At 38.4% G+C, this 60,242-nt stretch overlaps 2 protein-coding genes across 3 annotated transcripts; both read left to right on the top strand.

Moving 5' to 3' along the window:
• Positions 1-3,920: 3,920 nt before the first annotated feature.
• C11H2orf66 (chromosome 11 C2orf66 homolog) lies at positions 3,921-19,926 on the top strand. 2 transcript variants are annotated; one of them, XM_071073120.1, is made up of 5 exons: positions 3,921-4,725; positions 13,570-13,643; positions 14,823-14,957; positions 16,551-16,749; positions 18,794-19,926. In XM_071073120.1, the coding sequence occupies exons 1-4, from the start codon at positions 4,614-4,616 to the stop codon at positions 16,728-16,730; spliced, it is 501 nt and encodes a 166-aa protein (XP_070929221.1). In that variant the 5' UTR covers positions 3,921-4,613; the 3' UTR covers positions 16,731-16,749; positions 18,794-19,926. The 2 variants fall into 2 exon arrangements, with proteins under 2 accessions (XP_070929221.1, XP_070929222.1); XM_071073121.1 differs by lacking the exons at positions 3,921-4,725; positions 13,570-13,643 and adding an exon at positions 13,732-14,247.
• Positions 19,927-23,665: 3,739 nt separating this feature from the next.
• LOC105468165 (general transcription factor IIIC subunit 3) lies at positions 23,666-59,445 on the top strand. The gene is made up of 18 exons (XM_011718210.3): positions 23,666-23,860; positions 25,445-25,556; positions 30,345-30,535; positions 31,966-32,089; positions 33,677-33,868; positions 34,379-34,544; positions 37,844-37,991; positions 38,515-38,587; positions 42,782-42,885; positions 44,393-44,564; positions 46,375-46,577; positions 46,901-47,002; positions 47,758-47,893; positions 49,796-50,033; positions 51,029-51,219; positions 52,921-53,045; positions 56,253-56,405; positions 57,962-59,445. Exons 1-18 carry the CDS (start codon positions 23,759-23,761, stop codon positions 58,082-58,084), a joined length of 2,655 nt encoding a protein of 884 aa, XP_011716512.2. The 5' UTR covers positions 23,666-23,758; the 3' UTR covers positions 58,085-59,445.
• Positions 59,446-60,242: the final 797 nt, after the last annotated feature.

Raw genomic sequence — 60,242 nt, 5'->3', positions numbered from 1 at the left:
TCTGGCTCCCACCCTAGTTTAGACCATCATTACTATTATTCCAAATTTTATAGCAGCTTCATAAATCGTCTCCCTTCTTTGCTCACTCACTTCCCTTCTGTCCTGCATTTTATAATCCCATTAGTTGTTTTTTTTTTAAAGAAGTTTATTTAAACAACAAGATGCTTGACTTGAAGGGAAAACTATCTAGGATTCTTTTTGTTTTAGGGTAATTTATCCCTACCGAAAGACAGATTGCCCTACATGTAACAGCTACATACAAAAAAGTTATAAAATTGTCCTTGGTTTTACAGTGATAAATGAAAAACATTAACATTCTCCAATTGTACAAGGTATGCAAGGATTTTGTTGTTGTTGTTAAAACAGAGCAAAATAACTTACTGGAATATAAAGATAAGAGCTGAATGAGCATGCCACTAATGGAGAAAGGGAGTGTTTTCACAGAATCAGTATTTTTCCCCATCCTGTCTCCACTTGATGTCAATCAAAACATACCATTGGCGTTTAGTTGAAAAAAAAATGCAAAATGCTTGTGCACATAGACCAGTTACTTTATGTACAATAAAGGAATGAGGAAGGGGGAAATGAAAGAACAGACAAAACTACACGGTAGTAGTCAGGATGTGATGGAACCAAATTGCAGTTTTCTAGTTGAGAATGTAATCTTGGTCTTTAAAGAACAAAGTTCTGGAGTAAAGAAGCAGGTTCTGAGATTTCTCATGTATTTTTCCAGAGCCAGACTTACAGAATGCACTTTTGAAGGGGGAGTATAAATGTTTGCTATTTATTCTATTTTGTTTGAAATAATTGGATAACATTTTATGTACTTACAGTGCTCTCAGCATGCTAGGAATGAACTATCATTTTGGAAGTGGGGTACTATTTTTGTTTTTGTTCTTTGTTAATTTTTTTCTCCCCTTAGGATAAAAGCTCACTGGTTATGACCAGGCACAATGGCTCATGCCTGTCATCCCAGCACTTTGGGAGGCAAGTGGATTTTGAGGTCAGGAGATTGAGACCATCCTGGCCAACATGGTGAAACCCCATCTCTACTAAAAATACAAAAATTAACTGGGCTTGGTGGCACATGCCTGTAGTCCCAGTTACTCGGGAGGCTGAGGCAGGAGAATCGCTTGAACCTGGGAGCGGAGGTTGCAGTGAGCCAAGATCATGCCACTGTACTCCAGCCTGGCAACAGAACAAGACTCTGTCTCCAAAAAAAAAAAAAAAAAAAAAAAAAAAAGCTCACTGGTTCTATTTCAGAGCTCACAACTGATGAATACCACTAAAAGAAAATCATTTCCCCAATTATGTCCCAAAATATCCAAAGAATTACCCATCTGAATTGTCCTTATTTTTTTCTCTTCTTGAAAACTACTCCTTTTATCATACAAAATATGTACTTGGAAATTTAAGTTATATTTTAAGAATGGTATTTCTTTCAAATACTTACATAACTTTATTAATAAGGTAAAATGTGGTTCACTACAAAATTATGTGACTCATGGATAGGGTCTTATCTAGTTTAATATTCTGACGTGGCCCCTTTTCTCATCCCTTTTGTATCAAAAAGACATTCAATTATAGCTTTACTTACGTAAAATCTCAGGTTCATAATAGATATTTCAATCCAAATCCATTTTGTATTGTGATCTGGATGACAGAAGAAGCTCAGCCTTCCTCAAAAGGGAATAAAAAATGTGAATCCAGGATCTAGGTCTACTGTAGCTTAGTCTGTTTAGTAGAACCTAAAGCAGTTGTGGTGAGTCATGAGTCTTTCTCCATGATTGGCCTGATGTCTCAACATCCCCTGTATTCTTTTCCTTTGGCTGCTGTAACAAATTACCAAAAACTGGATGGCTTAAAACAACAGAAATATATTTTCTAACAGTTCTGAAGGCCAGAAAGTCTGAATTCAGTACCTCTGAGCCAAAATCCAGGCATGGGCAGGGCCACACCGCCACCTCTGGACACCATATGGAAGGACTTGTTCCCTTTCTCTTCCAGCTTCTATTGGCTGCTGGCATTCCTTGGCCTGTGGCCACATCACGCCAGCCCTCAAAGCCAGCATTGTCAAATCTCTCTCTGCTCTGTGCTCACATTGCCTTTCCCAATGTGTGCCTGTGAAATCTCCCCCTGCCTCTCTTAAATAAAGACAAGCGATCAAACTGATTGCTTTGAGGGCATACCCTGATAAATCAGGATAGTCTCTTCTCAAGAGCCTTAACTTAATCACATGTACAAAGACCTTTCTTCCAAATAAGGTGACATTTACAAGCATTAGGGCTTAATGTCTTTGGGGTGGGCATTTTCACCCTACCATATCTTCTAAGGCCTCATACTACTTTGGGCCATATAGATCTTAGGAGGCTGAAATCCTCAGAGAGAATTTAAGGTTTAAATCTGCACTGCCAGGTTTGCTGCAACCCAGGATCATCTCAGAATCCTTTCGCAGAATTCTTATTCATAAGTATGTCTTAACCCTAAACTCCTAAGAAAACACATCTAGATTTATACTAAGTAACACGCTAGGAACTCAGTCTTGAAAACTCAGTCTCTCTTATAACCTCCACTTCCAATGTATAAATTGAGAAGAGTATGGTCTATACATTGGGTTGTGAAAATTAACAATGATAAGTGACAAAGCAGAGGCCCTGACACATAGTATGTATTCAATAAATACCATGCTTATTATCCTACATCAGAAGGGCAAGCCATCCTTAAAGTTTGCTAGTAAGCCAGAAATCTAGATAATCAGTTAAAAAGAACAAAGGGAGAGGAGAGGAATCCCAAGGTGCCCTTCATGGATGACTAATGGGAGATATCTCCTATGACATGGGCCTTTAGGCTCCTGGATAGCTTCAGGGCAGGATGCACCAAATAGGGCCCGAAGTTTCCATATCCTTGGAGGGGATAAATAAATAAATAAATAAATAAATAAATAAATAAATAAATAAGAACTGCTTTGCTTCTGAAAGGAGGGGAGAAAGCTGTACTAATAATAATTATTCTGGATGGTTCTAATGTCCTTTAACTCCTTTAGCAGGCCCATGTTGTGATCTGGGGACTACCATATTTAATATGGATTATTTCTTATTGACTGGGCTTCCCCATCTGAGTTAGCTCAGGACTTGGACAAAACAGCTCTGCCCCACCCCCTCAAATCCAGAACAATTAAGATAGAAAAGTGTGTGTGGTCATGAATACGCCACAGTTTCCCCAGTCTCTATTGGTTTGTGTGCAAGAGATAGATCAAATATTAACTTACACTTTACTGATCTATTGACTATTTAAGTAAAATTGACAAATATTGGCCAACTACAATTATCTCTCCCCTCCTTATTAAAATATGACATTATGTAAATCTCTGGTGAATGATACAAAATAGAAATGTGACAAGGCTGAAATAACATAAGAATCTAAGTTCAAATTTTACCTACAGAATTTTTAATTCCATAAACATTTGTGATATAACTACACTGTGCCAGGCATTATACCAACCTCTGAAGACAAGACCAAGCTCTGAAGAATCAATAATAAAAAAGACATGGTGCCTCCTTCAAGAGAGCACCTTGCGTACCATGAGCCAAGTGGTAACAAATGCAGTCATCCTGATTGTCTTAGTTTGGGCTGCTCTAACAAAGTACCATAGACTGGGTGGCTTGTGAACAACAGACATTTATTTCTCACAGTTCTGGAGACTGGAAGTCTAAGATCAGGGTGCCAGCACAGATTGGGTTCTGGCAAAGCCATCTTCTGGATTGCAGACTGTCATCTTCTCCTTGTATCCTTACATGGCAGAAAAAGGGCAAGAGAGTTCTTTGAGGTCTTTTTTCTTCTTCTTCTTCTTCTTCTTCTTCTTTTTTTTTTTTTTTTTGGTGGGGGAGACGGAGTCTCGCTCTGTCGCCCAGGCTACAGTGCAGTGGCGCGATCTCGGCTCACTGCAAGCTCCGCTTCCCAGGTTCACGCCATTCTCCTGCCTCAGCCTCCTGAGTAGCTGGGACTACAGGTGCCCGCCACTACGCCCAGCTAATTTTTTGTATTTTTTAGTAGAGACGCGGTGTCACCATGTTAGCCAGGATGGTCTCGATCTCCTGACCTCATGATCCACCCGCCTCGGCCTCCCAAAGTGCTGGGATTACAGGCGTGAGCCACTGCGCCCGGCCTGAGGTCTTTTTTAGAAGGGCACTAATCCCATTCATCAGGGCTCTATGCTCATGAACCAATCACCTCCCAGAGACTCCACCTCCTAATAGGATCACATCAAGGGGTAGGTTTTCAAGATATGAATTTGGGGTTGGGGGGACACAATCATTCGGTCAATTACATTAATTTCACCTGGCAAGAACTGTTGAAATGACTCAGTGGTTTCTTTTTCACAAAAGAAGTGATATTTAATCTGAGCTTTGAAGAACAGAGAGAAGTTATGAGGGCATACAAGGGTTGGAGAAGGTATTCCAGACAGCAGCAACAGCAATTTCAAAGGCACTCAGGCATAAGTGCAATGGTGGTCACTGGAGGTCAAGTGGCTGGAATGGTAGGACTGGGTCATATTAAGAGCATTTACATCATAATCAAGAGTTTAGACTTTATTTTATGGGCATCCAGATACCATGAGAAGGGGATGTGATGCATGTGAGCTTTACCTCAGCAGTGAGACCTTGTCTGCCCTCAGGCTCTCTGCTACAAAAGCAGCCTGCCTGCCAAAGACCTGTTTGCAAAACTGTAAGCAATGATTCCACCTTCTATATTTTAGGGAAAATATTTTACTCTTCTGATAACTTTGGAGATATCAGTAGGGGCTGATGAGAGAAGGGGTTGGGAACCTGGTTCTCAATTCAGTTTATGTCTCAGTCGGTGTGTAAATCAGGATGTCTAGTTTTTCACTGTGTTTCTCCCAGCTGGCTTTCACTCAAGCATGATTATCATGATTTTTGTCCTCTGTTGACTCTACTCCTCCATCTTAGCTGTAGGAGAAATGGCTTGTACTTAGGGCAGGATTTAAAGGGATGCGCTGGCTGGCTCTCTCTTACTGGCCCAAATTGTGGCATTTGTGCTCTGGAAAGGCTGGTGGCTGTGAGGAAGACAGACCAGGGGCAGGAGACAGGGAGGCTGTTGCCCAAGTCCCAGAAATTGATCATGAACACCTGATGGAAGCAGCAGCTGTGAGGTCAGCCTGGACTTGAGAGCCAGTGCTCTCCAGGAAGCATGGCAACCCCACTTGGCCTGGGGCCTCCTTTCTCTACAGGCTCAGGCTTCCAGAATTGCCTCACATGCTGGAGGAAGCATGGCCAGCCTACTTGGCACAGGGCCTCCTTCCTCTGTGGTCTCAGGTGTTGCAGGAAGTCAGGGACCCCGAATGGAGGGACTGGCTGGAGCCACGGCAGAGAAACATAAATTGTGAAGATTTCATGGACATTTACCAGTTCCCAAATAATACTTTCATAATTTCTTATGCCTGTCTTACTTTAATCTCTTCATCCTGTTATCTTCGTAAGCTGAGGATGTACATCACCTCAGGACCACTGTGATAATTGTGTTAACTGTACAAATTGATTGTAAAACATGTGTGTTTGAACAATATGAAATCAGTGCACCTTGGAAAAGAACAGAATAACTGCGATTTTAGGGAAAAAGGGAAGACAACCATAAGATCTGACTGCCTGTGGGGTCAGGCAAAAAGAGCCATATTTTTCTTTTTGCAGAGAGCCTATAAACAGACGTCCAAGTAGGGAAGATATAGCTAAATTATTTTCCTAGCAAGGATTAATACTCTGGGAAAGGAATGCATTCCTGAGGGGAGGTCTATAAATGGCTGCTCTGGGAGTGTCTGTCTTATGCGGTTGACATAAGGACTGAAATATGCCCTGGTCTCCTGCAGTACCCTCAGGCTTACTAGGGTAGGGAAAATCCCCACCCTGGTAAATTTGAAGTCAGACCAGTTCTCTGCTCTCCAACCCTGTTTTCTGTTGTTTAGATGTTTATCAAGACAATACGTGCACCGCTGAACATAGACCCTTGTCAGTAATTCTGCTTTTGCCCTTTGCCTTGTGATCTTTGCTGGACCCTTATCAGGAGTTTCTGATTTCACCCTTGTCCTGTTTCCTCGGAAGCATGTGATCTTTGTTCTCCTTTTTGCCCTTTGAAGCATGTGATCTTTGTGACCTACTCCCTGTTCTTGCACCCCCTCACCTTTTGAAATCCTTAATAAAACTTGCTGGCTTTAAGGCTCAGGTGGTCATCACGGTCCTACCAATATGTGATGTCACCCGTGGTGGCTCAACTGTAAAATTCCTTTCTTTGTACTCTTTCTCTTTATTTCTCAGCCGGCCGACACTTACGGAAAATAGAAGAAACCTATGTTGAAATATTGGGGGCAGGTTCCCACAATACTCAGGCTTTTGGAATTGGCTCACACTTTGGCCCTATTAGGTGAAAAAAGCTGTAACATATTTTAAACAGAGGAAAATCTTTTATCCTTTTTAATATACCCCTCTAACATTTTTTTCCAACTTTTATTTTAGATTCAGGGGGTACATATGCTGGTTTGTTACCTGGGTATATTACATGATGCAGAGGTTGGGATGTGAATGATCCCATCACCGAGGTACTGAGCATAGTACCCGGCAGTTAGTTTTTCAACCCCTGCCTTCCTCCCTCTCTCCTTCCCTCCAATAGTCCCCAGTTTCTATTACTGCCATCTTTACTTTGCCATTTTTTAAAAAACAAAACTGATGATAGCAAAGAACTTAACAGATTTCTCCATAGTGAATAAATACAGAATTCTGAGGGTCAACTTTATACTTACACTTAGTATAGATGCTGCTGAAAAGGACAAATGGTTCATCCTACTGTGGAAGTTTTTGAGAATGTCATGTGTGTTTTTAACCAACTTTGTTTGACTCTCAGCTCCTATACCAATGGGGGAGGAGGGAAATTCAACTTCAATAGTTTCTGTGCCATCCCTCACCTCCTCTGGGTCTCATAGAATCTGGAAGATTTTTGTGCCCCCAGAATATGAGGGGTGAGCCCCTACTCTCCTGTCCATCATATTCAGTATGGCTCCCTTGACCCACAGCTCTTTGCTTCTGTTCTGTGTATCACAAGAGGTTTATTTCTTCCTCCTTCTCTTTATTCCACCTTCAAACTGAAATCTGTCTGCTGCCACACACAAAAAAAGCAGTTATTGCTATGAGCAGAAAGCTGCCTAGCCTGCTCTATTAATCATATGAGCAAACTTTCCCTTATTTTTGAAGTCCTCATCATCACTGAGGAGGCACTCTATAAATAATAATTTTCCTATTCACTTAGGCCAAGGGTAAGAAAAAAGAGATTAAATTTTTATGTCCCTGTTCATGACACAGCTAACAAGCTGTATCAGCTCTGGTTTTTTTTTTTTTTCTTAATAGAGACAAGAAGGGTTTGAAAAGGTTATATAGTCCAATAAATGGTTTAAAGATTCCTCCCTACCTTCTTTATTTAGTATGCTTTCCCCACAATTACCCTGTGTTTGCATTTATATTATACTTCAATTTGTAATTCAATCAACACATATTTGGATTTCTTTCATGTGTGTGGTTCTGTGCTGAGTACTCTATTTTCTTTTTTTTTTTTTTTTTTTTTTTTTTTGAGACGGAGTCTCGCTCTGTCACCCGGGCTGGAGTGCAGTGGCCGGATCTCAGCTCACTGCAAGCTCCGCCCCCCGGGTTTACGCCATTCTCCTGCCTCAGCCTCCCGAGTAGCTGGGACTACAGGCGCCGCCACCTCGCCCGACTAGTTTTTTGTAGTTTTTAGTAGAGACGGGGTTTCACTGTGTTAGCCAGGATGGTCTCGATCTCCTGACCTCGTGATCCGCCCGTCTCGGCCTCCCAAAGTGCTGGGATTACAGGCTTGAGCCACCGCGCCCGGCCTGAGTGCTCTATTTTCTTTACAAATTCCACCTGAGAAATGCTAGCAAAGAATTTCATTCAAATGCCTCTGGGTGCAGAAGCACCTTTTCGCCTGCTACCACACTCTTTTGTCCCAACTGCTACTTTTACAAACGCACTACTTAATGAAGAGGCTAAATGAGATGATTTGGACCAGAAACTAATGGTTTGAGAACCTGAAATATTGTGGGGTATTTTTTTTTTATCTCTCTCTCTCTCTCGATTGAACCTGTTAACCAAATAATTATAAAATATCTACCTTCCCAGCACTTTGGGAGGCCGAGACGGGCGGATCACGAGGCCAGGAGATCGAGACCATCCTGGCTAACACAGTGAAACCCCGTCTCTACTAAAAAAATACAAAAAACGAGCCGGGCGAGGTGGTGGGCGCCTGTAGTCCCAGCTACTCGGGAGGCTGAGGCAGGAGAATGACGTAAACCCGGGAGGCGGAGCTTGCAGTGAGCTAAGATCCGGCCACTGTACTCCAGCCCAGGCGACAGAGTGAGACTCCGTCTCAAAAAAAAAAAAAAAAAAAAATCTACTTAGTGCTGTGTTGATACATTTTGAAGGAAATGTCATAATCAACGTTATCAATGGTACCTTCTGCTCTTTAAAAAAGAAGTTTAAAATTAAGAAAGTGGCCAGGCATGGTGGCTCATGCCTGAAATCCCAGAACGTTGGGAGGCTTAGGCAGGAGAATGACTTGAGGCCAGGAGTTTGAGACCAGCCTGGGCAACATAGTGAGACATGGTTCTACAAAAAAAGAGAAAAAAAAAAAAAAAAAAAAGAGAGCCAGCCATGGTGATGTGTGCCTGTAGGCCTAGCTACTCAGGAGGCTAGGGTGGAAGGATCACTTGAGCCTAGGAGGATGCAGTGAGCTATGATTGTACCACTGTACTCCAGCCTGGGTGACAGAGTATGACCCTGTCTCTTAAAAAAGAAACAAAGGAATTAATTTTTTTAACTTAAACATATAGTTCTATGTTCTATCAAGGAAACTCCAGTGTTAAGGAACAAGACTATAGTATGTATGTCACCTTTGGTTCATTGGTTCCTTTGAGAAACTTTAAATATGTCTTAAAAATGTAAGAAGCTCTTAAAAGAACAAATGAGCTATGTTTTTATACAAATGGAACTATCAATTATTTGTAGATAAATGGCTATGAAAATCTGTTCTAATTTATTCAGGCAGTGTTTCCTGTTTTAAAAATGCTTGCATATTGGGCTCAACATTAGGCACTGGGAATATGAGGGTGGGCACTGTCTAAGGAGTTTATAGTGTCGTGACTTTTTGCTATAATATCAGTAAAAAATTTTTTTTATTTGTTTTTGATTATACTATAAGTTCTGGGGTACATGTGCAGAACATGCAGGTTTGTTACAAAGCATACAGTGCCATGGTGGTTTGCTGCACTCATCAACCCGTCATCTACATTAGGTATTTCTCCTAGTACTATCCTTCCCCCAGCTCCTCAACCCCCAATAGGCCCTGGTGTGTGACGTTCCCCTCCCTGTGTCCATGTGTTCTCATTGTTCAGTTCCCACTTATGAGTGAGAACATGCAGTGTCTGGCTTTCTGTTCCTGTGTTAGTTTGCTGAGAATGATGGTTTCCAGTTTCATCCACGTCCCTCCAAATCCATGTCTTTTTTCATGGCTGCATAGTATTCCATGGTGTATATGTGCCACATTTTCTTTATCCAGTCTATCATTGAAGGGCATTTGGGTTGGTTCCAAGTCTTTGCTGTTGTGAACAGTGCCACAATAAACATATGTATGCATGTGTCTTTATAGTAGAGTGATTTATAATCCTTTGGGTATATACCCAGTAATGGGATTGCTGGATCAAATGATATTTCTAGTTCTAGATCCTTGAGGAATCACCACACTGTCTGCCATAATGGTTGAACTAATTCACACTCTCACCAACAGTGTAAAAGCGTTCCTATTTCTCCACATCCTCTCCAGCATATGTTGTTTCCTGACTTTTTAATGATCGCCATTCTAACTGGGGTGAGATGGTATCTCATTGTGGTCTTGATTTGCATTTCTCTAGTGACCAGTGATGATGAGCTTTTTTTCATGTTTGTTGGCCGCATAAATGTCTTCTTTTGAGAAGTGTCTGTTCATATCCTTCGCCACTTTTTGATGGGGTTGTTTCCTTTTTTCTTCTAAATTTGTTTAAGTTCTTTGTAGATTCTGGCTATTAGCCCTTTGTCAGATGGATAGATTGCAAAAATTTTCTGTCATTCTATAGGTTGCCTGTTCACTCTGATGATAGTTTCTTTTCCTGTGCAGAAGCTCTTTAGTTTAATTAGATCCCATTTGCTAATTTTGGCTTTTGTTGCCATTGCTTTTGGTGTTTTAGTTCTGAAGTCTTTGCCCATGCCTGTGTCCTGAATGGTATTGCCTAGATTTTCTTCTAGGGTTTTTATGGTTTTAGGTCTTATGTTTAAGTCTTTAATCCATCTTGAGTTAATTTTTGTATAAGGTGTAAGGAAAGGATCCAGTTTCAGCTTTCTGCATTTGGCTAGTCAGTTTTCCCAACATCATTTATTAAATAGGGAGTCCTTTCCCCATTGCTTGTTTTTGTCAGGTTGGTCAAAGATCAGACGGTTGTAGATGTATGCTGTTATTTCTGAGGCCTCTGTTCTGTTCCATTGGTCTACATATTTGCTTTGGTACCAGTACCATGCTGTTTTGGTTAATGTAGCCCTGTAGTATAGTTTGAAGTCAGGTAGCATGATGCCTTCAGCTTTGTTCTTTGTTTTTTTGTTTGTTTGTTTGTTTGTTTCCTTCTTCTTTTTTGTTGTATTTTTCCCTATGTGGGCTCTTTTTTTTGTTCCATATGAAATTTAAAGTAGTCGTTTTCAGTTCTGTGAAGAAAGTCAATGGTAGCTTGATGGGAATAGCATTGATTCTATAAATTACTTTGGGAAGTATGCCCATTTTCACAATATTGATTCTTCCTATCCATGAGCATGGAATGTTTTTCCATTTGTTTGTGTCATCTCTTATTTCCTTGAGCAATGGTTGGCAGTTCTTCATGAAGAGGTCCTTCACATCCCTTATAAGTTGTATTCCAAAGTATTTTATTCTCTTTCTAGCAGTTGTGAATGGGAGTTCACTCATGATTTGGCTCTCTGTTTGTCTGTTATAGGTGTGTAGGAATGCTTGTGATTTTTGCACATTGATTTTTGTACATTGATTTTTGTATCCTGAGACTTTGCTGAAGTTGCTTATCAGCTTAAGGAGATTTTGGGCTGAGACGTTGGGGTTTTCTAAATATACAATCATGTCATCTGTAAACAGAGACAATTAGACTTCCTCTTTTCCTAATTGAATACCCTTTATTTCTTTCTCTTGCCTGATTGCCCTGGCCAGAACTTCCAATACTATGTTGAATAGGAATGGTGAGAGAGGGCATCCTTGTCTAGTGCCGGTTTTCAAAGGGAATGCTTCCAGTTTTTGCCCATTCAGTATGTTATTGACTGTGGGTTTGTCATTAATAGCTCTTATTATTTTGAGATATGTTCCATCAATACCTGGTTTATTGAGAGTTTTTAGCATGACGGGCTTTTGAATTTTGTCGAAGGCCTTTTCTGCATCTATTGAGACAAATCATGTTGTGGTTTTTGTCATTGGTTCTGTTTATGTGATGGATTACATTTATTGATTTGTATATGTTGAACCTCAGTAAAAATTTAATGTTTCAATATTATTAGATACTTTAACTTTAAAGTCCTAGGGTTTTTTTTTTTTTTTTTTTTGAGGCGGAGTCTCGCTCTGTCGCCCAGGCTGGAGTGCAGTGGCGCGATCTCGGCTCACTGCAAGCTCCGCCTCCCGGGTTCCGGCCATTCTCCTGCCTCAGCCTCCCGAGTAGCTGGGACTACAGGCGCTGCCACCACGCCCGGCTAATTTTTTTGTATTTTTAGTGGAGACGGGGTTTCATTGTGTTAGTCAGGATGGTCTCGATCTCCTGACCTCGTGATCCGCCCGTCTCGGCCTCCCAAAGTGCTGGGATTACAGGCTTGAGCCACCGCGCCCGGCCAAAGTCCTAGGGTTTTAAAGAGAGTGATGTAATAAAATTCCGGGGTGTTCATTTACTCACCTAATCACTGACATTTAAACAAACAAGCCTCTCACATTTTAACAACTACAACACCTTTCCTTGACTCTACTTCTCACTCTAGTAACTACCTTCTTTCTTTTCATAGCTGCGTTTCTAAGAGCTTGCTATACTCAATCTTTTTGCTCTCTATCCACTCCTTTCTAATATAACTTTCTACCAAAACAGTTCAAATGCTCCATAGACCCATTTTATCCAGTGTGTCCCTTCTTGAAACACTTTCTTCTCTTGCTTCCATACTTTACTGATTTTCTCTCAACTCCAGGATCTCTTTTGTAGATTCCTGTATGTTGCTGTTACGTGTTAACATTTCTCAAAGCTCAAGTTTGTGGCCTCCTTTTTTCCTCATATTCTAACCTTTACCGACGTAATCTCATTCACTTCTATACCAACAACTCCCAAATTTGCATTTCCTTCCCAGATTTCTCCTTTGAACTCCAGAGTATTGCATACTCTCCATCCCCATGAGGAAATCTCAAAGCCTCCTCTAACTCAACACATTTCAAATGGAATGATGATCTTCACTCCTCCATGCCTGGGTTTGATATCTTGGTGAATGGCACTGTAACCCACTCACCTGCATAACACACAGACCTAGCAATTGGTTTTGAAACTCCCGTCTCCTTAGCCCCCCACCCCATAGTATCCAGTACATTAACAATCCCTTATAAATCTCTCTCAGATCTACCTATAATCTCTGCATCTGTGCTAACACCATCCTAATCCAAGTTAACATCTTTTCCTGCCTGGACTACTGTGTAACCACCCAACTGGCTTTGTGCAGCCCCCTTTTCTAGCTCAGTCTGTCCTTCCCACTGCAACCAGAATAAATGCAAGTATTATCAAGCTGCTTAGATGCCTAAAACCCTTTTAATTAGTAAGCATTTCTTGTAGCTGAAAGATCATAATCTGACTGCCTCTCTGGCCCCATCTTGCATCAGGCTCCTCACTTGCTCCCTCTATGCCTGGTATAATTTCAGTACCTTTAATGTGTCCCATTCCTAGCACAGCTGTTCACCTTGTTTGACACGCTTCTCCCTCTGTCCTCCTCAGGTTGCCTAGGCAACTCCTATTCAATTGACTGGATGTAAGGTCATTTCATCACAGAAGCATTCCCTGGCCCTCAGACTAAGTCAAATTTCCTTTTTCTGTACTTTCATAGCACTCGCTATTTCATAAAAACGATTGTTGACTTATATGTACACATTTGGTTGTATAATGATTTGATTAATATTTATCTTGCCTACTACTCTATTTAATGAGGGCAAGGACTGTATTTATTATTCTTGCCGTTTCATCCTCAAAGCCTATTGCAGTGCCTGGCACACAGTAGGCACTTTCTAAAAGTCTGCTGACTGAATAAACAGAGGAAATGCACAAATGAAGGGCAGAGGTCGTAGTAACTTGCCCAGGGTCAAGATGGCAAGGCTGAGACTATAGTTTCCAGCCCAGATCACCAGCCTTCTGAATAAATATCTTGTCCTAAATTTTGTTCTAAATCACTGGAACCAAAGCAACGTCACAACTCAAGTCCAATTTCTCGGCCTCCCGTTTTCTACAGATGGCATTTATTCAGCAATGGAATGTTGTAAGTATAGTAATTTTTCTTTTTTCCATGAAACATGTGTTATCTTCTTGCTCTATTTTGAAGGGATATTATGATAAACGATTCTACTATTTAAAACTTGTAAAGCTTCTTGGGATTCTCAGAAAAAGTACAAGATATAGGTCAAAAAGAGTAATTTTTGCCTCTCACAAAAGAATTTTCTGTTTAAAAAAATGCTGTTAACTTGAAAAAGTGGTATCTCCCAAAGAACATTCTAATAGGTGGGATCATCATCATCATATTTCTAGCTGCTATGTATATCCCTTCCCTTAAAAGTAAAAAAGGAGAAAATCACTTTGCTGTGTGGAAGTGCTTTGTGTGTTTTATAAAATCCCCATAAAATATTTAGTGGTTCAAGGAACGGCTGCCGCATTTCTAAGGCAAATAGCTTATCCCTGAAAAAGCTTGAGGATCTGACTCTCAAGAGTCTTGTGCTCTGGATGAATAAGAAATAATTATTTTTGAACTTCCTTGCTCACGTCAGTGACTTCCACCTGCACCACCCCATTGGTTATAAGTACCCATGAATTGCCTTGCCAATTGTAGGCAGGATTACCTAGGAGGACCAGGCAAAACCAAACTCCTGGTAAGCTTTATTAGCCTTTTCTATGATGTGTCTCAGTTTCCATTTCACACCTTGGAGTGGAAGACAATCTCTACTCACACTGTTGTGGTACGTGTCTGTCTGTCTCAGATGTGTGTGTAAGGTGTATTTCTCAGCTCAGGGTATCCGAAGTAATTTCTTTCTTTCTTTCTTTCTTTTTTTTTTTTTAAGACCACTGTCTTAAGGCTTAAAAGTAATTTAAGGTTTTGTTTTTTGTTATTATTTTAAGAATTGCAGTTTCTTTGGAGACAACAAAGTACTTTTTATTCAAAGATGAAAGAGGCATACTCAGACTTTCTATGTTATGTTCATACTTGTTTTGCTTATCACTGTATAACATTCTCATCATGATGGGCTACTTTAAGCTAATCAGTTGGATTTTGGGGTCCTCATTTAGAAGTCAATCTGGAAAAAATATGGCTGTAAAACTTAGATGAACCAATATGCTATTTCTCCTTCCTTGTCTGCCTTTATAGATGTTTTCTCTTTCTCTCTCTCTTCCCTGACTATCTCTCTCAATGATCATTGACAGCTCCCCCATCCCCTCTTTCACTCAGCTTCACTCCACCATGACCAGAGCATCTCTCCTGCTACTATGTGTTGCCCTGGTGCTGCTTTGGCATGTGAATGGAGCCACACTAAGAAACAAAGACAAATGGAAGCCACTCAACAACCCCAGAAACAGAGATCTGGTAAGAACACACCTGGGGCCTGGGTTTCAGGATAGAACTAATGCCTCTTTGGATTTATGCACACAGCATTCTGTTTTCCAGAGCATAGTGGAAAGGGGGCTACCAAGGGTTGAGAAGATTCTCCAACAGGATTGGACCAGAGTTTTACTACCCTAGTGGTTGGCAACCTATTGTTTCTCTGGCCAGTTTACATTTGTTTCTGTAAAGAGAAACAAATTTATATTTTGAAACAATCTTATACACACAGAGTGCATTTCATTTGTAACTGATCTTATATACACATTGACTTTGTAGCCTTGACTTCTAATACATATACAAAACCAAGAGTGTAACAGGGAATTGCTCGTGCATAGCTTAGATTGAACTGATAAAACAAATTATCATGTAACTAGCAATTGCCAAGCTCAACTGCAAAAACTGAAAGTTGGCCCTGCATGGGTATCAATTTGCTGGGCATATTTTCAACATATTCTATAAAATAGAATTCAAAAGATCAGTAAACATTCTCTTTAAAAAATATGCCAAATACAATAAACATGTTCACATGACTATTTTGAAATATGGTTTTTCTAAAGTGAATGATGTGAAATATAAAAACATAGGATTAAAATAAACTGAGATAAAAGACCAGCAGGATTTGTTTTCTGGTCACAGCTGCTGACCAAAACAGGATCTGGTCCAGACAGGATAAAGTAAAAACACTGGGTGAAACCAGCAGATGGCGACAAAAGTGGTCCCGACCTGCTCTCATTGCTCATTAGGATATGATACTCCCCTTAGTGCCATGACAGTTTACAAATATCATGGCAATGACCTGGAAGCTACCACTCCTTTCCATGGCAATGACCCAAAAGTTACCACCTCTTTCCTAGAAAGCTCTAAATAACCCCCTTCTATTTGCATTAACCCATCCCTTAATTTGCATATATTCAAAAATGGATAAAAACACAGTTGCTAAGAACCTATATGTTGTCAACTCTGGGTGCACTACCTGTGAGTTAGCCTTGTTCTGGCAGGAGCAGTATCTTTCAATAAAAGATTGTTACCACAGTCAGCCTGCCCTTAAATTCTTTTCTGGGCAAAGCCAAGAACCATCCTGGGCTAAGCCCCAGTTTTGGAGTTTGCCTGTCCTGCCCATATCGAAGCAAGTAGCACTTTGCACATCTTCTGTGTTCATTTCCTAATGGAAATCTGAAAAGAAACTACGGAAGAAGGCAGTGACAGAGATGTCATCTTAAGGAAGAGGAGATACTGAGCTGCTTATTATGGAGTTCATTTTCATCTTTGACCTTAGTACTCAGATAGTTCACAATGAATCTTTCGACTGTGGTGCTGTTCCATAGTCTTCCTTCAATTTTCACTAAAAATGGTGAATTATTTTGGTTAGGGTTGAAATATCAGAAAGAAGGTACAGGGGAGGGGAGGAGAAGTATTTGAAGCATGTACTTGTATTTCTGGATTTTGATTTCCAACCTCTTGCCTCTTAGATTAGCCTTAAAGTCAATTCAGGGGAAAAACAGAGGGAAAAAAAATCACCTTTATTTTTGGTGTTTCATTTATATCTGGCATTGACCATTCTCTTTCTCTCTTTAGTTTTTCAGAAGCCTTCAGGCATATTTCAAGGGCAGAGGTCTTGATCTTGGAACATTTCCAAATCCTTTCCCCACGAATGAGAATCCTAGACCTCTCTCTTTCCAATCAGAACTTACTGCTTCTGCATCTGCAGATTATGAAGAGCAGAAAAACTCCTTTCACAATTATCTCAAAGGCTGAAACTTTCTTCTGAGCTCAGGTAAAAGTTGGCCCTTTATTCGCAGGATCTGTCTAAACATACAAGTCAGCCATAAAGTAGATATTTTGAAAGTATTTATTTGAACAAATAATTTTATTTCCTCCTAGGAATAAGTGCTCAGTTCTGCTTATACTCCTCACTGTTAAGTATTTGGATTTGGTTAAGGTATTTTACAGTCTTGTTTTAAAAAGAAATGACAGTTTTTATTTTTTAAGCATAGTTATCCAGGCAGAGACATATTAAAATAATAGAATTATCTCTCTTAATAGGATTATTAAATTAATAACATGGCCACACTCTTAACTGTATCTTTTTCCAGACCAAGTAATATAGCTAAGTTATGTGGAAAATCTACATAAAGACGTATGTCAAATTGAGTTGTTGGATTAGATGGGAATTAAAAATTAAAAGAATGGTTCTTTGGGGGATAAAGTATTATGCATATATTTGAACTTGAACTTCCTCACCTATAGAAAGAAAAGGTTGACTATTAGTAAGAATGGCATTTTTCTCATAGAAAAAACTTAAACATTTATTAAGATTTGAATTTCATTACTTTTTTTGTTGTTGTTGAGGTGGAGCCTCACTCCGTCACCCAGGCTGGGGTGCAATGGTGCGATCTTGGCTCACTGCAACCTCCGCCTCCCGGGTTCAAAGGATTCTCCTGCCTCAGCCTCCTGAGTAGCTGGGATTACAGGTGCCCGCCACCATGCCCAGATACATTTTATTTTTTTTTAGTAGAGACGGGGGTTTCACCACGTTGGCCAGGTTGATCTCGAACCCCTGACCTCGTGATCTGCCCACCTCAGCCTCCCAAAGTGCTCCCAAAGTAATTACAGGCATGAGCCAGCACGCCCAGCGAATTTCGTTACTCTTATTACTTTAGCATTCCTATCAAACCAACACCTACCATTTAAAAAGAACAAATATGATTGGCCAGGCGCGGTGGCTCACGCCTGTAGTCCCAGCACTTTGGGAGGCCAAGGCAGAAGGATCACGGGGTTAGGAAATCGAGACCATCCTGGCTAACATGATGAAACCCTGTCTGTACTAAAAACACAAAAAATTAGCTGGGCGTAGTGGGGGGTGCCTTTTGTCCCAGCTGCTCAAGAAGCTGAGGCAGGAGAATGGCGTGAACCCGGGAGGCGGAGCTTGCAGTGACTGGACATGGCGCCACTGCACTCCAGCCTGGGCTGAACAGAGCGAGACTCCGTCTCAAAAAAAAAAAAAAAAAAAAAAAGAACAAGTATGGTGAATTCCAAGCAAATACATTATGATTTCAATCCATTAGCTTTTTGTTTAGCTGAATGATAAAGGGAATGGAATCATAATTAAAATCTTTTCCCCTTCTCCCACAAGTGTAATTTTGAAATTCTGAGGAAGCATGTCTTTCTTGTGCTTCATGGTGTTTGTGAAAGGGTTTTCATTATTAGTTCTTTTAAATGTGATGATTAAAAAATAATGATTGCTATTCTAAAAAGAACGTATAACTTACCATGTGGAATATGCCCTTGGATATTGTTCTAAAATGAGAAAATAAAATAGAAGAAACAGTAAGATGTTAATGAAGTTTTCTCTTTACTATTTTTTACACTTAGGCCTTAGGGTATCAGAGAATAGTTATTAATGGCATACTACCTCTCTTAGTAAAAGGCAGATAAATTGCTTGTAAGCCTCAGTTTGTTCATCTGTAAATTGCAGATACTAGTTTCTACCTTACAGAAAGTATCATAGAAAATATCAAATAAATACTTTCATGTGAGCATGGAATGAGGTAATAATTAAGGGCAGGAAACTGATAAAGCACCCAGTTGGTGGTATTGTAAAAGAACAGGAATTATTCACCTTTATGGAAAAAAAAAAAAAACACAAAGCTTCTGATTTGGAGTATATTTCATAATTATGAGCTCTATGTTCCTTACATCTCTGGTGAGAAAATGATGAAAAAAAGAGTTTTCATTAAAATATGTTGATTTGGGGGTCGTTGGTTTGACTGTGTAGTCTTCAGTTTCTATTTAATTATAACATTGTCTTGTTCTTTCAGGTGTCTGTAGTAAAACTACAGATGAAGCCTCTCATTAGAAAAATTCAACCACTGTTGTAGCTAAACTTGCGTGGAGTTTCTTTCCCCCTCACTTTTATTTTTCAGTTTGTAATGATTTTATTCCACATTTCCATATTTACATATAAATCGCTGGAACTATGATTTCTATGCATATTTATGGAGTGTTTTTCCTGTACAACCATAAATATTGATGTAGAGCAGTGCATGCATTTGTAGGAGTTACAAAAACATCACAAACTGAAAAAAGATTATAATCTAAATTAGATGTTTCTTTAAGCTTGTTTTTAAAACTTGTCTTTTAAGTTTATTATCTTTTATCAACCAATTTTTTTTTTTAAGGGACATGCTCACTTTTAGTATAGTAAAATTCATTATATGTGATAGGGGGTTGGGTTTAAAATTTGTCTTCCTTTCCTAAAAAGAAGATGCATTCCCATGTTCCGCATACACTACTAAAAGACCTCACAGTTTTAGTTTCATAAGAAATGAGGGCAAGTGATAAACAGCCACAATTAAGTTAAAATGGAAGCAAACAACCACAACAAACATGGGATTTTAGAAGTTGTCAATGCCTCTGAAGATGCTCTTTGCCAGAATATTCAGAGGTGGACATTGTGCCACATCAAATATTCTAGCAATGCCCCAGCCCTTGCTCTCATACACAACCTCCTCAGGAAGGAAAAGTAGAAACAGGTGATTTCCTCTCTTTCCAACCAGCCCCTGCCCTCCTTACTCTAGCTCATGCTGAGTTATTCTGATTCCCATATTCACATTTGGAATAGCTGCTTTTCCTGTATCTTTATAGATAGCTGCATCATCTTCTCTATGATTCCTGCAAAAGGAATGTTGCACTAAAATGCAACATTGTCCTAACATTAGTCTGTGCATTTCAAAATAGTTTACTGTGGCTTTTTTTTTTTTTGGTGGATTATTGATATTGTATATGAAGAATAAAATATTTGTGCAAGAACAGATTTTGTGTCTGGTTTAAGATGTTCTATTGTAATTAGTCGTATATGTGTCTGTTTCCCCTGAAGAGTCATGAGGTCTTTGTGAGCAGAGACCATATCTAATTCACCTTTATTTCCCCAGCAGCTAGTACGATGCCTAGCATGGAGCAATTGTTCAATAGATACTTGTTGAATTGAAATAAACATGTGCTATTCATCCAGTCTTCACACAGTAATGGAAGCTCCTTTTAGTTAATGTCAAAACTTTTTTCTTGCCATTTAAAAAATGTAAGTAATTCTTGATGAGCTATTCCTCATAAAAGTATAGCTTATTCATATAAATGGTAGAGTGGTAGGGAGTTTTTCACCTCTGTCGAGTTCCAAGTACTAGTGATTGGTTTTCCCTTTCTTAATACTGTCCCTGCTCTGAGTGTTAAGACCTCCACAAAGGGAATGCTTACCAGTTTCAGGGCATTGAAAAGGAAGGGCGTCCACATGGGACATTTGGACAACGCACCCGGCCTGCCCTATCATTTTGACAATCAAAACCTCCTGGGGGCTGGGCGTGGTGGCTCATCCCTGTAATCCCAGCACTTTGGGAGGCTGAGGTGGGCAGATTACCTGAGGTCAGGAGTTCGAGACCAGCCTGGCCAACATCGTGAAACCCTGTCTCTTGTAAAAATACAAAAATGAGCTGGGTGTGGTGGCTCACGCCTGTAGTCCCAACTACTCGGGAGTCTGAGCCAGGAGAATCACTTGAACCCGGGAGATGGAGGTTGCGGTGAGCCGAGATCGTGCCACTACACTCCAGTCTGGCAACAGAGCGAGACTCCGTCTCAAACAAACAAATAAACAAACAAAACCCCAAAACCTCCCTACACACATTTTTAAAATTCACTAGGGAAATGATTTTGCTCTTGGCTGAGAACTACTGCCAGAACATAGATGAAGTGTATGTAGTGTTTGTTCCAATGCAAATAAATGTTCTGCAGGTGTTTTAGGCTCTGGAGGAGTCTCTGATACTTCCCTATATAGGTCCTTGGCAATCTCTCAACACTGAAAGGAGCCTCTGCTCCTCTTCAGTGAGTGTCTCATTCCCCAGCACTTGGCCTATTGTCCTCTGTCCCAGATCTAGGGTGGCCAAGAACTGTTAAGAGTGTGAGCTTTTATCCTACTTGCAAGCTACACACTAGCTTTCTACACTTTTATCAAACTTGGCAGATACATGAGACACCTTATGTCTGAGACAACTGACTTTCTTACTGATGGCATGGCAGGTAGTGACATGAGTTTTACATTTACATCAGTTTTCCTTACTCCCCAAGTATCAAGGGGGCCATGTGAATGTGCGTCCAGGTGTATGCTGTGCACAGTGGGTTTGTGTCAAAGCTGAGGAACTCCAACCTTAGGCAATCCCCACTCTTCTAATGGCACTGCTAGCAAATACGCCCAAACTTTGCCCAGAGGGAAACATTTATTACACTGTTCGGAAAAAAAATTTGTTCCCTGCCCCAGAAAGAGACAATAGCTCCACCTTGCAAGGCTGTTTGATTTGAAAACAGCCTTGAAAGGCTAGCCTAGAACAAAGCTATCACAAGCTTTTTCAGAACAATTAATAAAGTCATGGAAAAATAGTCTCCCACATAGGGTCCCAGCCCATCCTGGCTCTTTTCCCTGGCAAGAAGAAAGAATGTATGCTTTTAATTACATGGTCATGGTAAAAATTCAATGTTCTGCTTCCTTCAGACTTTCCATTTTGATTTTCAAAACAAGCCTGAATGTATTTTTCCACTTCATCTCCATAACCATTCCACTTCATCCCAAGGTAATGTAGATACCTCTGACTCATGAGGAGACAAATCTCTCCCAAGGAAGAGGGGGAAAGAAAAACAGAAAGATTGAAATTTCAAGATATGTTGCAACAGTCTGACTGCTAAAATAACTTTCATGTCATTAAGGTGTTCCATAGCCAAAAAAAAACCACACACACAAAACAAACAAAAAAACCACCCTCCTACCCCTTGTTCACTGCTTCCTGTTCTTCATAATATGAATCTATATCTCCAGAATTGTTATTCCCATATTTCAGATAGCCAACAATAAGACAAGATAGTCTAAGTCATCTGGGTCTTAGGAGAGTATTCTCCTTATAGGTAACCATCCCTCCTCACTTGATTTCTCTTCTTTTCCCCTAGGAGAGTTAGGACTCAAGATTCCTAAATTCCACTTAGACACAGTTCCTCCACTGTCTGGAAAAATTTAAAGGAGAATTTCCCTGTAAGTGGTTTAAGTGGATTGCTTTAACATACTCCACCCTGCTCACCTTCCATATTTTATACGGAGGTAGGACTCTGAGGATCCTTCCTCATGAGAAAGGGAATGACTTCTAGCTGAAAGATATATATATATTTTTTCTCACCTGGCAGTCCTGTCCTTGCAGGTCCTGGCCCCTCATTCTCCCATCCTTCTGCTGTTTATCCTCACCAGGATTGTCATAAAGATGGCTAGGTGATACTCTCCCTGTAACTTGTCTTTAACCTTAGCTTCATATTGAGCTTCATTTCCCTACTCCAGCTCCCTTGCCCCAGGTTCCAAAGGCACTTTCAATTCCATCCAATATAATTCACAAATGTGTTTTCAGCACAAATTATTAGGCCATACAGTAGGGTTTACAATGATGCATCAGTTAGGGCTGTTGTCAAGATGTTTACAGCTAGTGTCTCTAGAATTGGACAAATGGATAATTATAATATAAGGGAAAATATAAATCACAGGAATGTGGAGTTGAAAAACCGTACCATTCAGAGAAGGCAGTATATTATAGTTCCAAGCATGGGACCTGGAGTCAGAAACCAGGGTTCAAATCCTGGCTCTACTACTTATTAGAGACAATAGCATTAGGAATAACACCTACTGAGAAGAAAGGATTATTTTGAGAAATGTATGTAATATGTATAAAAGAGTAGATGGCGTATATATTTATTATACACTAATACGGGCAACAGTGTGTAGTAACCATACCAAGTATTTGGTTCTTTCTGAAAGTTTGCTGTTAGGAAAGGAAGAAAACTTGGGTGGGAGAGGTGGAACAGGAAGCCCAGGTGAACGTATTTACAGACTGAGAAGGTGCTTGAGGAAAGGGAGAGTTTGAGGATTTCGGGTGGGAGCAGGGCGCGGGTGGGGGAGAAATGGCGGGAGTGAAATTTAAAGCATACATTGGGGGAGGGTTTTAGCTTTCTGTGGCAGGGGAGAACTGGAGAGTGAAACATGCACGTGGCAGAGCAAATGGTTCAATTAAGAAAAAAATATCACACAGCAGTGACCAAATTAATTTAAAGAACCTTCAGGAAAGAAAATGGATTGGGAGAGGCCGGGCGCGGTGGCTCACGCCTGTAATCCCAGCACTTTGGGAGGCCAAGGCGGGCGGATCACGAGGTCAGGAGATCGAGACCATCCTGGCTAACACGGTGAAACCCCATCTCTACTAAAAATACAGAAAATTATCCAGGCGTGGTGGCGGGTGCCTGTAGTCCCAGCTTCTCGGGAGGCTGAGGCAGGAAAATCGCTTGAACCCGGGAGACGGAGGTTGCAGTGAGCTGAGATCGCGCCACTGCACTCCAGCCTCCGTCTTTAAAAAAAAAAAATGGATTGGGAGAATGAAACTAACACTTAGTGAAGAATTGAGGGAAATCACCCAGGTTAAAGAAAATATATTTAAAGCACTTTTTTTTTTTTTGAGCTATCTAATACTCCGCACCGAAAGCTGAGCTAGTCGGCCGACCGAGTCTGCAAGGGGCGCGCCTCCTATATATAGGTCCCGGCCTGGCGCGCACGCGGAACCTGAGTGCTGCGGCTGTGGCGCAGACCCGGCGGGTTTCGCGGAAGGACGCCGGTTCCTTGCTTTTGCTGGCCCTGGTGAGGTAGCGTCTGGAAAGCGCTGCTCTTCCGGTTCTCTGTCCCGGTTCCTGGGGTTGCACAGACAGACCCTGCAAACATGTCAGGGTTCAGTCCGGAACTCATCGACTACTTGGAAGGGAAAATCTCCTTCGAGGAGTTCGAACGGCGGAGAGAAGAGAGAAAAACCCGCGAGAAGAAAGTGAGGCGATGCTAGGCCTCGGTGCCCTTCACTCTCGTTGCCCTAATACACTTAGGTGTCGGGGACCCAGACGACCGCTTTCACCGTGATGGGGGCGGGCTGGGAACTTTCAGCAGCTTCTTCCTTATCTTACCGAAACTCCGGTTTTCACCCCTCATCCCTGTGCTAAAATCCTTAAAACGTTTTCGCCCACCGAAAACCTTTCGTCTTGGTGGTAACCTCTTCTTTTTCCTCCTAATACTACGTTTTTATTTCAGGGTAGCTTAACGCTGGTAAGTTAAATGGGAGGTGGGGAGAAGAGTTTGGAGTTACAGTCTCAGGTTCCAGTCCTAGCTTTGCCACTGAGTCGTTTTGTGACGGTGGGTGGGTAGCTCACCTCTCTTCTTTAGGCCCCAGTGTCTCCTTTTCTGAACTGGAACGATTGAGCTCCTGTTTTTGAGGAGTCTCCGCTGGTGTGAAGTAATAGTCCATGAAAAAGTATTGTCCGATAAGAAGATAATCTTCACCCATACCTTTTTTTCCCCATACTTAGAAATATCTGAACTTTTTGTATCTTCTTGCTTACTTCAAGTCCAAGAGAAAATAAAAGTAATGAAACGTTTTTAAGTTCGCTGGCAGATTCTTTTTTTTTTTTTTTTTTTTTTTTCAGACGGAGTTTCGCTCTTGTTGCCCAGGCTGGAGTGCAGTAGCACGATCTCGGCTCACGGCAACTTCGGCCTTCTGGTTTCAAGCCATTCGCCTGCCTCAGCCTCCCGAGTAGCTGGGACTACAGGCGCCTTCTACCACGCCTGGCTAATTTTTGTATTTTTGGTAGAGACGGGGTTTCACCGTGTTGGCCAGGATGGTCTCAAACTCCTGACCACGTGATCCACCCGCCTCGGCTTCCCAAAATGCTGGGATTACTGTGCCTGGCCGGCAGATTATTTAATAATTCATGCGACTAGTATGGACTCATCTTTTCATTTATTTTATTTCAGAGTTTCGCTGTGTCACCCAGGCTGGAGTGCAGTGACGCGATCTCGGCTCACTGCAACTTCCGCCTCCCGGACTCAAGCAATCCTCCTGCCTCAGCCACCAAGTAGCTGGGACCACAGGTGTGAGCCATCACACTCTGCTAATTTTTATATTTTTTGTAGAGACGGGGTTTCTCCACGTTGCTTAGGCGGGTCTCAAACTCCTGAGCTCAAGGGTTCCGCCTGTCTTGGCCTCCCAAAGTAGTTGGATTACAGGCGTGAGCCACCAAGTCATCTTTTTATTTAAAATGTTAGCATACAATGTGTTCATTAATGAGATTATTAAGATTTTTTATTTTTAGTTTTACAAATGACAGATTGAAGGGTAAGATCTAAGTACTTTGAAATGCTTTGACAGTATTCAAACTTAGATTCCACCTACTGTGTATGTGTTCACAGCTCAAGTTTTGTAGGACTAGAAAATGAGGCAAATGTCCTATTCTATAAACTGCCAACCCATGGTCACAAAATGCCTGAGTGGCAAAGCTAGGACTAGAACCAGATACTCTGTGGCTGGGGAGAGCTAAGTCTGCGTTATTTTTTGGAATCATTAATTAATTTCCAATCACAGAGTCTTCAGGAAAAAGGAAAGTTATCAGCTGAAGAAAATCCCGATGACTCTGAAGTTCCATCGTCATCAGGAATTAACTCTACCAAATCCCAAGACAAAGATGTCAATGAAGGTATGTTAAAATTATGTGCTTCCTGCAATGAATGTTTGGAGTATGTAAGCAGAGTAATTTAGTGAAACACTGTATTTTCATTGCAGTGATTTTCTGTTGATTATGTGGTTTATCAGGAGCAGAATGCTTGGCTGTGTAGTAGGTGCCTAATAAATATTTGTTGAGTTATTGAATACCCTGATGGTTATTTTTTGTGAGCTCTGGTGTTGGAAAAGTGTTTTAAATTGACATCAGTATTTGGGTGCTTTTTAAGATTATTTTTTAAATTGGCCCTCTCATTTGGTAACTAAACACTTCAGACTATAGTCCCTCAAATTATAATGAATTACACTTCGATATAAAGTGACTTCCAAACCACTGCTTTAGTTACAGGGAGAAAAGATAGAAATGTTAGTGTGGAAGGCATGTTGGTTGCCCTCATGGAACTTCACACACAGCACAGTGTCTTGGTAGGCTACGTCATTCTAGCATCCAGTCCTCAGCTTTGCATGTCCAGGTATTAAATTCGGTTAGTGCACCCAGAGTAATTAAACTCATTGTAGCCTAATTAACTAGTAAGCAAATTTATTAATTTTCAGTGATTGATACCCTTTTCCAGGGATCAGAATGCTGATAATATCTCACGGTATCCATTTACTACCATATGAAGTTAACTGGGATGCTAAACTGTCCATTAGAATGTAGCTTCATGTATAGGGTCTGATAACAGCTGTCTAGTTCTAGGGTTTAGAAGTACAGTTTGGTTCTTTTCCCTCGAAACAAATAAGCATTCACACAGAGAACAGACAGTCATAGCATGGGCAGAAGACAAACAAGATTTGTTCTTATCTTCCTGGACCAAGTGGGGAAAAAGGGGGAAAGAGGAGGGAAAACTGGGGGTTACGATTTCTTATTCTGCCAGGAAAGTGGGGTGGAAAAGGCAGCTGATAAAAAGGAACGAGAGCATGTCCTTTGCAGGGACATGGATGGCATCGGAAGCCGTTATCCTCAGCAAACCAACACAGGAACAGAAGACCAAATACCGCATGTTCTCATACAAGTGGGAGCTGAATGATGAGAACACAGGGACAAAAGGGGGTGAGGAAACAACAGAAACTGGGGCCTTTCGGAGTAGGGGCGTTGCGGGAGGGAGAGCATCAGGAAGAACAGCTGATAGATGCTGGGCTTAATATCTAGGTGATGGGATGATCTGTGCAGCAAACCACCATGGTACATGTTTACCTATGTAACAAACCTGCACATCCTGCACATGTACCCCTGAACTTAAAAGATGAAGAAAAAAAGGCAGCTGACTGAAGTTGTTCTCACGATTTGTGGGTCCTTCCTTATCTGCTGAGGGGAGGAGCTGCTCTTCTGTCCTCAGGTGTTTGAGTGGCTACTATAGCAGCAGGCACAAGTGGGTGGGTGCCTGTCAGTCCTGTTTAAAGCTGCTCCCAAAAGCTAGCCATCAGGCCCTAAAAAAGGAGTGAACTGAGTCCAATTCAGGCTCACCATGAGCAGTCAGGCCCACAAGGACTGGCTGGCTTCAGCTCAGATAATCTCATCCATCCTTTTAAGATGTGAAGGTCCTAATTTCCTAGTAAGGAATTGTCCCAGGACTCTACCAAGACTCTTGAGTATGAGCGTGTATTCAGAGCAGAAGGGGTCAGTTTTGAACAAGCTTTGGCAGTCAGGTAATTGAAATATATGGCCACTAATCGTTTCTTTTCCCCTGGACGGTACTAAATACACCACTAAATTCTTGCTCTTCACACTGTTCTTACACACTGTGAAGACAGGATCTTCTTTTAATTTCATTTTCAATTCATTTGCTGATATATTAAACTATAATTTTTATATATTGACTTTGTGTTCAGCAACCTTGCTAAATTAATTTATTCTTACAGTTTGTATGTAGATTTGTTTTGGGTCTTCTATGTATATAATCATGTCATCTGTGACCTGATAATTTTATTTTTTCCTTGCCTGTTTTTTTTTTTGAGATGGAGTCTCGCCCTGTCGCCCAGGCTAGAGTGCAGTGGCGCCATGTCCACTCACTGCAAGCTCCGCCTCCCGGGTTCATGCCATTCTCCTGCCTCAGTCTCCCGAGTAGCTGGGACTACAGGCGCCCGCCACGATGCCCGGCTAATTTTTTGTATTATTAGTAGAGACAGGGTTTCACCATGTTAGCCAGGATGGTCTCAATCTCCTGACCTCGTGATCCGCCCGCCTCAGCCTCCCAAAGTGCTAGGACTGTAGGCGTGAGTCACCGCGCCCGGCTTTCCTTGCCATCTTTATGCCTTTTGTTTCTTATTACATTGGCTAGGACCTCCAGTAAAATGTTGAATGGAAGTGGTGGTAGTAGGCAACTTTGTCTCATTCTTAGTAACGTTCAGTAATTCACCGTTAGCTGTGTTTGTGGAAAATTTTTGTAGATACTCTTCATGAAATGAAACATACTCCCTTTCATTTTTAGTTGACTAAGAATTTTTATTAGGAATGGGTATTGGATTTTATCAAATGCTTCTTTCTATCAGAATGGATCATACGATTGCTCTTTTGTTCCTCTGATAAATTTTACATGTTTCTTTTCATCTTTATTTTGAATGTTCAGAATTCTTGAATATGATCCTTATGACTTCAAAATAATATTTATTACTCAGAACATGCAGCTTTTAAAATCTGTTCTTCATTAAACATTGATTATCTCATTTAGACATCATCTTTGGCATTTGAAGCATTTCACATAAGTATGCATAAGAGTTTTTGAACACAGGCTGGGTGCAGTGGTTCACGCCTATAATCCCAGCACTTTGGGAGGCCGAGATGGGTGGATCACTTGAGGCCAGGAGTTCAAGACCAACCTGACCAACATGGCGAAACCCCGTCTCTACTAAAAATACAAAAATTAGCTGGGTGTGTTGGCACACGCCTGTAGTCCCAGCTACTTGGGAGGCTGAGATGGATTGCTTGAACACAGAAGGCAGAGGCTGCAGTGACCTGAGATGGCACCACTGCACTCCAGCCTGGGCGACAGAGCAAGACTATGTCTCCAAAAAAAAAAAAAAAACAAAAATTAGCTGGATGTGGTGGCTCATGCCTGTAGTCCCAGCTATTCGGGAGGCTGAGGCATGAGAATCACTTGAACCCTGAAGGTGGAGGCTGCAGTGAGCTGGGATCGTGCCACTGCACTCCAGCCTGGGCAACAGAGTGAGACCCCATCTCAAAAAAAAAAAAAAAAAAGGTTTTTGACTGGGCGCGGTGGCTCACGCCTGTAATCCCAGCACTTTGGGAGGCCAAGGCAGGTGGATCACCTGAGGTCGAGAGTTTGAGACCAGCCTGACCAACATGGAGAAACCCCGTCTCTACTAAAAATACAAAATTAGCCAGGTGTGGTGGCACATTCCTGTAATCCCAGCTACCCTGGGAGGCTGAAGCAGGAGAATTGCTTGAACCTGGGAGGTGGAGGTTGTGGTGAGCCGAGATTGCGCCATTGTACTCCAGCCTGGGCAACAAGAGTGAAACTTCATCTCAAAGAAAATATGTATTTTTTGAACATATTTATATCTCTATATATATACTTAAAATTTTAACTATTTTGTTGGAACTTTTCCAGAAATATGTTACATGTCTATCTTTGTGTTTTCTGTTGCTTATAACAGAATACTTGAAACTGGGTAATTTATAAGGAAAAATAATTTATTTCTTATAGTTAGGGAGGCTGAGAGGTCCCAGGCAGGGGAACCACATCTGTTGAGGACCTTTGTGGAGACTCTCCAGAGTCCCAAGACGATATGGGGTATCACATGGTGAGGGAGCTGAGCATGCTAGCTCAGGTCTCTCTTCCTCTTCTTGTAAAGCTACCAGTCCCACTCCCGTGATAACCCATTAAATCATGAATGGATTAATCCATTCATGAGAGCGGAGCCCCATGACCCAGTCCCTCTTAAAGGCCCCCTCTTAAAGATGTCTCAGTATTGGCACATTGGGGATTAAATTTCAATATGAGACTTGGAGGGGACAGATATTCAAACCATAGCAATGCCTGTGCTTTAACAGAAAATTGGCCTCTGAATTTAACTTTTTCTTGACATTCAAAGTCATCATTATTGACACTCAAAAATCATTATATTATACTATGGTGGTATCCTGAGATACAAATGAACTATGTCATATATTTTATTCCTGAAATAATAAAGCTATTTTAATACTAATAATATCATTTAATGGGTGTTTACTATATGCTAGGCATTCATAGTGTATATGTACACAGACACACTCACACTCATTTTGTCCTCAGAGTAGCCCTATAAATTATTATTAACCCTTTTTGCAAAAAGAAACTGAGGTATAGAGGAGCTTCAGTAATTTCCCCTAGGTTACACAGCTAGTGATAGATGGAGATAAAGTTTGGAACCAGGCAGCTTGGCTCTAGAGCCCTCACTTTCAACCACTATGCTATACCACCAGGGCTCCATACTGCTAGTCTTGTTTAGTTCTTAGGTCTATGTCTTATAATTCTTCTATTTTTTTTCCTCTCTATTGTATGTGCTTCTGATTTTTTGGTTAATTTTGCCTATAAATCTGGATGAGGCCTAAAGGATGAGTCAGCTATTCCTGTAGAATAAAATACATGGCTTTGTGATAACTTTCTTCTTTGGTTTGGTTTTTGAGGGTGTTCATTTACTATTTTTTACTTTCAAATTTGGTGTTCTTGGGGTAAAAATTTATACTTAGAAAGTACTTGTTTTTCACAGAGAATTCTGCAGCTTCCTCCCCTCCCCCCATCATCAATGTCTCTTTTCTCAGGAGAAACATCAGATGGAGTGAGTAAGTCAGTTCACAAGGTCTTTGCTTCCATGCTTGGAGAGAATGAAGATGATGAGGAGGAAGAGGAAGAAGAGGAGGAGGAGGAGGAAGAAACACCTGAGCAACCCACTGCTGGCGATGTATTTGTATTGGAGATGGTTCTCAATCGTGAAACCAAGAAAATGATGAAAGTAAATTGTTACTTATTTTGGTATTTATAAACAATGAAGAAAGTGACATAGTAATTGAAAAAGAAGTCTGTAAGTTAGACCTGGGAAACAATTCAAACTATATGAAAGGAAATACTATGACACAACTGTTATTTGTTTATTATGTTTCCTATTAGATAATGTTTATGTAGTCCAGCTGCTCTGGAGGCTGAGGTAGGAGGAGCACCTGAGCTTGGGGAAGTCAAGGCTGCAGCCTAGGTGTCAGAACGAGACCCTGTCTCAAAAAAATAAATACAATACAATAAATAAAGTCAAAGCAAAGTGGCTCATTTAAACCAATCGGGCCATTTATTTTCTAAGAGATGCTAGAAAGGTGGAATCTAACAGACACACAAACACAACCTTAATTATTGCATGTGTGAAAATGGACTGCGGGTTTGCTATTTAAAGGTCCATACTGGTGAGGCACAGTGGCTCATGCCTGTAATGGCAGCAGTTCAGGAGGCTGAGACAGGAGGATTGCTTGAGCCAAGGAAGTTTAAGATCAGCCTGGGCAACATAGTGAGGCTCTGTCTCTACAAGAAACTTTTTAAAAAACTAGCTAGGTGTTGTAGTGCACTCCTGTGGTCCTAGCTACCCTGGAGGTTGAGGTGGGAGGATGCTTGAGCCCGGGAAATCGAGCTTGCAGTGAGCTGAGATCACTCCACTGCACTGCAGCCTGGGCAACAGAGTGAGACTCTGTCTTAAAACATATGTCCATGTCCATACTATAACGTGATACTTTTTTAAACAAATTCATTTTGAGTGGATAAATTTGAAAGAAAGGGGATCTTCAGTAGATTACATCATAATCCTGGAATATAAATCCATTTTGCAGCATCCAGCTCTATATTTGTTATTATTCTAATTAGTAATTTAGTAACTCCTGACCCTTTTTTTTCTGCAATTGAGTTTTAGACTTTTTTTTTTTTAAATGAGACAGTCTTGAGCTGTCACCCAGGCTGGAATGCAGTGGCGTGATCTTGGCTCACTGTAACCTCTGCCTCCCAGGTTCAAGTGATTCTCATGCCTCAGCCTCCCAAGTAGCTGAAATTATGGGTGTGCGCCACCATGCCTGGCTAATTTTTTTGTATTTTCAGTAGAGATGGGTTTCATTATGTTGGCCAGGCCGGTCTTGGACTCCTGGCCTCAAGTGATCCACCTGCTTCAGCCTCCCAAAGTGCTGGGATTACAAGAATGGCCAATTTTGACTTTATAAATTTTAATGTTAAAGAGTCAATTGGAATTGCAACTATTTAGTTCTGAGTTTCGAAAACTGAAAATTTTTAAAGGGAAATTTCAGTTTTATTATATTCTATTTTTATTAATATGGTTGGAATTAATTTTTAAAATATAGTGAAATCTAAGACTTCACTATATTTTAATCTAAATGTCATTTTTCTTCCATACAGGAGAAAAGACCTCGGAGTAAACTTCCCAGAGCTCTGAGAGGTCTCATGGGTGAAGCCAACATTCGTTTTGCTCGAGGAGAACGTGAAGAAGCGATATTGATGTGCATGGAAATCATAAGACAAGGTGTTTTCTGTGGGGATTTTATTAATAATAGCAGTTTAATAGTCTAACTTAAAACAAATGGGGTAGTACTTCACAGTACTATTTGGAAAATATGTTCAGAAGCTTAAGGGTGATTGTGGTAATGGTAATTGCCACTTTTCACAAGAAAATGAAAATCTCAGAGTATGATTCAATGAGATGTCCTTAATATTTGTTGAATTTCACAGTTACCTTTTTTTTTTTTTTTTAAATGTTTCAGTTGAAGGATTTAGACTTTTGAATTGTCAGTATGGGAAATACATTATATTAAAACCACTTGAAGAGCTTTCTTTTTTCCTTTTGTTTTCTAGATCATGCAGTACTAGATTATGTTATCTATTTTTTGGTAAAAGACAGTTTAAACTTTTCATCTTATCTCACAATTAAATGATGCGTCTTGGGCATATTGAATGATACCTTCAGTGTGTTTTTTTTTTTAACTAATTACTTATATTTATTGTTTTCTTTCTTTGATGTGTTGCCAAATTGTGCTCTGCAGAGTGGTTTGGATAGCTGTAATACAGTAAACTTTCATCTTTTCAATAGTTTGGCATTTCTTTTTGGTTAGACTAGGGTCCTTTTAAAAGTCTTACTATAGGCCGGGCGCGGTGGCTCAAGCCTGTAATCCCAGCACTTTGGGAGGCCGAGACGGGTGGATCACGAGGTCAGGAGATCGAGACCATCCTGGCTAACACGGTGAAACCCCATCTCTACTAAAAAATACAAAAAAACTAGCCGGGCGAGGTGGCGGGCGCCTGTAGTCCCAGCTACTCAGGAGGGTGAGGCAGGAGAATGGCGTAAACCTGGGAGGTGGAGCTTGCAGTGAGCTGAGATCTGGCCACTGCACCCCAGCCTGGGCGACAGAGCAAGACTCCGTCTCAAAAAAAAAAAAAAAAAAAAGTCTTACTATAATTTCCCGGATTATTCATTAGGATAATTTGAGGCTACTGCCTAAGATTAAAAAGACTTTTTCCTTTAGTATATTTCATTTGGTTCCTACTTTCCAGTATTATTTGTTCCCTTTATTTTAGTTTATAATTGTTTTTGACAAAAATCGTTGACTTTAATACCTCATAATCTTTGAATTTTGTTTCAGAAACAGTATTTCAGAAATGTAGATTAGCCAGTCACTTTGATATCCATTTAGCTGCTGCTTAGGGATCATCTGTTCATTCATACCATACTCCTTGGTGTGGGAGCTAAATCATGAAGATTCAGCCCCACTGATGTGGCTGGTGTTTATTGGGATGAACTTGCTGATACCGAGCCATGTTTATCCTGAGCAAAGGGGAATTTTCATGAGGAAGATGTGGTAGAGATTAGGATTTTCATGAAATTATACCTTGCTTAGAGAAAGCAATGCTTTAAAAATGCTAAAAATGTATGAAAATAAAGCAGATATAATCTAGCATTTATTTTAACTTGTCTTAAGCAGTTTGTATAATTCTGCTAGAGTGATTTGAAGAGTTTAGGTATTTAAAAAAAGACACATAGTTTGAACCATGGGATTGACATCAACTCAAGCCTCTTCTCTCAGCCAATGGAATTTATTTTTTTAATTTGTTATAGCTCCTCTGGCTTATGAGCCATTCTCTACTCTTGCCATGATATATGAGGACCAAGGTGACATGGAAAAATCATTGCAGTTTGAGTTGATTGCTGCGCATTTAAATCCCAGTGACACAGAAGAATGGGTTAGACTGGCAGAAATGTCTCTGGAACAAGACAATATTAAACAGGCTATTTTTTGCTATACAAAAGGTAATTGAAATTTTTTTTTTCACTTTTATAAGATGTTACATAGTAGGTTTTTTGATCATTGTATTTGCTACTCTGGAGTGTTATTTTGGCTGAGATAAATTTGTTTCTATTGTCTGTTATTCTAGAGGTAGGTATTTGGGGTTCCTCTGTTCTCATGTTTGTCAGGGACTTTTTGAGTGTTGTGAGATAATACAACACAAAAGTTGGTAGATGAATAGTACCTTCAGTTTCCCACTAAGATCAGTGTTGGTTCTAAGCTGTTCCTTGAGGATTAACATCAGACTAGATTGACCACATTAAGAAGATGATTACTGTTGAGATTCAGATTCTATCTGGTCTTATATCAAACCTAGTCAAGAGTTCCTATGAAAATACGTTTATTCAGAATAACTCCTTTTGTTTCATTGATGAATTAGTTTGCTTATTAAATTTTCTGAGATGATGATGGATCACACCCAGGTACCATGCACCCCTTTTTGTGGTAAATAATTTGTATTTCTTTCTTTTTAGCTCTTAAATATGAACCTACTAATGTCCGTTATCTGTGGGAGCGATCAAGCCTTTACGAACAGATGGGTGATCATAAAATGGCCATGGATGGTTATAGGCGTATTTTAAACCTTTTGTCTCCATCTGATGGTGAACGTTTTATGCAGCTGGCTAGAGATATGGCAAAGTAAGTTTGGAGTGAAACATATCTAGTTGCTGCTGTTAATCTTATTTTGCAAATCAAAGCATATATTTGGAATAGAATGTACTTTTCATTGAAGTTCAAGAAGTGTTTTGCCTTATGTATTTTATTGTTTTGTTTTTTGAGACAGGATCTTGCTCTGTCACCCAGGCTGGAGTATAATGTCGTGTTTATAGTTCACTGCAACCGTGAACTTCTGAGCTCAAGTGATCCTGTCAGCCATCCTCCTGAGTAGCTGGGACTACAGGTGCACGCCACCACACCCGGCTAATTTTTAATTTTTTTTCTGCAGAGACAAGGTCTTGCTGTGTTGTTCAGGCTGGTCTCGAACTCCTGACCTCAAGCATTTCTTCTTCTTTGGCCTCCCTAAGTGCTAGGATTACACGTACGAGCCACCATGCCCAGCCCTGTATTTTAGGTTGTACCGAATTTTCAGTACTTTTCTGTTTCCAAGTCAACTGTGTCATTGCTTAGAAAAATTGTGTATATAAGGTTACATTTCAAGTGCTCAGAGGTTTAAAAATGGGACACGTCCTAAAAGGATGAGTAGGTTCTCAGGTTTCCAAACTTAGTCGAAATTGTGTATATTTGCAATAATTAAAAAAGTGTTTTTTATTGCAGATTTGCCAATGAAATGTTAATGGTTTGGGATCTTCTATTATTTTATCTTGAGCCAGTATATATTTTAAGACTATAAAAATTCTCTTTTACAGTTGGCAGATTATTGACTGTGATATATATTTTATTCTAAAATATACCCTACTGCATTTACTTCTCTGGTATGCTGCACAGCAAAACAAAGTAGGAAACATTTTTGCTGAGTAATGCCTTGTGATATGCTTTCTATTCTAGGGATATCAGATGATATTTTGTTCTAGGAGTAACCATCTCCATCAGGGTACATTAGGGGTGACCCTATTAATTCCACAGCCTTTATCACAATGATGCTTAGCTGTGAAACTGTCCCTTACCCTCCCAGGGATGGGTTGCATAGGACTACTAGAAAACATTTCTAGGAATTTTGCTGAGGCAAGGCAACCCTAAGTTGATCCCTGATGGAATACCATGAGCACTGAGGGTCTTCTCAGGTTATTTGCTGTTAGTTAAATCTGTAGCTGTCACAGTGGTTAGTCCAGTAGCCTTTGACTTTGTGAAATGTTAGGTGGCCTATGATAGTAAATTGGTTTTCCACGTCTATTAGATATAATACTTTTTTGGGAAAGAGTGATGATTGTCAGTTCTGCCACTGCCATTGAGGTCTTTCCTACATGGAATTCTATCACTGTAACTTCTGTTTAGGCTTTCCCTTTGGTCCCTACTTTCCCTCCAGAAATATTATTGAATATATCTTTGGCACTAGGTACTGTACAGGAAACCAGGGTATCTACTGTTGAGCAAGGTTTAAAAATCCCCTGTTCTTGTATAGCTTACATTTCAGTGAGAGAGAGAGGCAATAAATAAACAGCTAAATATGTAGTACATCAGATGTTGATAAGTGATATGAAGAAAAATAAAGCAGGAAAAAGGGATAGGAATTTGATGTTTGGGGTGGGGGTGTGTTTTTAGATAGAGTGATTAGAGAAGGACTTAATTCTCTGTTTTATGGTCCTACTGACTAAAGGTGCATTGAAGTAGGTACGAGAACAGATATTCAGGGAAGGAGTATCACAGGTAAAAGAAATAGCAAGTACAAAGTATGGTTAGGGAAGCTGAAGAATTAAGGGGAGCAGTGCAGAGAGATATCAGAAGAATAGATCTTTAGCCCTTTGGGGCTATTGTAAGGGCTTTGGCTTTTATTCTGAATGAGTTTGGAAGTCACTGGAGGGTTCTGAGTAGAAAAGTGACATAGTCTGACTTAAATTTTAAGTGCATCAATTCTGGCTGCTCTTTTGAGAACAGATTGAATAGTGGAAGGGCAGAAGCATGGAGACCAGTTAGGAAATTATTATAGTGATACATAGAAGGGAAAATGGTAACGTGGACCAGGATGTAAGCAGCAGGAACTGGTACGAAGTAATCAGATTATGTATGTATTTTGAAGGCTGAGCTCTCAAGATTTTCTGATGTATTGAATATGAGGGGTGGGTTGGGGAGGTGGACAGGGTGTAGAGGACTGAACCCTAAGGCACTTCAATGTTTACAAGTCAGGAAGAAGAAACAGCTGGGAGACTAAAAGGAAATGGCCAATGAAGTAGGAGGAAACTGAGAACAGCATGATGTTCTAGAATTTAATTGAAGAAAGCACTTCAAGGAGGAGGGATGATCATCTGTGTGAGATACTGCAAATAGATCACATAAAATGAGCATTGAGAATGGACAGATTTAGCAACAAGGAGATTAGAAATATTGGCAGAGTGGGGAGAGGAAAAATTGATTGGATTAGGTTAAAAAGAGAATGGTAGGTAGATGTGCTAGAAATATGTGGGATGTTCTGATTTAATTCTTTTTTCTTGGTAAAAATATCAAGCAAGGCCATCAACTGAGAGTAGGACTGGGAGACTGCTGGCAGTTTGAAGAGAGAGAGAAGATGTCAATAGTTGTCTAGGACATTACTGCCCCACAGACTGGCAGTATTTGCATCACCTGGAAGCTTGTCAGAAATGCAGGATCTAGGCCTGCCCCAGCTTTACTGGATCTGAATATGCATTTTTACAAGATAGCCAGTTGATCCATATGCACATTCAAGTTTGAGAAGTACTGAATAGGTAACTAGTAATACTGCTCATCAGTACCATGGACCTGCTTGAGGCTATTGGTCATCAATTTAGAGTGAGACCAGTCGACATGGTCAGCTGGGCAGGTGGTGGTGAAGAGTAGATATAGTTGTATTTTAACCAGGCTTGGGGTGTTATTGAATGATTTTGATCAAGGGAGAGCAGGGCAAGAGGACTGAGGATGTATGCAAAGGAATAATTATAATGTTGGGCCTTGGAGAAGGAAGAAAGTGAGCCTAGGCAGGGTGTAGGCGATGGTGAAAAAGTGGTAGGACCTATGCTTTGTAGATCTGTCGAGGTAGAAGGGTTGGTATTGGATTACAAGAGGGAATGAGCTGGAATGATAGGAGGTAGCTTTTGGAGAGTGAGATGCTTGAAATTATAACACTGTTACTGACACTGCACATTTTTTCTGGATCAGTTTTGATTATGATTTTAAGAAAATATACATTCCTCTCAAATTCTAAGAAAATGAAAATCACTGTTCATTGTTAGATAGCCTAAGCAAAGAAATGAGTTTTATAATTGGAATTAAGTAAATATTCATCCATTTTGCCACTTTTTTTTTAGGAGTTACTATGAAGCCAATGATGTTACTTCTGCTATTAACATAATTGATGAAGCTTTCTCAAAACACCAGGGCCTAGTCTCTATGGAAGATGTTAACATAGCAGCTGAACTGTATATTTCTAACAAACAGTATGACAAAGCTTTGGAGGTAGGAATGCTTATGTGTTTCTCTGTTAGGTTTTGAACGTGTTTCTGTGTTCTAGAAATTCTTAAAAATTGGCAGTTCTTCGTTTTAGTTATATATTAAATTATGTATATATTTAAACTCCATATGGAAACAAGTGATTTCTAGATTCTATAGCAATTCAGTATGAAATATGAAGTATAGTTACATAATAAAAAATATTGCCATTATCACAGGTGCTAAGTATGTCTGTACTTCAGGGTAGTAGGACTCAACAGTCAGATGAATTGCTATGATTTGGTTCTTAAGCTGGTTGGGGGAAAGTAGGTTGGTTTGATATAGAGAAGTTATATTCATTGAGTTTGCATTAGTTAATAGGATATTAAAATGTTAATGTGTCACAGGGTTTCTCATTTTTAAAAGACTTAGTTTCTTTTTATAGCCCATCTTTATATTCAGGATTATTTGAAATAACTGTACAAATCTTCGCATCATGAAAAGGTTTTTCATACATAACTATTTCCTTTCTTCTGTCCCATTCTTTTAGGTAATTACAGATTTTTCTGGAATTGTGCTGGAAAAAAAAACTTCAGAAGACGGCACCTCAGAAGAGAATAAAGGTTGTAGTTTCCTCTGCTTAGGAAAGTGTATATAATCCTCTCTTGGTCATAAGGTGGCGTTTTATGGTGAAAATTTATTTCGTACTGTGGTGAGTTGATAGTTAATGTTCTCATAATAAGTTTTCCCAAGAAGAATTTTTTTCTGAGAGATTTCATATCTTGTGAGTATTGACTTGCAAGTAATCTTTAAAAAAATTTGTTTTGAGTCCCTTTTATTTCTTAGTATGTCCATTTGAACATGGCATTTTTCATTGACAGTCCTTTTCATTCATTTTTATAGGAAAGAAAACAAATTACTAAAGTTTATCAAAAACCTTTAACACTGAAGCAATTTGATTTTCAAATAGGACCTAAAATGCTCTTATTTAAAACATTCTGCTTTAAGCTTAAGCATTCATATAATAATTAGAAGCTAATATGATTACCCTACATTGTTAGAAAACTCAAATGTGTAATTAATGATTGGGTTAGAAAGTTATACCTAAGTGTGGCTTGCAGAGTCTCTTTGTACCATACTCATTAACTTACTCTGTAAAAATACTAACATTCAAGACCCTATATCAAGTTGTAGCAAAACTGATCTCTATGAGCAGAATATATAACCCGGCTCTTGTAAGAGAATTACTGGATAGTACCTTCAACCCCTACCCTGTGAGGATTTTGATGGAATCTGTGGAAGGGGCAAGTGAGCTGGTACTGAGTCCTGCCTGGTTCAAAACAGCTCTCTCCCTGGCCTGTCATCATGCCTAAAAATCCGTCATTATGTAATCCTTTGCGCTAAGGCATAATTATTCAAAAACAAAAACTGTTATTTAAAATATGATCCATCCTAATGGCGAGTAGTAATTCACTTACACAAGCCAGTCTGTGCTAATTCATAGAGAGTAAGGCCCAAGGTGAGATGTGGGACAGATAAACGTTAAAGTGGACAGTTGTTGGGGAAGGGAAACCCAGTTCAATAAGTTTCTTGTAAGGGACTGCTGGGTGTGTGGAGAATACGCAGATGAGTATGACATTTCCTGTTCTCAAGGAAATGGAGGGGTGAAGAGGCGTTCAGATGAAGTGCATACAGTTTAAGAGTTGTGTGATAATTTCTGTAGCAAAGTTGATGTTATGGAAAAATAGAGGGCAGTGTACAAGGATCAGAAGATGTTTATAGAGGCCCAGTTTAAGCAGATACCCATGGAGAGTGTGATCCAGACTGAGTCACAGGGTGTAGGAGCTCTGCTTGGAAGAGCAGGACCAGATCGCAGTCTGTGGTTGGGGCTGTTGATCATCAGGGTGGTGTGAATGAGTAGAATAAGGAGTAGAAATTGCAGATGGAAGCATGGATTAGGGCACGCGAAGGAGGCTTTGCCAGTTTCGATACTTTATTAGGATCTGGCCTAGGTACAAGCCAAGGCCCAATTAAGTTATTATTTTACCGCCATAATTTCTGTTTAAGATTTTTCTTAATTGTGTTAAAAATCTGTGCTTTGTTTTGAAAAATATTAGAGAAATATCAAGTTCTGTTCAAGTTTTAACTGTCGCTATAATCATTTTGTTGTTTAATATATTTTACTTTCCTCCCTCCCTTCCTTCCTTCCTGGTACATATTAACATAAATCAACAACAAGTTAGAGTTTAAGTAGTGGCTTCTTTGTTTTTTAGTATGTAAAATAATGGTGGATCTGAAATCTGGCAGCTTAGAGTTGATGAAACAACTTTAAAGAAAAAGATATGTCCAGAAGACTAGGAAATTAAAACAAATCCCCCAAAGTGAGCAAAGGTAGTTTTTTAGTATGCATTTTTAAAAAGGAGACTGTTTATTGGTAGATTATGCATTTTCTGTTGATGGTCACATTTTTAAATTCTTCTAAATATGAAAGACCTAATGGGAGTTCTGGAAAACAAAGTATCAGTGACACAAAGACAAGCTTTTTAAAAGATGGTGTTGTTAAATGTTAGTTAATAATATATAAGCTGTAGGGGCTATAAATATATATACTACTTTCCTTAGCATTGTCAAATTGCCATTAAAGTGTCTAAATACTTACTCTCGATCTCCATACTTACCTGTTTGAACTCTGTTAACAGTTTGTGTACCTGCACAGGTCCCAGACTATAGTTTGAGTAGCACTGCCCTGTAGCATTATTAAGTGACCTTCTTACCTTTTTAAATATAGTTGGTCTGAATTCTACATTGTCTCATATTGAGATTGTGACACCTGTTTTTTTTGTTTGCACCTGCCTGCTATACCTCTGTCCTTTCATTTTCAGCTTTCTTGAATCACTTGATTTTAGGCACACATCTTGTATTCAACATAAGGTTGAGTTTTACTTTCTGATTTGATATGAAAGCAGGGTTTAGACTTATGCATCTATACACACTATATCTTTAAGGCCTATGCTGAGATTTAAAGTATTTCATATACTTTTCTTGCTGAAAGTTAAAACACGTAAATATATTTTATTGAACAGTATCTTAGTCTGTTTGGACTTCTATAACAAAAGACCTTAGACTGGGTAATGTATAAACAACAGAAATTTATTGTTCACAGTCCTGGAGATTGGGAAGCCCAAGGCACCAGCAGATTTAGTGTCTGGTGAGGGCCCTTTTCTCATAGATGGTGCCTTCTTGCTGTGTCCTCACGTGGCAAACGGGACAAACAAGCTTCTTCAGACCTCTTTTACAAGGGCACTAATCCCACCCACATAGTCACCTCCCAAAAACCCACCTCTTAATAACTTCACCTTGGGGGTTAGGTTTCAACACAGGTATTTTGGTGGGACACCAGCATTTCAGACTGTTAGCAAACAGCATTTCTAGAAAGAAAATCAAAGTGATACAGTTGGAATATAGAACCCATACATGATAAAGATAGAATCCCATTTTAGTAAAGTCAAAGGCTCATTAAAATGACTGCATTGTGTTTAGTCCTTAGACAGGTGACCTTAGCTACTGTCTACAGAAGAAATATGTTGTGGATACAGCCTTGAGTCAGACATGGTTCTTGTCCTCATGGAGCTCAGGGCTTAGTGTGAGTAAATTTACATGGTAGGTAAATTCTGCTCTCTCATTCAGCAGACTAAATATCTCAACTGGATTGCTGATACCAGTTATTGTCCTAGAACTCAGTGATAAAAACAGTCTCTTAATTAAACTTGTCCAAATCCTCCTATAACTTGGCAATTTTAGGCAATCTATATTGCCTTCCCTCAGTGTTCATGAGAGATTGGCTCCAGGACACCCCTCATACCAAAATCCTTGGATACTCAAATTCCTTATATAAAATTGTGTATTATTTGCATATAACCTATGTATCTTCTTCTGTATACTTTAAATCATCTCTAGATTACTTATTAATGGCAAAAACCACAATTACTTTTGCACCAACCTAATACTTAATACAATGTAAATGCTATGTAAATAGCTGTTACACTATATTGCTTTTTAAGTTTGTATTATTTAATGATACATATATACACATTATATGTATACACATATATATTATATATATATTTTTTTCCCTTAACATTTTTGATCTGCAGTTGGTTGAATCTGCATATGTGGAACCTGAAGATATGGAAGACTGGCTGTACTATAATTTATATGACAAGTTCTGTAAAACAGATACAGTTATTTAATTCTTGAAGTAATTTTTTTATTTCACCACTTACGCTACATCTGTAATGTCCTTTATACTTCAGGTTTTTCTGAAGCAAAAACATGTAAACTTATTTGGAATTTATTAGACTTTGCAAAATACTTTAAATGTGGATAAAAATTCCTTTAATTTCCCAGGGCTTTAAAAATTATTTTGCTGTAATGAGGTTTTAGAAAATAACACAGTATTATTTTATCCTTTTCTTAGCCTGTTTCTAGTGAACACTAAAAACAGACTTTTCAATTCAAGAAAAAAAAAAAAGAGGGTTCATATATCCTCATTATTTTTGTCATTTTAGTTCTCTGTAGTTTAGTAGAAGGTGTGAAAGTAAGTTTCACATAAGTACATAAGGTGTTAGAAATAGAATAGGAAGCATACTTGCTACCAAAGGACAGACTCAGAGAGATATAAGAACTTAGTAGAGTTGACCACACTAAGAATTGACTGTAGAATCGTTTGCTTTGATTGAAATAAATGAGGCCTTACATAGAAGATACACATCTTAAGCTTGCATATAGGAACTGCTTCTTGTCTGTGTATTCCCCAGCTCCTGAGAATGTCACCTGCACTATACCTGATGGTGTGCCAATAGATATCACAGTGAAGTTGATGGTCTGCCTTGTACATCTCAACATTCTTGAACCACTTAACGTATGTAACAAGATCTGTACTTGAGATACTTGAGATCAAATGCACCATCTGTTTTCTTTAGATGTCAAGAAATTATAACTTGACCCTAGAGTTTCACATTTCTTAATAACCAGGGAGGTAACAGTAGGCATCAAATAATTTTGTATGAATACATTATGAAAACTAAAATTGTTTTGCAATTGGGCTTACAGTAATTTATTTTTCTTTTAAAATAACAATCTAAAGATCATAATTTGAGATTGTCTTTAGACAATTTGAGATTGTCATTAGACAATTAGACAATAATTCTGACAGCTATTCTTTTTTGCTGACTTTGGACCAAGTATATTATTGAAAAAAAAAAAGTACTTAGCATCTACTTTGTAAACCTTAGGATAAGGTATTGAGTAAAATATACAAATCCATACCCTCATGGGTTGGGATGCTTTTTTGTTTTAATGGGATTCGATAATAAAACAAATAAATAACATATACAGGACATTGGCTGGTGATAAGTGTTCTGGAAAAAAAGGAGGAAAATAAGGAATATTGGGGGCAGGGAAAAGTTGCAGTTTTCAATAGGGGATGAGGTGACATTAGGCAGGGCACCATGGTGCACACTTAAAATCCAAGCACTGGGAGGCTGAGGCGGGCGGATCTTTTGAGGTCAGGAGTTCAAGACCAGCCTGGGCAACATGGTGAAACCCTATGTCTACAAAAAATACAAAAAATTTAGCTGGGTGTGGTGGCACACACCTGTAGTGCCAGCTACTTGGGAGGTGAGGTGGGAGGATGCTTGAGCCCAGGAGGTAGAGATTGCAGACCTTGTCTCAAAAAAAAAAAAAAAAAAAAAAAAAAACAAAAGGTGACATTTGAATAATGACCTGAAGGAAGTGAGGAAGTAAACCATGGGGATATCTAAGGAAACAGCTTTCCAAAAACATCAGCAGACACAGAAGCCCTGAGGCACAGGATGTTGTGCTGGTTAGAGGAAGAGCAAAACAGATTAGCTGTGTCTTAGTTCCTGCAATGCCTGTCTTTAAACAGATCCACAAAATGTGTTCAATGGGTATGAGTTACTTAAAATAAAGATGCAGAAGTGAACAGAAAATTGATCATATAAAGCTGGTTTTATTAAGCCCTGCTCCTTTTCAGCTTGCCTCATATAACTGATACGTAGTTTAAAAAGAGAGCTATAGACTTTGGGAGGCCGAGGCGGATAGATCACTTAAGGCCAGGAGTTTGAGACTAGCCTGGCCAACATGGTGAAACCTTGTCTCTACTAAACATACAAAAATTAGCTGGGCTTGGTGGTATGCACCTGTGATCCCAGCTACTCAGGAAGCTAAGGCACGAGAATCACTTGAACCCAGCAAGCAGAGGTTGTAGTGAGCCGAGATTGTGCCACTGCACTCCAGCGTGGGTGACAGGGAGAGACTTTGTCTCAAAAAAAAAGAGAAAAAAACCTATAGATAGATGTGCACGTTTGTAATGAATGTTTAACTTCAGGCTTTTATTTGTGGTCTAGCCTCTCTTGACAACACTAGTAGAACAGAATCCTGAAGATATGGGAGACCTATACCTAGATGTTGCTGAAGCTTTTCTGGATGTTGGTGAATATAATTCTGCACTTCCCCTCCTCAGTGCTCTTGTTTGCTCTGAAAGATACAACCTTGCAGTAGTTTGGCTTCGTCATGCAGGTAACACTTTTTTGTGGGAGGAAGAAGTTTTAATCTTATAAGCAGCCAAGAACTTACTTTCCCAAGATGGTAATAATTATTAGAGTGCAAGTATTTCTGGTTTCAGGGGAGTTTTTTGAAAGTCAGTGTTTTAAATTGTCTTGCTAGGCTACTCAGTGATTTCCCCATCACTAATGCTTTGGAGGAACGATTTACTTAATGATGCCAGAGTGAAGTAGAAGGACTCATTTCCCTTAAATGCCTGTCTTGAACCTGTCTTAACCATAGGCTCTGGTTTCTAGTAAAGGATTATCAGACTTGGGGCAAAACCTAATTTTGAAGAGTTTTTATAGATTTAATATGTTATTTTGGGAAAAATTAATATATTTTTCAATGCTCTTTGAGCCATACATGCTTAAAATTGGGTTTTATCAGCCATTTATTACACTGTGCCTAAGTCCATAGTAATCTGAAGTGAATCATTTAGACTGGAAAAAATGGCTTAAGAAACATGACTAAATCTTTTGAAGAAATACATGAAAGCAAAAAGTATTCTAATAGGATTTCTTATTGAGTTAACATAAAAGACGCATTAAAAATCGAATAGTCTTGGTTCCAAATACTGTGTGATGGCAGAAAACTCTAATGGCTCTTACATGAAAGCAAAAAGTATTCTAATAGGATTTCTTATTGAGTCAACATAAAAGACGCTTTAAAAATCGAATAGTTTTGGTTTCAAATACTGTGTGATGGCAGAAAATTCTAATGGCTCTTAAGTATTATATGATGACAGAAAGTTGTCTATAACTAGAGAAGCATTGATTGGCATTTTGGGTCAGTAGTGCACTCACATCATAGATATGAACTAGGAAAGAGAGCCCTTAATGATTAAGATAACACTTTTCCGTTTAGATGAATGAATATGAATACAAATGTAATACCATCATGAAAAGTTGCATTATTTGTGAAATTTGAATTTTAAAGACATGAGCAGGATATTTGAGTTTTTATTGCCTTTCTAATTAGGGCTGTGATATTGAAACTGCTCCTGTGTTACTAATAGTATGTACTTTAAACATCCTATTTAGTCATGATTCTGATAAATGCTGTTTCCATTTTGAGCCCATGTGGCTTGAGATGAATGAAAGGTAAAATCTCAGTCATCTAAAAATTGTAAAGAAATTTGGGATCAGTATATAAGAAAGATAATTAGAGGAATTCAGTGCTTGTAACATAACAAAATAACAAAATGTTTTTAAAGTGAAAAATGAGAAAATGTAAGAAATGTCACTGTGATGATCCATCCATATTAGTGTTCTTCCTTTATTATCAAAATTTAACCTAAAGATGATGGTCATCATAATAATGAAATTATTATTTTAAAGTAAAATGGGCTAATAAAACATACCTGTGGGTTACACTGGTCTGCCAATTGTGCGCTCTGGTTTATATATATGAAGATGTTTACTGTAATATTATTAGAGTAAAAGTTTAGAAACAACCTAAATGGCAAATAATATAATTAAATAATCAATTTGATTACTATGTAACCATTCAAGATGCCAGTGAAGACAGTGTTTAAAATGTAATGCTCAATGAATAAAGCAGAACCCTAAATTATATGTATACATTGATTACTCCTTAGCAATTTAAATTTATGAGAGATCGACTGATTAATAGAGATTAGGGATAGTTTTAAAGTACTAGAAATACGCATTCATTTCTTGTTATAATTTTTTACATTGCTGTATTTCTTTTAAAATGGAAAGTAATTTTGGCCAGTTTACAAATCTGTAGTTCATACTTATGCTTTATTTTAACATCATCTTAGAATGTTTAAAGGCCTTAGGCTATATGGAGCGAGCTGCCGAAAGCTATGGCAAGGTGGTTGATCTGGCCCCACTCCATTTGGATGCAAGGATTTCACTTTCTACCCTTCAGCAGCAGCTGGGCCGGCCTGAGAAAGCCCTGGAAGCTCTGGAACCAATGTATGATCCAGATACTTTAGCACAGGATGCAAATGCTGCACAGCAGGTGGGCCATGTCACATAGAGGGAAGTTTTTCGTGGTACATTATATTTTAGAACTTTCTCCTCAGTTAAGGATGTCTCTACAGCTTATATCCAAAATTTTATTTTAGTGTATTAAATTCAATGTTTTTGAAAAATGATTTTAAGTATTAGGTTTCAGCCACTTATTACAAATTACAGTTTTTAAAATATTGGCTCTTAATTATTGTGAAACACCATAAAGCAAATGTTTTTAAAGTTTGGTTTTTAAAAATGTTTCTATGCAAATAAAACAATTTATAGAAAAGGAACCTTGTTAGGCTCATCATCATGTGCTTATTTGTTTAGGAACTGAAGTTATTGCTTCATCGTTCTACTCTATTGTTTTCACAAGGCAAAATGTATGGTTATGTGGATACCTTACTTACTATGTTAGCCATGCTTTTAAAGGTGGGTAATGATCTTTCTTCATGTTAGCCTTGTTGACTTTTAAAATGTTTAGTATTTCATTTAAACATAGCTTATACTATTTGATAATTGTTTTACTTCATTAAACTCAAACTTTTTAAAGTGAAAGATAAAAAAAAGCTAGAGATTATTGGTATATGACTGAAAGTTCTTGACAGTAGCTTAAGTGAAAATCTTCCCTAGTACATATTTAGAAAAGTGAGCACTATAGGACTATCAGATATTGGCCCTGTAGACAGAACTATGTGCCAAAATTACTCACTTTGCAAAAGTATTTTCCAGATCTAATATTCTTTCTGAGTCTGGCTTATTTGCAGGGAGGTAGCTCTGTGGGTGTGTCTCTGGGGATGTGTGTGTATACATGTTATAATGGTAATGTGAATTGCCTTTTTTCTTTCTGAGGTGAGGAATGTGACCAAAATTCCTTTGGTAAGAAAAAAATAAGTCAGTTCATTCTAATTTTAGCTTTGTAATGTAGTAATTTGGTTTTTTTTTTTTCTTACTGAGGGAGCTTTCAGTCTTGTGGCACCTGTGACCCATAGGTTTTCTTTAAAAAATTATTATTTAGAGCTGGGTATGGTGGCGTGTGTCTGTGGTCCCAGCTACTCGGGAGGCTGAGGTGAGAGGATCGCTTGAGCTTAGGAGTTCAAATCCAGCCTGAGCCAACATAACAAGACTTTGTCTCTAAACAAAAAAGTTATTGTTTAAAAAATCTGAAATTTTCATCTTTAATTCAGGTAGCAATGAATCGAGCCCAAGTTTGTTTGATATCCAGTTCCAAGTCTGGAGAGAGGCATCTCTATCTTATTAAAGTATCGAGAGACAAAATATCAGACAGCAATGACCAAGAGTCAGCAAATTGTGATGCAAAAGGTAATAACTTCATTTGCATTATGTTATATAAAATTTGGCTGAATTGAAAAAGACTCATGAAGTAATTAATTGAAAATACCCTTTTCAAATAAAATGAGATTTTCTAATCTAAATCTCTCACGTGTAATAAACTCATTCATTGTTAAAAAGGAAAGGCTAAATGTAAATACTTTAAGTTAAAAAAATTCAAAGGAAAGCATCTGCTTGGATCTTCCTGTGAAAGAAGTAAAACAAAACTTTGACTTTTTAAAAAGAAAATATATTTTAAGAAATTTGTGTAGATTAGATGACAGTATAGATTATTTGTCCAGAGACCTCACTTATATATATTCCATTCTCTATGAAATAATTTTTAACAAATGTAGCAATAGTCATAGAAACTCTGAAAATAAGTTGCTGTGAGACCTAGTCTCAAATAATATAACTTTAAAAGACGACAGCTTCTACCTCTGCAGCTTGTGTTTTCAACCATGTTTTCTTATGTTGTATTTTTCTCTCTGTGTGATCTGCCTGTTTTCTTTCAGTGATTCCTCACTGGAGGTCCATGGTTAGTTTTTCGTAGGCTCATAAGGTTTTGTTTTGTTTTGTAAATTTTATCATGGTGAGGATCACATTACACTGGTGTACCAGGATAGACATTTCATCATCTTGCTCTGTTCTCTTCAGTTATTATATTTAAGGATTGTGTAATATTCCATTGGATAGTGGTTCCATAATTTATTTAATCATTTTCTTATTGTTTGGCATATGATCACTTTTGACAATTTTCTTTTATACGCAGTAATGTAGTGAGCATATTCATAGATACAGATTTGTCCATATTTTGATTGTTTAGGATAGATTCTCAGAAGGAAAATTATTGGATCAAAGACAGTAAAATTTTTTATGGCTTTTGATATTTCTTAAGGGCTATAAAAGGGAGGCTTTTTACAGAGAACTAAGGAAGAGAAGGAGGTTGTTAAAGAGACATTTTAAGGCAGAGAAAATTGAGATCAGAAAAAGATAACAACTTGAATCTCAAAGTATGAATTTGAAGTCTTTTACTAAGCAAACATTTGAATGCCCGTATGTATGTAATCCTCTATCACTGGGGTCCCCAACCCTGGTACCAGTCCGTGGTCTGCTAGGGACTGGGTCGCGCAGCAGGAGGTTAGTAGTGGGTGGGCAAGCGAACATTCCCACCTGAGCTTCCCCTCCTGTCAGATCAGCAGCAGTGTTAGATTCTCATAGGAGCGCAAACCCTATTGTAAACTGCCCATGCGGGGGATCTAGGTTGCATGCTCCTTATGAGAATTGAATGCGTGATGATCTGTCACTGTCTCCCACCACCCCCAGATGGGACTGTCTAGTTGCAGGAAAACAAGCTCAGGGCTCCCACTGATTCTACATTATGGTGAGTTGTACAATTATTTCATTATATATTACAACATAATAATGGAAATAAAGTGCACAATAAATGTAATGTGCTTGAATTATCCTGAAACCATCCTTCTCATCCCCGGTCCATGGAAAAATTGCCTTGCATGAAACTGGTCCTTGGTGCCAAAAAGGTTGGGACCACTTCTCTATGGGACTGCAGTCATAGAAAGTACACTTGTTCTACCCTGGAGGAGATATATCCTAGCTAGCATGGAGAAATGCAGATGGAACTAGCTGGAACTTGTAGAGAACAAGTCCGAATCAGATGCCTGGGAATGCAGGTGGTTAAACTGGCAGAGTAGAAAGAGGTAGTATTGAAGGAGTGTAAGCAACCACCCTTTCTCATCTTTGTCCAGAGAGCACTGGCAACAATTTAGGCTCATGGTTATTAAGCTTATCTTAAAATTGATTATGTGAATTTTTCTAATACTGCTATTTCTGGAAATGCAGTGTCCTAACTGGTTTTCATTGGTCTCATTTTAGCAATATTTGCTGTGCTTACAAGCGTCTTGACAAAGGATGACTGGTGGAATCTTCTGTTGAAGGCCATATACTCCTTATGTGACCTATCCCGATTTCAAGAGGCTGAGTTGCTTGTAGATTCCTCATTGGAATATTACTCATTTTATGATGACAGGCAAAAACGCAAAGAACTAGAATACTTTGGTCTGTCTGCTGCAATTCTGGACAAAAATTTCAGAAAGGCATACAACTATATCAGGTGACTTCCCAGTTATTTATTTTAGTTAGATTCTTTAATAGAGTAAGTAAATGTACTTTGATTTAGAAGCTACTTTACTTTTGGCTGTCCTATTAATAAACTGGTTAATTCAGTTCATTGGTGATTCTCAAGAGGCAGTATATGAGAAGATGCACTCTAGGACCAGACTTTCTGGGTTCAAATCCCAGCCCTGATGCCTACTGGCTACGTGACCTTAGGCTAGTTAGGTAATCTCTAGTGCCACAGTCTTCCCACTTATAAAAGGTTATCATAATACTACCATCTCATAGGGTTATGATGAAGGTTAAAGGAGTTGTTATGCCTTCTAACAATGCTTGGCAAATATTATCATTATTATTATTATTATTATTCTTTTTGAGATGGAGTTTCAGTCCTGTTGCCCAGGCTGGAGTGCAGTGGCATGGTCTTGGCTCACTGCAACCTCTGCCTTCTGGGTTCAAGCGATTCTCCTGCCTCAGCCTCCCAAGTAGCTGGGATTACAGGCGTGTGCCACCAGGCCCAGCTAATTTTGTATTTTTAGTAGAGACGGCGTTTCTCCATGTTGGTCAGGCTGGTCTCGAACTCCTGATCTCAGGTGATCCACCTGCCTCGGCCTCCCAAAGTGCTGGGATTACAGGTGTGAGCCACTGTGCCCGGCCAATGCCTGACAAATATCATTATGAGTTACTATTCAGTACTGCAGCTATAGTGGGCAAGGAGAGAAAAAGTGAAACCTAAACCACTTGCTTCTGTTTTAGTTTAAAAGTTTTGTTGAAAGTAGAAATAAGATGTAGAAACACTAAAGCAACATTTTCTGGGGAAAATCTTTTATTGCGTAGGAGAGTTTTGCTTTAAATAGATTGAAACTGTCTGCTTTTCCTTGTTAGAGGATGGTACATTTCAGTGCTGGTAGGACAGCACTGAAGGGTTTCATTTTTAGAAATCAGGAAGATTTTTACATTATTTTCTCCCTTACCCTCTTCCTGCAATTTTAGGATAATGGTAATGGAAAATGTCAATAAACCCCAGCTCTGGAACATTTTCAATCAAGTTACCATGCACTCCCAAGATGTACGACATCATCGCTTCTGTCTCCGTTTGATGCTGAAAAACCCAGAAAATCATGCCCTGTGTGTCTTAAATGGACACAATGCATTTGTATCTGGTAGTTTTAAGCATGCGCTTGGTAAGTGTCCTGGCACGTGACTTTGTAGCGCATAAATAGTGTGGTGAAGAGCCTAGCCTCTGGAGTGGAACTGTCTGGGTTAATTAATTAGCAGCCCCACTGCGACAAATTATTCTACCTCCTCCTGTCTCAGTTTCTTTATCTTTAAAATGGAGATAATAATTGGACCTACTTTGTAGATTATTGTGAAAATTAAATGAGTCAATATAAAGAACTTAAAACAGTGCCTGGCACATATAGTAAGTGGATATAGTAGCAAAAATGATAATAATTACTAATATTAATATTTGTTACTCTTATTAAGCTTTGGTTGTAAAAGGCTGATATAGGTCTTATAAAATTCATTTTAAAGGTCAATTCTCCCTTCTTAGGCCTATTTATTTTTAAAATGATTTTTGTTAATTATGGATGCTTTTGTCACCTGATTTTAATTTGCTATATGCAAAACGTGTTCAAGATTTGCTGAAAGTTCATTCCTTTAGGAGATAAGTCTATATTAAGGTTTATTTATGTAGTGCTTACTAATTCTAATTAAACTCAAGGAAACTTCATTAGTCATTTATAATAAGGAATTTCTGTAATAAGCAATCAGAAGTAAACAAGTATTACTTGCAGAGTCTCCTTTAAAAAAAAAAGAAGCAAACAAGTGGAAAAATAACTAAATGTTTAAACTTAAAATTAGGCATGCATGTCCGACTGCCTAAAAGCTGGTGTTGCCAGATTTACTTCTTATGAGTAAACTATGGTTTTTGGCTATTTAATACTTTCATGATTCCTTGTGTATGGCTAGTATTTTTATCATTGTTCATCCAGTAACCTCAAACATCAGATGTTGAAACATTCCTCTTTTGTGTGTGCTTTGTGGAATTGTTTTATATTAAGAAAATATAAATATTTTATTTTCCTATATTAGAAACTTTTACAAAAGGTTAAAATCACAGACAAACGGCAGTGTACCATCTTTGCTGCCTAAGAGATTCTGTGGTGCCGTTCCTTCCAGAATAGAAGCCAGAAGGAATAGAAATTTTCATCTATATGTGATACACTATATGTTATTCCTTTATGAGAAAAACTTGCTTAAATTCCCCTACTGCATATGATTAGGCTTTTGACAAGAGATGATTGTATATATGGAATACATGTAATTCATAAAACCCCAAATTCTTATTCTGTTATTGGATACATTTAGCTTTTTCAGAAAAAACAAAATAGTTGCTACATTTGGGAAAACAACACCCGTAGTCTAAAAAACAAAACAAAGCTTTCCTCTTCTCACCTCCATGATCCACCACATTTGAATTTATAAAACAGATCAACTGATTCTACGAAAATGTTCCCCAAAACACACATCCTCTATTTTCAAAATAGATTTAAGGTTATAAAATAGATTTAATGACTGCAGCTGATAAATTGTTTATTTTAGAAGTATTACTTTACATGGAAATGTCTAGCTGTGCCTAGAAAAAGTTAATTTAGTTCCTCATATTAATCTTCATGGTCAGCATACATTCATGGGGAACTTGTTCTAATTATATTTTATACATTGTTTTAAAATTCAGATTAATAGGTCTCCGGTTGATATTTTAGAATGTCCACCTTATGTATGTTAAAATCAGTAATGTTTGTTTAGCCTTAAAAGTGTTGAAGAAATAAAGAACTCTGTTCTTGTCACACCGTCTGACACCACTGCTCGTTTTCCAGGACAGTATGTGCAAGCCTTTCGCACTCACCCTGATGAACCTCTCTATAGCCTCTGTATAGGCCTGACCTTTATTCATATGGCATCTCAGAAGTATGTGTTACGGAGACATGCTCTTATTGTACAGGTAATTCATTCAAATTTCTCGTTACTTGATTTGTTTCTTAAAAATGAATATACTTAATACTTTTTTTAAAAATCCTGCTTCAAAAGTAATACACAATGCTCAGTACACATGACGGGAGTCCCCAACACTTACCCAGTGTTCAGCACTCAGCGCATAGTTATACTCATGGTTAAGACTTACTACGGCGATATAGTAAAGGTACACAGCCAGATCTGTAGGGACAAAGACACAGGCAGAATCTGGAGGAATGCACTGGCAGGCTTCCGTATGTCTGGTGTCTCAAGGTCTCTAGCCATCTTAGGTACTGAAGATTCACTTAAAGTAGTTTAAACAAAATAATTATACATCCAGTAATATGATTGTGCCTCTTTCCTTACACCATCACCAACAAATTGTTCTTTTAAAATTTTCTTTGTGGTTCTTATCATAATTTCAAATTATGTTTCGTGTTATCTACTTTAATAGCATGTCTCTTCTAATAAGAGTATAAAGTCCAAGAGATCAGAAATCTTGTCTGTCTTGTTCACTACTCTGCCTTCAGCACTTACATTTCTATGATTTCATTTTTGTATGTTTGATGTTTCCAAAATATGATATGGTATAGACATGTCTTTTATTAAATAGGTGAGAAAGGAAAGAAAATGTTGACTCGAATGGAGTTGCAGGGTCTAGTAAGGGGCTTTTGTTTCTTTTACAGTAAAATGGTTAAAATAAAGCCTGCATTAAAACGGTGATGACAGTTGAAACTAGGTATGGGTTCATTAAGGTGGTCTCTTTACTGTTGTATATTTGAAAATTTCTATAATAAGTTGTTTTAAAAACCTGAAAAACAGAAACTTCTAAATTTTTCCTTTTTTGTATTTTATCTACCTTTTCCTCAAAGCTTCTTTTTCTTCCTTATTGGATACTATTTGCTGTATTAAGTAATGTAGGATTGTGTATAAATTAAATGTAGTGAGTGCTTATTTTGTGCCAGGAACTGGGGACATAGCAGTGAGTAAGTACACAGGTGGAATTTCTTGCCCTCATAAAATTCTGGCAAAAATTGATAGGAAAATCTTATGGATTAACTCATTAAATATGTAAAAGATGTAGTTTTTGGGCTTTATAGGACAAAAATTCATGTACTTCAAGGTAATATGGAAGCTAAATTTCAAATTACTTCTATAGTTAAATAGGTTTCAAATGGTTGGAGGTAGAGATGAAGCAAGAGGTAATGAGTATATGGAAGTTCATTGGACTAATCTCTTTTGTGTATGTTAAACATTTTCCATAAAAATTTCTGAGAAGCAGATTTTATTGTAAATAGCGTCGTTTCTGAAACTGTTCTCTTATTTATCTTTCTTCCTGCTACAAGACTATAGTTTTCTGTTATACTACCTAAAAAAAATTTTTTTTATGGTTTATTATCTTTCTTACCTTTATATTGTATTAAAAGTAAAATCATTCATGTTTCCTCACTTCTACCTTTATTTAATATTATATAGACAGTAAGTACATTGGGCCCTTTAGTGATTAATTTGATTTAAATGTTTGAAATATAACAAAATGTTGGAAATGTAACATAATGTCAAAATAACTCTTTTCTTTTCCATTTAAACTGTGTGTTTTTGGCTGGGCATGGTGGCTTACACCTGTAATCCCTGCACTTTGGGTGGCCGAGGTGGGTGGATCATTTGTGGTCAGGAGTTTGAGACCAGCCTGGCCAATATGGTGAAACTTGGTCTCTACTAAAAATACAAAAATGAGCCAGGTGTGGTGGCGTGTGCCTGTAATCCCAGCTACTCAGGAGGGTCAGGCAGGAGAATCACTTGAACCCAGGAGGTGGAGGTTGTAGTGAGCTGAGATCGCACCACTGCACTCCTGTGTGATAGAGCAAGACTCCATCTGGGAGAACAGAACAGAATAGAACAATAGAATTTGTTTTGCAGTTTTTAAATTTGATAATTCACCGTATCTATAAAGTAAAGTGGTTGCCCACATTGTCTAGTTTTTAAAATCACTAAATATTATTTGAATAGTCTTTCAGATTATCCCCTTGAATTTGTTAAACATTTCTTAAAGAGCAGCAAGTAATTCCATTATTGTATTAGAGGACCTAGAGGTTCATTTGCATTACAACAATTCATCTGAGATTCCTATTCCTTTTTTCCTCATATTTTTGTCTTGTCATTTTTAACTATGAAGACTTGATATTTCTTTGCAATTAATAGTCAGATAGTCTGCTGGTACTTAAGAGAGCTGTGTGTTTCAGTGGAATAGAGGTCGTAGTCACACAAATAGGTTATTTTATTATGCAGAAAGTATGATTTGTATACCGACCATGAGTATTACTACCCCTAAATAATTCATTTTTATTATTTACCTATTTATAAAGGAAAATTTGTGACCACTTAACTATATAGCAGATCATCTAGAGAATAATTACATTTTATATTCTATATTCATAAATTAGTTGATTTATTCTTAATTATCTGGTCATATATTTGATTACTCAGTTAGGACTCTTGGACCTTTGCAATTTGTAATTTCAGTGGATGATAAAAGCGGAAGCTGTATTAAAAGGGAAAGTGAATATGAGAATAGGTAAAGAAACAAGTTGTTTTTTGGACTGTGTGACCCACAGGGAGTCAGCGTCATTGTAGCTGTGCTCTGAAATAGTTTCTCCATAAATCTTTGACTCAGAAGCTTTCAGGAGAAAAAAAATCCAGTTTTTTAGGTTAAGAGGTTATTAAAGTCCTGAGAAGTAACTTATAAAAGGTAAAATTTACCCTAAAATGTTAAGTATACTCAAGTGAATTTGCTCCTGAGAGGAAACCTTTGTACATTATCATTATTTTATATCTTGCTCAAGCTTTTAGGCATCAATCTCACATCAAAAAGTTTATTGGCCTATAACAGCACAAGCCAACTTGAAATTATTTTTTAAAAGTTTTGTGTACTTGTAGGTTATGAATCTCTGGTAGCTAGTTGTAACGTTTGGCTTTGTTTTCTGTGAATATTTATCCCTGGCTAAAAAAAATTCTTACATCTTCCAAAGAGCTATAATGTTGACACCTAACTATACCGTAATACTATACAGTAATAGGACACTAAGCAGATATGTTTTTAAAAAATATTTGTATTTTTAGCACCTGGTAATGCAGTGGTCTAGTACGTCATTGTCAAATCAGTGAAATATTGAATTATCTTTCTCTTTTTGGTTAGGGCTTTTCCTTTCTTAATCGATACCTCAGTTTACGTGGGCCCTGCCAGGAATCATTCTACAATTTGGGCCGTGGCCTTCATCAGTTGGGGCTGATTCATCTTGCAATCCACTATTATCAGAAGGCCCTGGAGCTCCCTCCACTTGTGGTAGAGGTATTGTGCATTTTTAAAACTGAGACACTTCATCTGTCTGTAGATAAGTGCAGTTAGCTAATTCCAGACAGTAAATAATAGTTTCTATATTAAAATGTATTTTCTCTTATTCAGTACATTTATGTAATTATGTTCAGCAACAGTTAGATCTTTCACATCTGAGCCTCAAGACTTGACCAGCAACCATGTGAACATATACAGCTTGTGGCTGTGAGCATTTTAGTTCCCAAGGTAGTTCCTATGCTTTACAGACAGGAACTGGTAGACATAAAGTCTGAATATTGAAGAATATTGTGACTGTTTCCAAGTGTAACTCACATGTTTCTTTATAAAGATGAAAGACCAGTATTAATGTAGTTTATTTTTAAGATAGGGTAGTGTTGCCAGTACTATGATGATCTATGTTTAAAGTCTGATTTTTATTTTAAATCCTGAAATAGGTTAATTTTTAAATATATTTTAACATAGCACTGTATTAGAAAAAACTTTAAAAACTCATAATCCCTGTATTCCCTCACAATTGTTTTCTATTACTGTTCAGTTTAAACAAATGAATATATATTTTTATAGTGATGCTGTTTTTATATATATACTATTTACATATTGTATACATATTTATATATGTATGTCATACATATTTTATATTATATATGCATATGTATATGTATAAATAGGTATATATGCATATTCATATATACATTTTTTTATATGTATAAAAACACTATTGTTTACTCACACCATTTATTCATCTTTGCATTTAATACTCTAGCCCTGTCAATATTACTTGAGGCAGTTTTTCAAATACACCTAAGAGGTTGTTTATTAAAGGTTGTTTTATACAGTGTTATTTCATAAATATTGTTAAATCTTGTTACTTGAGCTTTATAGGTATCATTTTTAATTGTTGCAGATTTTTTTTTTAGTTGACCCAAAGTTTTTGTATTGGGGAAGATTAGAAACATAGGTCTAATCTATTCCATTGAATTCATTGCTTTGTTATATATGTGGGAAGAACTATAATACCCCTGAGGTAATATTGTAGTCAATTTGTTGTATCCCTCCTAAACCTACACTTTATATGCCTTTCCATAATAGCATAGGAATTTTTTCCCATCTGGTCATTGGTGTTCATTTAATATTATGTTATTTTTACACAGAGAAGTTTTTTATGAAGTCATACATATCTTTCCCTTTATAGTTGCTACTTTTGCTATCACGAAAAGGACCTTTCCTACTCAAGATTATATTATCCCATTGTATTTTTTCTTTTATGGATTTTTTTTTTTTAACTCTTAAATCCAAAATTCATCTGGCGTTTATTCTGCTGTAGTTTGTGGGTGAGACTTTAAATTACTGGCTAGACAGTTAAAATATTTGATAATAACTGTTAACTGAATCAGCATTGATCCAAGGTATATGCATAGTTTTATTATTTTTTTTAGTATATGAGCTTTAATAGCTTTTGAAAACTTACACTTATAACTATTAATTTGCCATAAAATTGTCCTGATTGACAGTTGGAAATATTAAACATAAGGGTATCTTTTTCTCCCTAGGGCATAGAAGTTGACCAGTTAGACTTACGAAGAGATATTGCCTACAACTTGTCTCTCATTTATCAGAGCAGTGGGAATACCGGAATGGCTCAAAGGCTTCTGTATACCTATTGTTCTATATAAAGCACCGCAACTGAGAATGGAGTAATGGCAGCTGCTGTGTGAGGACCAGTATCTTCTGTCTCAGGGCTTATTATTCGTAACTCCAAAACAGAAACGACAATTTCAGAATTACCTAACACTGTATTTATTTTTAATATGTAATAATTATCTTGTGGTATATATGCAAAATTATTCCTACAAAAATTTGTATATTCTGTCATTTTCCTTTCGCATTCTATAGTGAAATTGTTCCCAATGCTGAAATGGACATATAAGCCTTTGAGCTAGCTTGCAGTTGAATACACTATTTTTAACTCACTTTAGCTTTGTATTTAATACTATAGCTCTGTCAGTATCACATGAGGCAGTTTTTCAAATACGTATAAACAGAGGTTGTTTATTATTAAGGGGAAGACAAAGTGGGACTCTTGATGATGTCATGACCATGATAACTAAGCACCTAAGAAAATTATTTAAAATAGTTATGTCGTAGGTGGAAGACAAATAATTTAGTCTTTTACTTTTCACCTGCATGTATCTTAGCTACCTCAACTGAAACATGGGATGCTGGGCTTAATTCAAAACATATTGCTCCAAGGCAAATAAAAAAATGCTTCATCTATATTTGTGGTTGATGAAAAAATAGAGAAGAGCTTGTTCAATAACAGGACATGGCTTCCATTTCAAGATCACAAAGAATATAAGACTGGGCAAGTAGTATATATGGAATAAAGGACATACTCCTGAGTAAAAACACGACATAAAAGCCTTTTACTCATCTCCACTATTACATGTTTTTGAATTTAAGTTAACCATACTTTTTAGATATACTGTTAGCTTAATAACAATTTTTTTTTTTTTTGAGACAGAGTCTCGCTCTGTCACCCAGGCTGGAGTGCAGTGGCCGGATCTCAGCTCACTGCAAGCTCCGCCTTCTGGGTTTACGCCATTCTCCGGCCTCAGCCTCCCGAGTAGCTGGGACTACAGGCGCCCGCCACCTCGCCCGGCTAGTTTTTTGTATTTTTAGTGGAGACGGGGTTTCACCGTGTTAGCCAGGATGGTCTCGATCTCCTGACCTCGTGATCCGCCTGTCTCAGCCTCCCAAAGTGCTGGGATTACAGGCTTGAGCCACGGTGCCCGGCCAATAACAACTTTTTAGGGAAAAATAAAAGCTGTAATTAGTGTGCATATGGGTTAGTAACAGCCAGCCCAACTGTGGCAGGGAAACAAGTAGAGGCTTAGGATCAAATAAAATAGGGACTTACTAGGAATTCTTACCACTGTTTCTACTGTACACAAAACTTTCTAGTGCAGAATTTGTATGTAATAAGTATATTGTGTACTCTGTGTATAATTTAAATACATTTTATTTTTATAATTAAGGTTAATTGTTTCACATGCTTTCTTTTACTTCATGCCATTTACAGGTAATGGTAGAGGTAACAGATACAGTAATAAGTTAGACTAGTGTGTTGGAATTCTGTGGAACTGAGCATTCTGTGCTCTGAGTTTCTCTTAAATTAGCTCACTGGACTGTATGTAGCTCCAGTGTCTACTAAATAGCCTTGGAGGAAATAATAAGTCTCCCTAAGGAAAAATGAAAAAAAAAAAGCTGATATTGCATAGGTTTGTTTAGCTTTTAAAATCATAGCTACCATTTGCTGAGTTTTTACTCTGCTACTATATGCTAAGTACTGTGCTAAACACTTTGGATATGTTATCTCTGTTTCTCTCAGGGAACTACAAGGTAGGTGTGGTTATTGATATTGTCATCACCACCTTATATCTAGAGATTAAATAGCATGTTCCAAGATCACTAGCAACCTGCTCCTTGCTCAGATTTTCCTTCAGAAGAACACAGTTGCTGCAGTTCAGAGTAACAACAAACATTAAGTTTTTTTTTTCTTTGAGACGGAGTCTGGCTCTGTCTCCAGGCTGGAGTCCAGTGGCACGATCTCAGCTCACTGCAAGCTCCGCCTCCCGGGTTCAAGCGATTCTCCTGCCTCAGCCTCCCAAGTAGCTGGGACTACAGGTGCCCGCCACTGTGCCTAGCTAACTTTTGTATTTTTAGTAGAGACAGGGTTTCACCATGTTGGCCAGGATGGTCTCGATCTCTTGACCTCGTGATTCGCCTGCCTCAGCCTCCCAAAGTGCTGGGATTACAGGTGTGAGCCACTGC

Source organism: Macaca nemestrina, chromosome 11 (assembly GCF_043159975.1).
Source record: "Macaca nemestrina isolate mMacNem1 chromosome 11, mMacNem.hap1, whole genome shotgun sequence".
NCBI lineage: Eukaryota > Metazoa > Chordata > Mammalia > Primates > Cercopithecidae > Macaca > Macaca nemestrina.
The sequence above is the reverse complement of the archived record's forward strand: the minus strand, read 5'-3'. Positions and strand labels throughout refer to the sequence as shown.

What these genes read in the sequence shown, in the direction of transcription:
- C11H2orf66 (XM_071073120.1), top strand. Translation starts at nt 4,614, where the DNA reads ATGAGAAGGGGATGTGATGCATGTGAGCTTTACCTCAGCAGTGAGACC. An exon ending in TTATTCAGCAATGGAATGTT is followed by an intron (nt 13,644 to 14,822) that starts GTAAGTATAGTA and finishes TCTTTCACTCAG; the next exon opens with CTTCACTCCACCATGACCAG. An exon ending in ACCCCAGAAACAGAGATCTG is followed by an intron (nt 14,958 to 16,550) that starts GTAAGAACACAC and finishes TTCTCTCTTTAG; the next exon opens with TTTTTCAGAAGCCTTCAGGC.
- LOC105468165 (XM_011718210.3), top strand. Translation starts at nt 23,759, where the DNA reads ATGTCAGGGTTCAGTCCGGAACTCATCGACTACTTGGAAGGGAAAATC. An exon ending in TGTTAGCCATGCTTTTAAAG is followed by an intron (nt 47,003 to 47,757) that starts GTGGGTAATGAT and finishes TCTTTAATTCAG; the next exon opens with GTAGCAATGAATCGAGCCCA. An exon ending in AGCAAATTGTGATGCAAAAG is followed by an intron (nt 47,894 to 49,795) that starts GTAATAACTTCA and finishes GTCTCATTTTAG; the next exon opens with CAATATTTGCTGTGCTTACA.